Source organism: Agelaius phoeniceus, chromosome 5 (assembly GCF_051311805.1).
Source record: "Agelaius phoeniceus isolate bAgePho1 chromosome 5, bAgePho1.hap1, whole genome shotgun sequence".
In the NCBI taxonomy this organism is placed as follows: domain Eukaryota; kingdom Metazoa; phylum Chordata; class Aves; order Passeriformes; family Icteridae; genus Agelaius; species Agelaius phoeniceus.
In genome coordinates this window covers 47,444,469-47,516,557 of record NC_135269.1, presented here as the reverse complement: position 1 = coordinate 47,516,557, position 72,089 = coordinate 47,444,469, and the positions used below count along the sequence as shown (strand labels likewise).

General features: G+C 39.7%; 2 protein-coding genes across 6 annotated transcripts; both read left to right on the top strand.

Moving 5' to 3' along the window:
* Positions 1-42,726: 42,726 nt before the first annotated feature.
* On the top strand, positions 42,727-46,383 carry SMIM30 (small integral membrane protein 30). The gene is made up of 2 exons (XM_054631494.2): positions 42,727-43,126; positions 43,915-46,383. Exon 2 carries the CDS (start codon positions 43,986-43,988, stop codon positions 44,169-44,171), a length of 186 nt encoding a protein of 61 aa, XP_054487469.2. The 5' UTR covers positions 42,727-43,126; positions 43,915-43,985; the 3' UTR covers positions 44,172-46,383.
* A 17,346-nt stretch (positions 46,384-63,729) lies between these two features.
* On the top strand, positions 63,730-69,276 carry GPR85 (G protein-coupled receptor 85). 5 transcript variants are annotated; one of them, XM_054631419.2, is made up of 2 exons: positions 63,730-64,976; positions 66,644-69,276. In XM_054631419.2, exon 2 carries the CDS (start codon positions 66,819-66,821, stop codon positions 67,929-67,931), a length of 1,113 nt encoding a protein of 370 aa, XP_054487394.1. In that variant the 5' UTR covers positions 63,730-64,976; positions 66,644-66,818; the 3' UTR covers positions 67,932-69,276. The 5 variants fall into 5 exon arrangements, with proteins under 5 accessions (XP_054487394.1, XP_077035065.1, XP_077035062.1 ...); XM_077178950.1 differs by lacking the exon at positions 63,730-64,976 and adding an exon at positions 65,020-65,292; XM_077178947.1 differs by lacking the exon at positions 63,730-64,976 and adding an exon at positions 65,020-65,296.
* The last annotated feature ends 2,813 nt before the right edge of the window (positions 69,277-72,089 follow it).

Sequence of the window (72,089 nt, the reverse complement as noted above, 5' to 3'; positions counted from 1 at the left end):
GCCAGTCACTTCAAAATATATTTGTGGTAGGGGAAATGACTTGCAGAGAGAGACAGAACAATCACAAAAAAAAAAAAAAAAAGGAAAGCAGGCTAACAGTCTATTGAGCTATAAGTCTTTTCAATTTTAATGCAGAGGAAAAATCTGCAAAGGCTTCAGAGACAACAGGTGCCATCTACAGCATTTCATCTTGATCTAAACAGCGTGAAATTGTATATTTGTACCTGTGACTCCTGCCATCTGCCCCTGAGATCAGGCTGAAGCATTATATGCTGGGACTGCATATTACATTATGAAACATTACATGCAGCAACCTTCAGTCTCCAGGGGCCATACTTCGGTTATTAAAGATGAAAGTGGCAACAATTTTCACCATTTGATTTCTGGCATAGAAACTTCTCCCTGTGCAAGGGATTAACAGGATTTCTAAAAATTATTTTCTATAGCTGTTATGTATGTATTATGTCAACTTGGTGGAATCATTTTCTTAAGGAAGAATGGAACTATGCATCAAAACCATGCTGAAAGGAGAAATTCAAAAGTAATTTTAGAATTAATGCAAGTGCCTTTTATGCTGGGTGGGTAAATAATAACCTTTCCAAGAATACTGCCTTGGGAATATATTAAAATATGCAGCTGGCATCTCAGTGCTTCCTCCTCCACATTTGAGCCAAGAAACTATCTGTGCCCTTTAGCCAACTCATCATGCATATCTGAGAAAGTGTCTTTCTTCCTTCTGAAATTTGAAAGCAAGATTACAAATATGAACATGCTGTCTTTTTATTGACATTCCATTTCTATTAAATACTGTCTGCAAATATTAGTGGGAGAGAAGTTCTTCCACTGGTAAGGAATAGAACAACTAAGATCCTCCCTTTGTCCAAACTCCCTCAGACTAGTCACAAGTCACAGACCCATTCAGGCTGTGCAGGAGCTCAATGCTCTTTGCTTAATGCTCATTAGCAGCAGGATGTATCAGCTCTGGAGAAGCTGGTAGGGCAGCAGAGCTGCGTGGTTCTGCTCTCCAGGCTGGCACAGAGGGGTCCACAAACCGTGCTTTGTGCTGCACAGTTGTATCCTGAGAACCCCAGTCAACAGGAGAGGGAAAAATAGTCCTCCTTGGAAATTGGTTACAAGTCAGAAATCCAGCCTTTCTTAATGCAGAAATGTGTACCATTCATACTGCTTTATGCATGCAAAATGCAGGACAGTCTTTTCTATGGGGCTTGACAGATGTCACAAAGCAAAATGGAGATTTGCCTTAATAGTCCTGCAAACTGCCACAGAATTTATAAAGTGAGATCTAGACCCAAAGGAACACAATTTACCGTTCCATGGGACTTCAATGTTTCAAAGACACCAACACAGCTATATGTATACTCTAATTTTCACTTTCTCTAATTGTTTCAATTTTTTCTTCCCCATCTGTCACCATCATATTTTCTGAAAAAAGTCTTTGCCCAGTATTCTTCTCCTGGGAAGCTGAGAAGCCTCAGAGAAAAATGAAAACAATAATTATCTGATTTGCTTCTCCTGTGTTTTGCTGCTTTGGAATGTGGTTTGGACATTGTTGACCAACAGGCGGTTGTTTGATTGGTTTCATGTGAATTGTTTTGACTTAATGACCAATCATGATCAGGCTATGTCAGGACTATAGAAGGAGTTACAAGTTTTTCATTAGTATCTTTTAGCCTTCTGTCTGTATCCTTTCTGTATTCTTTAATATAGTTTAGTTTAGTGTTCTTTAATATAGTATCATAAATAATAAATTACCCTTCTAAGAACATGGAGTCTGATTCTCAATTCCTCCTCCGTCTGGGGAACGCAGAAAATACCACACCTATCAGAATTAAAGTTTCCCCCTTTGGGAGCTGGTAGGACCTTAAAGAAATTAGAAAATATCACAGACATTTTTTAGAGTTTGCTTAATGCCCATTAGGTGATTTATATGTTTCCTACCTTGAGTTAGAACTGGGAGCTGAGCAATTTTATCACACATTAAACATTCACTGTGTTAGGAGGTAGTCTGTTCCTTTCATTTCACTGGCAAAAAGGAGAGCAAGTCCCCTGAGATTCCTAAAGCAGGCCTGGGCTAGTAAACAACCTCAGAGAGGTGAAATGAAATTAAATGAAAGTAAAAGTGAGTTCTATCCAAGAGTACTTCATCTTCACCCACATACTTTGCAGTCAGAAAACCTAGCCAGTGTGAGCAAAGCAGTGAACCATTATTTTTTAAGACATACTGGAAATTTTCTTGCTGTTTTCTCTTCCCCCCAACATATGAGCAGAGGAGGATGCACAATGATGCACAATGCCTTCAAGGGCTGCTTTTGTGGTGCTTCAACCTCTGCCACTTGTCTTACACAGAGCTGTGTCTAAAGACATAGACATGCCAGAATGGTTAGCAACAGACATCAGCATTGTAGTCAGGCACAAGAACATTAAACTAACTGAAAAAACCACGATGGCTTCACTGACTGAGATGAAAAAAATATTAATTATGCATAAAAATTAATTTCGTTTGCAAAACATATTTTAATGTAACAAGACCTTTGTAGGCACTGCATTGTGTTGGCCATCACACAGGGAAGGTATTTAAAATATTATTTTCATCTTCATCCTTTTAAACCTTCACATATGGACTCCACTTGCACTGTTTATAATAATTTTGATCCTCAGGAAAAGCTCTACTTAGATACGACTGCAAATAAGGCACAGGAACAAGCAATTCCCTAGCAGTTTAAAACATTTTTTCTCTCTCTCCTCCCGACTCCAAAATCTCTTCAGATTATGTGTAATAGAATGGAATGCAGAGTGTCTTGTGGTATGGATGCTCATTTAATCTAAAAAGCTAACACTGGCATATTTTGGCTAATAAAGCACTCTACTTTTGCCAAACTATCAGATCTCTTAGTATCCTTCTTGAGACAGATGTAGAGCCTCCAGTAGCATTTGAGTGTTTCAGATGTATGAGACCATGAATTCTTTAAAGTGTACAGATTCCTTTAATTTGAATGAGTTAATTAGATACACCTAAGGAATTGGAGTACAACAGGACTACAGGTGAAATAAAAAGGTAAAGAGGCTACAATAGGAATGGTGTATGACAGGCTGGGTTCTTTGAAGGTTCAAATGCAAGAATGGAGAATGTGCACTTCTGCTCTCTATAAATTTGAGAAAACTAATTTAACATTTGCCTACCTATTTTAGCTTCTGCTGCACATAAATGAATATATATTATTCATAATATTTCCTTCATTTTGATTTGATCTTCCCACTCGACTCTTAGTAAGTCTTGGTTTTAATTAGGCCAGCTACATCTTGTAAAGTAATGGAGGCACAACTTTAAAACTATGAATTCCAAACAGTAAATGCAGCCTCACATGAAGAAACTTATCATGAAAAATAATTTGACATTAATGTTCAAAGCTTTGCATTTCTGTAATGTGATAAGTGAGAATAATTTCCTCTTGCTGTAATTCTTATAGGACACAATTTTCATTTAATACAAAATTTAATAGAGCAGAATGTGCTCATGAAATGTGAAAAGATTAGAAAAAGTTATGCAGCATGAATTTCAACGCAACTTGTCCCACACATCTATTTTAGTTATTGCAGACCACCTGTTAACTAAATGCCTCACGTGACTAGACAAAGTATAATGTATCTGCTGTGGCTGTGCCACTTTGAATATTAAGGAAGAATAACACTTGTCATTTACATCACTGACTTGACAGAAGATAGTAGTCCAATTTCCTGATAGCTGGTATGTATCACTCGGACAGGATTCACTGCTGAATTGTCATTTGTCATTGAAAGACACAATAGTTATTACATTTCTTGTTTAAGCATTTGAGGGGTACCCTAATGATGTGTAAGTTACACCTAATCAACACATTGAGATTCATAATGATTCGCCACAAACAAATATGCTTCAAATAAGTAATTTATTTGCAAAGACACTCCATGCAAACTAAGAGTAGTGAGCTCAGTCCACATTCCAAGGTAATCTTGTTTCAGTTGAATAATCCAGACATGAATAACAAGAATTCATGAATAATAACAATTAACAAATAGTATTCATTATCTATTCATCTACAAGTTGATGAAATGCAGCTAGATCTCTAAACTGCAATTTGTGAAAATTACAGAATGACAGAGTAGTTAGTGTTGGAAGGGATTTCTGGAGATCCTCTAGTCTAATCCCTGTGACAAGGCAGGGTCCCTTAGAGCAGCTTACACAGGTGGTTTTTGAATGTCTGCAGGGTGGGAGACTCCATAACCTCCCTGGGCAGCTCATTCCAGTGCTCTGCCAACCTCAGCATAAAGTTGTTCCTCATGCTGAGGTGGAAGTTCGTGTGTTTTACTTTATGGCCGCTACTCCTCATCCTGTCAGTGAGCACAAACAAAAAGAGTCTAGAACCATCCTCTTGACATCTGCCTTTGAGATATTTGTATGCCTCAGTGTTCTCTAGACTACACAGGCCCAGCTCCCACAGTGTCTCCTTATAAGAGAGATGCTCCAGACCTCAAATGATCTTTGTGATCTCTCGGGCACCCTTTCCAGTTGCTCCTTGTCTTTCTTATACTGAGGAGCCCAGAACTGAGCACAGCACTCCAGATGCGCCCCACTAGGGGTGAATAGAGGGGCAGGATCACCTCCCTCGACCTGCTGGCAATGCTCTTCCTAATGCACCCCAGGATACCATCAGACCTCCCTACATAATTTGGCAAAAACATTTGTCAAAATGACAAGTGCCAACATTTGTCAAATCCAGTAGAGTTGAAATTTTGAATTGTCTTTCTCTATATTACAAAGTCTTTATAATTCCATGGTTTACTCACAAAATACTTATCTTTAAAAATTAATAAGAGCATGCTATGTACTGAATGCATTTATTATTGATTTATTTAATAACTTCCTTTCAAAGTAAGAATTACATTTGTAAGTGTGCAAACATGAAACAAGACGTGATTATGTGAAAACACCAGGGTTTGGGAGTTCATCCTGACTGGATTAAAGAAACAGAAATGTCTGATGTGAGATAAATCTTTTTCAGTATCAATTTCCATTGCTGACAGATCTTAGTTTCCAAAACTGTTTTCTACTTCCATATCACTGCATGAAACTGTCAATTAATTTTGAAATTTTCCTTCTTCCACTTTTAATTACATGAAATAAAACTATCAATATGCTACCTATCACTCAATAATTGGAACTGTTAACACTTTAAAGTTTGCTTGTGAAATTACTGTATAATTACTTCTTACTCTAGCAGAAGAATTTAAATATGTTCCACTGTGAGTCTGCTGCAAGTCAGAAAATTTGACACAATAGTGTGTAGCTACTGCAAAGTTTGAATACATACGAAATAATCTTCTTTACCTCTCTGTGCTCCAAAGTTGTTTCTATAGTTAAGATTTTGGCTGAGCATTGCATGATTCCCTCCCACTCATACCTTTTCCCAGTCCAGAACCACAGCATTTCCTGACTGTCCCTAATTTATAACTGTTATGAGTTTGATAAAAGTCTGTGAGACTGTAGTGGTTTGACCCTGGCTGGGTGCCAGGCACCTACCAGAGCTGCTCTACCACTCCCCTCCACAACTGGATGGTGGAGACAAAACATAACAAAAGATTCATGGGTTGAGATAACATCTGGGAGAGAGATCACCCACCAAATACTGTCGTGGGTAAAACAGACTCAAGGATATTAATTAAATTCATTACTAAAAAAATCAGAGCAGAATAATGAGAATTAAAATACATTTTAAAAAACTTCCCCTCCCCCCATCCTTCCCAATTCTACCTCCTCCTCACAGCTGCACAGTCAGACAAGGAATGGGGATTATGGTCAGTTCATCACATGTAGTTTCTGCCACTGCCCAGGAGGAGTCCTGCCCCTGCTCCAGTGTGGGGGCTGTCCCACAGAAGACAGTTCTCCATGAAGTGCTCCAACATGAGTCCATCCCACAGGCAAGAGTCCTCTCCAAACTGCTCCACTATGTGTTTCACTCTTCCCCAGGGTGCAATCCTTCAGGCACAGCCTGCTCCAGTCTGGGTCCCCCACCAGGTCACAAGTCCTGCCAGGAAACCTGCTGCAGCACGGGCTACTCTCTCCAGGGTCTGTCAGGATTCTGTTCCAGCACAGGCATCCACCTGCTCTGCTCTGGGTCCTCCACAGTCTGCAGGTGGATCTCTGCATCCCCATGGTTCTTATATGGGCTGCAGGGGAATCAGCTCTGGTGCTTGGGGCAGCTCCTCCCCCTGACCTTGGTGTCTGCAGGGCTATTCCTCTCACATATTCACTTCACTGTTCTCTGGTCTCAATTAAATCTGTGCAATAATTTTGGGGTTGTTCTCTTCTTAATTTTGTTATCACAGAGATGTGGGACTAATTCAGATTGCCTTGCCCTTGGCCAGCACAGGGTCTGTCTTGGAGCTGGCTGGCATTGGGTGAAGCTTCTGGAAGCTTCCTACATAAGCCATCACTGTAGCTGTCCCGCTACTAAAACTTGGCCATATGAACCCAGAACAGAGATATTGATTTAAGCCCTTCAAATATGCTTCAAGATATGCCAAAGTTTGCCTAGATTTGGCATATGTGAGCATCCTTACTCCTTCATGAATTGAAAAGCCTGATTCAAAAGTCCCCCAGAGACTTATTATCCCTGGTAATCACTGACACAATAAACCAGAAGCTTTCAAGGCACCATTTGGGTCAGTCATATTGCTTTGTGCACAGTACCAGGGGAATCTTTAACATATCACTTATTGACATAATTCAAAACCATGTCAGACTACTCAGGCTGTGCTTAGGGAGCATTAAGGCAATAAACCTGTACAAAATCCTAAGCTCAGCCTTTTAAAAATCCTTATTGAAGTTTTTCAGCTAAAATTACTCACAATTTTTTGAGTGACCAGTTCTTTGTGTGAAGTGACTTGTTTTAAAGCATGTGCCTGCCACAACATAATCCTGAATGCCACTCTGGCACCATCTGGAGACCAAGAACTGTGTCACTTCAGGAGTAACTAAAAGATATCCAAGGATTTTGTGTCCCTTATTTGTCATCTAGAAGAGCCCTAAGGATACCATAAATAACCTGCCAAGGCTTAGGAGCACCAAGCGGCTTTCAGTGACTTGACAAAGCTCTGTCTTTCTCCAGAGTCTTACATTCAACTCCTGCTCAGATTTTGGCCAGCATACAGCTCATGCAAGGCCAGTTGCACGTGCCCTCCAATGGCACTGGGACCAATGATATTAGGTCAAAACAATGGCAATGCATAGGCACAACATGGCTGGCAGAAGGACTACAGTCATTACACAGCCACTGTCACCTGCAGCTTGCTGTCCCCTGCAGCCACAATCCTTGCACATTGATTTACTGGCACTTTTCTTCAGAACCTGCTAACTCGATGTCTCGGTTTGAAAAAAGACAGGTGTCGGCTATGGAAGGCAGGAGCCTCTCTTGAAATGGAAAATGTAAACCCCTTCCCTCCAAATTATTATAATTTTGAAATTAAGAGGCTCTCAGGCAAAGATATGAGAGTAGGAATAACAGTTTTTTATTAGGAGAAATAAAAATAAAAATGCAGTAATACAAAACAACACTGACAGAGTCAGAACACGACCTGACACTCTGTTGGTCAGGGAGTTGATAGCAGTCCAATTAAATGGTGGCTCCAGTCCTCCTGGGGTGACAGATGTGGTTCTGTTGAAACAAAGATCCTGTAGAAGGAGTGTAAGTTTCCTCTGAAGGTCCACAGCTAGTGTAGATGGGCCTGGTCTTCCTCTGGGAACCCAGTGGAAAAAAGGCTGTTCCGCTGGGAAGCCAGCAGGAAAGGCTGCGTGTGGTATTCCAAATCTCAGAATGTATCCAGGTAGGAATTCTTGGCTCCTGGGTGGAGCATCTCACAATGCAAGGATGTAAATTTATCAGTCATTCAGCGACACTCAATGACCCCTTAACAGAAAATATTTCCTGGAGGGAGGATCAGTTTGTGGTTCTAACAGATGGCAATAGAATACACACCCCCAGCCACATCTTGCAGTTGCAACCTAAGACACTCAAAGAAATTGGACATATCAAACTTTCCAGCTTGAAGGTGTAAATATTTCAGCTTACACAAGGAGTTTTTGAAGCAGCCAGAGAGCTGATAACTGCAGCTGGGGAGCTAGGGCTTTCATGCTTTCTGGTGTGATACAAGGGATGCTTCATCGTGATGGAAGAGGAAGAATGGGGACTCTCACCATTGGCTAGATTATTGTTTTGCTTACAGGTGCACAAGTTACAAGTTGTGAGCTGCAAGTAGTAAGTTAGTAATAGTAAGTTAGACCCTTCAAGAACTAAGTGATGAATTAGTGAACTCAGTTTACACTAGTGTCAATGAAGAGGACTGAGCCCCTGTAGGCTGTGTTGGTTTTCTCTTCTAACAAGCTCATATAATAGTATATTTCACAGAACACCTCACCTGTAAATTTGAGAGATCCAAACAGACCATGACAGTAGTTATCTTCCAGGGTTTAACTGCCCATGCTCAAGTTCTGCCCTGACCTGCTGTAGCCACATAACCTAGGATCCAGTTTTGCAGAAGGGACCCAAGTGAATCTTGCTTCATCTCCTACTGCTTGATACAAAACTGGCTGGACAACTGGAGGCTAGATAGCAATTGACATTAGTTAAGTGTCAAACACAGAAGGTTGTTTAGAAGTTCCACTGTAGTTTCTCCTGGCTTTAGTATTAACCAACATTTTCATCAAGAGTCTGAAGATTAAATAGAATGGCTTCCTGTGCTGTTTCTATTCAATTATTACAATGATTGTATTTCTGAAAGATAAAACTAAAAGGGACTGCACATATCTAGGCTAATATCATTAGAGTCCAAATATCCTTAACAAACAAGAACTGATCTAATGAAAAACAGGAAAGAATTCACCAGAAATAAATGCAGATTCCTATTCTTAGCAATAACTTACTACACAAATATAGGGTGTATAGCATTTGAATTTGATAGCAGATCTTCAAAAACAGATTTTAGGGATTTCAACGGATCACAAAATGAACATCAGTGAATAATGGATAATGTCCTACCCACAAGATAAAAACATCCAGCCATGCAAAGATTTATAATTAGGAATATGTGAAGACAAGAGAAATAGCCTCCTTGCTCTGTCTAACATGGACTAAGTTTCAGCTTGAATAGGGGATCCAGGACACAGAATTTCAAGAAAGTGGTAGCAAACTAAGCATAAAACATAAAGAGTCAATTAAAACAGAGAACTGTGGTTATTTAGTCAAAGTTACAACTAACTTGGAGATGGCTTATGCTGCAGCAATAAATATTCATGGTGGACACTGGGAAAATCTTACTAACAGTGGAGGAGCAAAGCCCTTGAACAGGTTGCATATTCTAAAGGGAATATTCTGAACAGGGGATATTCTGAAGTCTTCTCTACTGGAAGCATATTAAAAACTGTTACAAGAAATTCCTTTGTCACAAAAGATATGATATATATTACAGTGCCCATACTGGATGTGGAAGGCATTCTAGCCTATTCCAAATCTTAGAAATAAAGTACCACAAGGCTGCAAGGAAAAAATGTAATTTTGATTATTCTTGTTCTTGTCATTGCCATTTATTTGTATTTAAAAAGCAGCATTCATCATGATGATGTTTGCTCAATTTTCATCCATTTATGATCCTTTTCCAAAGTCTATTTCTTCTCTTAATGAAGCAGGATTTTTTTTAAATCATGACAAAATCTAAAGATTAACAGATAGTTAAGTAAGCTGTCTTTACATGCAACAGGAAGACTTTCAAAAACAAATCAATAAACATGTATCAGATTCAATATTTAATCTCTCAACAAGAGAACAAGTATATTTTATGTTCTTGTACCCTTAAAAGCTGTATATCAATATTATTAGGTTATATATTGTGCATATTCTCAGTATGGTTTCCTCAGCAACTATATTTTGGGTATCTTTGCTATGGCAACCAAAGATGATTGCTTATTTTACTGTTTCAATTAATAATCCATGGCCTGAACCATTAAAGCAATAGTTAGATAATACATCTACAAAAGGCTAAATAAACATGTGTTACACAAGTGCAAGTTTTCTGAAAGAGTTATTACTCTGGTGTAGGAATAATACATACGTACATCACTAATTAGACTCTGTATTTCAATGCTTAAAATAGAAACACTGGGCTCAGTTCTAGCCTTATACAGAGGAGGGCACAATAATGGGTTTTACAACATAAGTGACAATCATCTATTATGCAAGAATCACATTATGTCACAATCAACTTCTTTTGTATGAAGGCAGGAGAATGAATTTCCCAGTATGCCCTTCTGCTCCAGTCTTGCCCTCAACCGCATGAGAGCAAATCTATTAAGTCAAAGGAGCCTCTCTGTAAACTGAAATTGAATTTCTGACTTGAAACTCAGAAAATTGAAAGAGAATTGGGCCTTTGTCAATTTTGTATGTAGAATTTCTAATCACACTTAGCTTATCGTTATGTAATGGGCAATGTTTCCATCAGACTTCATAAAAATGGTGACAAAATATTCTCAATCAAGAGCATTTTACATTTCAGGATGGCAAGCACAAAAGCTGAATACATCTCTAAGTAAACATGTTTTTCTGTCTTTAAACAAATATAAAGAGTATCTAGATGATCTTAATAATTTTGCAATTTCCACTTATATAAGAATTATTTTATACATATATATAATTTTGCAGCTCTCCACATTTCAGCACACTGTCATCTGACTATGAAGTGGCTCACAGATTTAATTATAAACACAAGTCTAGAAGCCTGGTTTATGTTACCAGTCTGGACTTGAACATTGCTTTCATAAACCACATTTACACAACAAATACACAACTTACATCAGCAATGCTCTTATATTGCATGCAAGTCAAATCATCCTCTCCTAGAAGTAAATGGTCAAGCTATGTAATTTACCTTATGCATGGCCTGACAATTAAAGCAGCATAAATTTGGGAACTTATGCAAGTCTAAATATATGGTCTTACTATAATAATCCCATCGTTCTTTGATATACACATCAAGGACTCCTGAGGTAACAGAAGCTAACAGGAAAACATCAGGGAAATATTTCAAATTACTTAAAGAGTGTCCATCTAGGAAGGCAACACATCCAACAGCCCAGCTGAGGTAACTTTACACCAACGAACAGAGCATTGCTGATAAAAATGGATAATGAGAAGGTTGAGGTACTCAACAACTTTTTTTTGCCTCAGTCTTCAATAACAGCCTCTCTTCCCATGATTCTGGAGTGGATGGACAGTGGGATGGGGACTGGGGAAGCAAAGTCCCTCCTCTGTAAGTAAAGATCACCTGATCACCATGTCCACCTGAAGAACCTGAATGTACATAAGTCTGTAGGATCTTATGAGATGTATCCCAGAGTCCTGAGGGAATTGGCTGATGTAGTTGCCATGCTACTCTCCATCATATTTGAAAAGTCATGGCAGTCAGGTGAAGTCCCAGGTGACTGGAAAAAGGGAAAGCATTATACCCACCTTGAAAAGGGTAGAAAGAAGAACCCTGAGAACAATCCATCTGTCAGCCTCCCCTCTGTGCCTGGGAGAGTCATGGAACAGATCCTCCTAGAAGCTGTGTTAAGGCACATGAAGGACAAAGAGGTGATTCAAGACACCAGCACAGTTTCTCCAAGAGCAAGTCCTTCCTTACCAGCCTAGTGGGCTTCTATGATGGAGTGACTACACCAGTGAACAAGGGAAGGGATGCCAGCTGTCATTTATCTGGGCTTTTGACACAGCCCCCCACAATGTCCTCTCTGAACTGGAGAGAGATGGATTTGATGGGTGGACTGTTGGATGGATAAGAAGTTGTTTGGACAGCACATCCAGAGGAGGTCAATGGCTCAGAGTCCCAATGGCCATCAGTGACAAGTGGTGTCCCTCAGGGGTCAGCACTGGGACCAGTGTTATTTAATAACTTCATTAATGACACAGATAAACAGCACAAGTGCACTCTTGGCAAATTTGCAGATGACACCAAGCTGAGAGGTGCAGTTGACACACCTGAAGGATGGGATGCCATCCAGAGGGACCTGGACAAGATCAAGAAGTGGGCCCATGGGAATGCCATGAGTTTTAACAGGACCCAGGGCAAGGTGCTGCAGCTGGGTCAGGGCAACCCCTGTATCAACACAGGCTGGGGGAGGAACAGATGCAGAGCAGCCTTGCCAAGAAGGACTTGGGGTGCATGAGAGGCTGCACTGAGCAGGCAAAGTGCCCTCCCAGCCCAGAAAGCCAATTGCATCCTGGGCTGCATCAAGAGCAGCGTGGCCAGCACATCAAGGGAGGGGATTCTGCCCCTTCTCCAGTCTGGTGAGACCCACCTGGAGTGCTGCATCCAGCTCTGGGGGCCCATCACAGGAAAAACATCAATCTGTTGGAGCGAGTCTAGGGGAGGCCACCACAGAGGTTGGAGCACATCTCTAGTGGGGAAAGGCTGGGAGAATTGGGATTGTTCAGCCTGGAAAAGAGAAGGCTTTGGGGTGACCTCATATGGGGATTCTTTCCAGTACCTGAAGGGAACATGCAAGAAAGATGGAGAAAGACTTTTTACAAGAACCTGTAGTTACAGAACAAGGGGCAATGTTTTCAAACTGAAGGAGAGTAATTAGATGGTAGGAAGAAATTCTTTACTGTGAGGATAGTGAGGCACTGGGACAGGTTGCCCAGAGAAGCAATAAATGCCTCATCACAATAAGTGTTTAAGGCCAGGCTGGATGGGGCTTTGAGCAACCTAGTCTAGTGGAAGATGCTCCTGCCCACAGTAGGGTGATTGGAACTGGATTATTTGTAAGGTGTCTTCCAATTCAAGCCTTTCTATGAGTCCATGACTAGCTATGTTATGATGTTATCATATGTTATGTTCTGACTGTGCACTTGGTGAAGAGGAAACAAATGCATACAATGCATAATGTCATTTCTTGTAGAGAGCTAAGTTCTGAAGACAATACCCCCATGGAAAACCAATGGAAAAACATAAGTCACTTAGCCACACAGCCTTTTTTTTTTTTTCAGTCTTGGCCACATTGTCTTGTGCCTCAATCTATCCACAGAAATATCTTTCTTACCTCAAAACATGTAAAATCTCAAGCTATACTTGTGGTACAGTAGTATCTGAAGGTGTGATGTGGTTCCATAAATAGCTATATTATTCTCCATGTCATTCAATATTTGTTTCCCAACTCATTTTGATGGAATCCACAATTAACAAAGATAATCCTCTCCACATAAACCAGGGTTTCATAGTTTTAATGATCTTTGATGCTCAGATCCTAATGGAAATACTTCATTTATTCCATTTATTTGAAGAACCGAATAATCCTAAAACAGCCACTCTCACCCAGTGGTTTTTGCAGCAACTTTGCTAGCTGATGCTCCTTTTGACAATTACTCTGTGTCTTTTTAAAAAAGGTCAAATCATAGCCATAATTTTCTTAAGAGAACACAGGGATTTCTGAAGAGAACATTACCTCCTGAGTAATCTAAATTAAGGTGGAAATACAAATCAAAATCCTCACATGTAGGTGCAGAAGCACCCAGTGAATTTTCAAAATACAAGACCTATATATACTTTTCAGGAATGAATATAGATGTTTTCACTGGTTCACAGCACCATCACATTAAATGTCAAGATGACCTTATTGTTTTTGACCAAATTTTCTAAGTGCTCTAAAATCCATATGCTGTCCTAGATTTCCTTGAAAATCTCCAGACCTTAAGATATTCAGACAAGAATGTCTGAGCAGCCCACAATGCAGTGAAATACCACTGTAAAAAAAAAAAAAAAAGTGCATTCATAATTTTTTCCTACATACCCTGAAAAACTGTGTCTTTGTCTCAAACTAGTATGTTGAGCTTTTTTTTTTTTCACAGTTAAATTCTGAATATCTACAAATTCCAGGTAAAGCTTATAAAAAAAGCATTTTCTGTGGGCAATTGGCTGTTTTAAAGGAAGCCTGTCTACTGCAGCATAACTCCTGTTAATGTGCATTAATCACAGACTATCTGTCAGATTCTGAATCTGGATCCCCAAAAGTCTGTTTACTAGGAACATGTAATTCTCCATCTGTAGCAGTACATCTCTTCCAAGACTAGTACTTCTCATTCAAAACATGATGGGTAAGATTCATTTGCTATAATTTTAGGTATTTAAAAATTTGAACATCACAGTACGAGCTACTTTCCCAATGACCAGTGGACAGAAAACAATATTTATAAAAAGATGTTTTCTCTTATCTCAAGAAAAATTTCTAGAAGATGTTGAATAACTTCTTTAGAAGCTCATTTCCTCACTTTTGAGTAACTGATGGCAGAGTCAAACTGATGCATCATTTTGTCACTGGTGAGTTGAAGAGAAACAGAAGGCACAGGTCAGAGGAAGATGGAGGAAAGCAGACGATGGCACGGTCCTTACGTAGGAAGTTATGCCTCACTGGACAAAACAGAAACGTTGTCAAGTGAGATGCAGCTACAATGGATTTGGAGAAAGAATCAATATCAAACAGTGTATTTTCTTCTCCAGATGTCATTCTCAGTAAAATGGCAATCCAAGATTAGAACTTCTCCTGGATACCAGTGTCCTATCCTGTTTTTTGCAGATACCAATACAACAGTAGACACTGTCCTATACTTAAATAGTTTAATATTATTTTCATTGCATTTTCCTTGATATTTTATCAAGAAATTACTCCTTCTATTTCAAGATTAAAATTCTCCCACTTTTACTTGTAAATTCATTTAATCTTTCTTAATTAAAAACGCTCACAAAATTGTAAATGATTTGTTTCACTGAAATGCTTGGACCAAAATTATAATTAAATCACCAAAGTCATTAAAATCCAAAAGGAAGCTCTCCCAAAAAGTACCATACTAGAACCATTAAAGAAAAAGGAAAGTGATAGGAGGCATCTTAGCAACAAATGTAGCAGATGAAGACCTCCTACACATAGTGGTTACATTATTTTGAAATTAATTTCAACACTTTTAGATATTTCAGCATTAAATATTACCAATTCTAATTTTATTTTTCCCATTAAATAGTGTAACTGACTTCTATAATCAGTTCCAAGAGAAACACATACATGTGGTTTGAAACTGAGCTCTTTCCATAATGCATGCATTTGTGTTAGTTTTCACACTCTAGTAATTATCAAGCAACTTGCCAACGTTAACCTTACTTCTTGCCAAAAGCCCTGTTCTAGTAGTAATCAATCAACACTTGCACAAGAGCAGATTAAGTTCCACAGAAACATTCAAAATATGACACAAAGTATAGGAATGTACTTGTGAGGAAATTGCAGACACTATTTTCATATTTAACTGCATGATTCCTTTCCTGTTTTACCTTACTAAACGTGACAATGGTAAAAATAATGCCTTGAATTCTGCATTTAAAGAAAAAAAAATTATATTATAATAGGTGATAAGCAGGCAATTAAGCCTTTGAAATCAATTCCTTCAGAGTGAGGAGGTGGGCAAAAATCAGCAAATGCTTATCAGGCCACAGAAGAAATGTTGCCAGTTGAAGGATGACCTCTTTACAGCTATAGAGATTTGGGCTTACCAAAAGTAAAAGATGTATCTGTCTTAGAGAGAAAATGCTAAGGAAGAAGATACAAAAAAGGAGGTCACCAACTTCCAAATTAACTATTGGACAAAAGAGCACTGAGCTGAACTGTTAAGAGTATAGTTTTTAATGGAGATCCTATACTAAGAAGCCCAGACAAAGACACCTAGAGCCTTGAAACAAAATGCCTGTATCTTTTGAATACTGAGCACTTCTTTCAGATGATACATAAGAGTATACAAACCATATATCAACAGTTATGATCCCATAGGGGACAAAAATAAATGCAAGAAATAGACTAGGAGGGTTGTGATTTTTTTTCTGGTTTTATTGCCAGATAATGACTGGCCACTAGAAAATTCAGAAAACCTGACATAACTTGTATAGTAACTTATTTAAGTGTGCTGATGATATTACTCAGAGAAGCAACAGCTTGCTAGTATTCCAGACTGATAGAGCTTAATAAGCAAAGCTTAACTTAAGCAAGAAGCAAGAACAAGGTTGTTGCTATTTGATTTACCTGACAACATGAAACATGAGAAGTACAATGGGGAAGCTCTCAAACAAATAATAAAACACAGGGTAAATATGAACATTCAAAAGCATATGTATACAAACTTGAGACTGAGGAACAACAAAGGAAATGCAGAAAATTCTAGTAAGTTCAAGAGATATATCTATCTGGTTTGAAATAGAAACAGCTCCTGAAGACTCATGGTATTATAAGGAAACAAATTTTAAAACTTTTTCAGCTTCTAACAGAGCACACCAGTAGTGGTATCTATATTAGAACGGCACAGCTGAGGAACACACCTTCAGCAGCTGTAAATTACTCTGAAAAAATAGCCCTATTATTGCTTCTTTATGTGTTCTGAATTGAACAGCAGCAATGAACGAGACTGAAAGAAGATCACTGTAATATTGTGATTGTTGAAATGAAATCTATTTCTCGTATCAGTCTTAAGCTATTACAAGCACAGTGGGAGGAAATCAAGCTGTTCCATTGAGAAAATTGGTACTGAGGATCTGGGATCCCTTCACTGGGTATAACACTCCTGTTAAAGAATGAGATGGCCCCTGGCTATGGTCAGCCTCAACCTCTGCCACCAAAACATATTTCTGGGAGCAGATTGTCACTCTTACAATCTGCAGATAGAATGTGTGTGTCACCTGAGTAACAAGTGCAGACATGTTGGCTTTTCCTAGAACATCTGCAACTTGTGACTTTTTTGGCTGGACATTCAACATGTGGTTGCCTACAAGTATGTCCATGCCAAACATGCCAAGTATGTCCAGTGAAATGGTCTTTCTGTGTCTTGCTGTTTTAACTGCTTCTTCTAGTGCCATATCTGAGCCAAGCTTCAGCCTCTTTGACATGCAGCAGTTCTTGTATCACATGGTATGTGAATCCAAACTATTTTGTACAGAACACCTTAGCAAAGTGTTGCATACAGATGCAAACAACTGTGCCAGAATTCTCAAATATTCACTGTCCTGTGTGAAGTTAGAGAAAATTTTTTCTCTCTCATGAAAACATTTCAGAAGGAAATAAAATATTTATCCATCTTACTGCATCATTCAAGAAGTTAAAGGGCAGCATGATATCTTAAACCACATCAGACCAGGAGGGAAACAATCCTGTCTTTGCATTTTTTTTTTAAAGCAAGAAACTTTCCTAATACTTCTGCACCTTGTTTCTGTCCCCACCATAAGATGATAGTACACAACCACAACCACAGTAAATGTTCCCAGAGATGGTATCTGGAGAACAAGAGCAGGGAGTTTTGTGGGGGCCTCTTATATACAGTCTTCATTATCATCTTCAGATTGCTCTTACTTAGCCATATCTCCAACATACAGTATTTATTATGACTGAAGAAAAATGTGCTTGCATAGCTTTGCTCTCAGCATGTGCCTACATCAGCAAGACACTGATGTAGTGTCTACTGGACTACTACTGCCTTGAAAGCCCAGGAAAAGTTTTACACATCCCCTTCCTTCCCACAGGGACTTAGGCCCTGACACTTTCTGTCACCAGCCTGTACTGTCCATGCTGCACCCTCCAGCCCTTCCTGCTATGATGTGATGAACACAAGCAGGGATCCAGGGAAATCAGTTTCTTCACCAGGCAGGAAAAGAAGTCCCTCTTTCTTTAGCAAAACTAACATATTTACAAAGGCAAAGCTAACACAAGACAGAGAAGAATCAGGCCTAGATTTGTGCTTATCCACTTGTCTAAAGCCATACATTAGAGAATAGTTTTATTGTTGAGAATAGCAAATGCAGACTTCTACAGAAGTACAAAATATTACATTATTATATAATTTGTACCATATTCTTTGAAAAATAGCATGGAAAATGTCATTTCTAATATCCTCCAAGAAGCCTTTCTTCTTAGGAAAAAAACTGTACTTTAGGTAGCTTAAAAATAAGAGTAGCAGTACTAAAAACATGCTCAGAGCACCCCTCCAGACCTGCTAATAGACATGCAAAAGAAGCACTGCTGCCCTTGCAGATAGCCATAGCAGAAAGACAGGCTGCATAAGGCCTTGAGCAACCTGGTCTAGGGGAAGATGCCCCTGTCCATGACAGTGGAAATCAGGACTAGATAATCCTTCCAAACACTTAACATCTGATGATTCGATAATTAGCGATGGGAGATGTCTCTGCAATGCCTTATGCAATAGAGACCCACCTGCAAATCTTCTAACAAGGAAACATACAGCAAGTGCAAATCCAAATTATTCATTTTGTGCATTTGTTTTACCAGAACTAAATTAGAACAGAGATAAAAGCATCTCACCACCACACAGCTATTTAGTGTGTAGTGATACCTTTGACATGCAATTTGTCTTTCAGAGGGGGAAAGATTATTCAGACTGACGTACCTTTGTGTTTCCTTTCAGATCTGAGGTAGTAGAGTCGACAGCAATGTTCCTTGGTGTCACAATCTGGCTGCAATCATCAAGCTGCCCCCTTCCAGAGAGGCGAAAATTTACCATGTTGACATATTCTTACTGGCAGTGTAGCTGTTTCATCTCATGTAGAAGGAACATACTGCCATGTTAGGTTTTGACAGGTCTCCAGAAAAATAAATGCACTTAGCTGGCAATTTCTCTGCAGAGACACTATGATACTTTAGCCCACTTTCATGAAGACCAACAGAAACACTTCCATTATTACTGACAATATAATCAGCATTATGTGGATTTTCATTATAATACTTTCTTGTTAATAGGCTTTTAGAGAAGTTTTAAAATCAAAAATATTTATTTTAAGAGTATCTAATCTCTAGCAAGAAATTAAGGCCATGAATTTGAAGATCTAATGACTAACATTTTCTCTCAACCATTAGTTCCTTCCTCTCTGTCAGGAGCTGACTGGAAGAAGTTTTGACATCGTTGCTCACTCTGTAGAAGACACTGTAATTTGAAACCCTAAGTCTAGCCTGTTGCAGCACATGACCTGTTTACCTGAGAGAAGCTAAATAAATTCAATCTCCTTTGTCTTCATGCTGGCATCAGAACTGGTGTGCTGTTAAAAAGCAATGATCATTTATTCTTAACACAAACATATTCTCTCTTGCAAAAGAAATTAATTCTAGTTCAGCATGGGTTTCTAGTCACCAAAGTAAACAGGATGTTGCCATAATTGGGGGATAAATATCCTGCCCTGCTGCATGTCCTCGCCTCACTTGGTTGTTGTTTGTGATGTTTTCCTCTGGCTCCCAAGGCAACTGTTTGTCATGAGTTATTCTTGGTGTGATCTCTAACATATTTCAAGTTTGCTGTACCACCTGCACTCCACTTTTGGTTACTGTACCTGACTCTTTGGGGTTGTAGGTGAAAGAACATATTGGCTGTAAAGAACAATAATATGTGGACTACATTCAAAACAGTGACCAAGCATTACCAGTTAATTATCTAAAGCTATTTTAAGGGCTTGTAGGTATATATTTTGCAAACTACCTAGGCATAATTATCACTTTATGGTACAAAAGCAAAAACAGCACAGGGGATACAGGGACTGTCATAGCATACCCAAAACCTTGGTGGTGTTGCCAGAATCAGAATAGCCCAGAGGCAGACTGCATGGCAAGAATGAGGTGTGTTTTTGCAGTGACTGAGTGGTATTCGACCACTCAAACATCTCAACACAGTGAGGTGAAATGGAAAATAAACCTCTTAGGCTGGTAGCACCCACATATCTTCTTTTCTTACATTAAAAATCCCCATTTGTTCAAATAATGGTGGTTGAAATCATTCCCTTCAATCATGTTTCCTACTTGATGCTGCTCATACCATGCAGGCTCATAATTCCCATGGGATAGTACTGAATCTGTGGTCCTTTTGTGAGATTATGTACAAAGAGAATTCTCATTTCTAGAACAATCCATACCAAGGAAAAACATTATATTTATGTAATACTACCAGCTAGAGCAGCAAGGCCTTGGGGTATTTCTCATGAGTTAAAGAACTGTGGTGGGTTTATCATAGCTCAGAATGGGAGCAGAAGAGCCTGTGGTAGGACAGAGATAAAAGGACATTGGTTTGCTACATATCCAGCAGAGAGGAGCAAAGATCTAACCAGGAAAAAAAAAAAATCTGATCAAACAGTTTGGGACTTTCACTAACATAACCCTTCAAGTCATCCTAGCAAAGCAGTGAATAGAATGGAATTTGTGATTCCAAATTCCAGTTACTTATCTTGTAAATGCTGCCTGGCATGTAATAGAATCATAGAATTTTTAAGGTTGGGAAAGACCTCTAAGATCATTGAGGCCAACTCTTAACCCAGCCCTGCCAAGTCCTCCTCTAAACCCCATCCTTAAGTACCACATCTGCATGTCTTTTAAATACCTTCAGGAATGGTGACTTCTTCCCTGCCAGCTCATCTTTCAGCACATGGGGACAGTCTGCTCCTGTGTCTTGAAGATTTTATTCTGGAAGAATGCCCAGCCTTCCTGGGCTCCTTTGCCCTTCAGGAGTGCCTTCCAAGGTACTCTCACAACTAGTCTCCTAAACAAGCCCAATCTGCCCTCCTAACTTCTACAAGAATCAAAAACTATAATTTAATGTTCACTGTGCCAAAACAACATCCAACCATCAAAGCACCCACAAGACCATTATGGGATCCAAAAACCCCCGCAAAATTTTTCAGTTCTTGAGTCCAGAGTCCCGCACTGTTTTTTAATTACTTGAAATCCAAATGCTTGAATCAAACCACTTGGCTTCCTCTGCAGTGATGCCAAGATGATTTTTTGCCTTGTCTTTTATATATCTTTTATATAACTTTTATATATCCTCAATATTCTTAACATGCATACTTGTAATTCCTTAAGTCTAATAAGTTAGTATAACTCTAGTATTTTTTTAGGCTGAGAGACCAAACATCCCAAAAGCCTCATAGCAAGAGGCCAGAAAACCCTACCCTATCTTGGGAAACCAAGGGTCTCTCTAGAACATATCTCATAAACTAAAAATTTAGCCCATCCAGGAAGAAATTCCTCAAATGAAGGAATACCACATCATTCATCCAGGCCTCCAACTGGAACATTTTTATTAGATACCCTAATTTGTAAGGTCTATAAATTATATACGCAATATATCTTACATGTGCATTGTGGCACATCCTACCTTGATGAAGTGGTGCACCAATAAGGATCCTTATTAAAATACCAAAGTAAAAACCCCTTATCCCTTAACTGTGTCTGACTCTGATTTTTTTTAAGACCATAAAAAGGCATCAGCAGTATGCAGGAGACCTGCAAGCTAAGGACAGAACCCTTCCTAGGAAATTAACCAAGGAAGATCTAGCTTAGTGCCAGCCCTTTCACATGACTTGTATTTCATTTGTTTAACACAGGTGTAATATATAAAAATGTTCTAGTCTGGTTGCTGTCTCCAGACCCACTCCAGAGTGAGAACTGCTGGTGGAATCAGCCAAGAGTGCCAAAGGCAGCCTCACCATCCCAGAGCACTCAGCAGAAACTGGAGCATGGTGTGTGGTGGTGGTTGGGTACACACCTTTGAACTTTCCCTTACAAATGCAGGGGAAAGCCAGACATAGGCAAAAGATAGTTTGAAAAATACTACCTTAGTACAATTCAAATATAACCCCCCACTGAACAACAATTCACAACCTAGGACCCTTGTGTGTGCTTTCAAAAAATAGTCTGTAGGAAATTTAAATTGCAAATGAAGCTACTCTAATCTTAGCTTCTTTAAATACCTTACTACATGGCTCCTTCAGGGTGACAGATTACTAGATTTAGATTTCTTTCAAGTTAGTCTCATGACAACCATTTGGGAGATAATATAATCTCCATTTCTCTGCTACTCTGAGGTAGGCTTTGGCTGTTTGATGCACACTAAAGATAGCTTTGTTCCAGCTCCTTGATACCCTGCCCCACAGAAAGCTCAGCTACCCCCTCATTCTTAGTCCAGGGTCTGTGTAAGTGTTTGCCTATTAATAATAACAAAAAACCCCTTCAAATCACCAACATCACAGAAACTATGGCCTAGCATACAGTCATTTTCCATCCACATGAACAATTACAGCATTTCTAGTGACTGAACCTTTCTGGCAGAGTGATTGAGATTTCTCATCCAGGGAAAATATTATCTAAAGCTAAAGTGTATTACAAACTATTTATTGGTTAATCACTACACAGTAAAGTTCTAGGTACAATTTCTCAGTAGAAGTATATTAAATTCAACTGAAGCAATTAAGGGAAAGAGATAATGCTCTGTGCTCTAATAGTATTTTATTTAAGTGTTTACTATTGCTAAATTTTGTTTGGACATATAATCTCAAGCTACATATTTCAAGCCCACAAATCTCATGCCAGAATTACTAGGGAAAAAGATTCTGTATTATTTCACATTTTGGTAGCTACAGTGGGATTAAATTGAAGAGCAGAGTTCTAAATTGAACCTTAACTATTCTCAATGATGTAAATAATACAGTATTCCAGAACTAAACTCACAAGGGAAAAATTCAAAACCTGCTAGATAACATTGTAAAAAATTCCTATATCAATGTCAACATCTAGAAATTGACCTTTTCCTTTGAAAATCTCTTTTAAATAGTCTGATAAAAAAACCCTGATATTCATATTATTAAAGTAAAATTAATGACCTATGCACAAACCCCAGAATTGCTTCCATACCTTAGAAATAAATCTGAACTGATGAATACTTTCAAATAAAATATCCACAGCTCTGTTGCCACAACGGACATTTCTAAAAGGGCATGAGACTGCACCTTAGGATGACTGCAAGAGGAGTATAAATTACCTTTATACCATTTCCTACTCCTTCTACAGATTTTGTCAGAAAAATTAATATATCTTACACTGCATTCTGTACTTGCTGTAGTCTGTCTCAGGAATGAATTATCACCAAATTTTAATGCTTCAATACTGTGCATTTTTATTCTCATTATATTCTCCCTTTTTTCTCAATCTTGTGAGAAAAATTATAATAATAAAGAGAAAATAGCAGAACATTTATCCATTTATCCATTCCCTTGACATCCTTAATATTGTAACCAGAACAGAAAATTATATGAAAATGATTTGTTCTTATACTAAATATAGGCACAAGGAAAGAAATACGTTTAAAATTAATCAGTCCCCTGAAGAATATGAATCCCTGGTCCATCTTCAGTGCCCTAAAATGTACTTCTACACTGAGCATTGTCATCAATTAAAGCTACAGTCAGTATTAAACATTGACATCTGCTACTGTGATGTGGACTGCTGTGAAGTAAGCCTGCAATTGGACATGATACCATTTTGGTACAGTGAGGCATAGAGAAAAGAAAGGCAAGCACTAGATCTCTGAAATGTTTTATAGAAGCACAGATGTTAGGAAATCTGAACTCTGCAAGTCCTTGTCTCTAAACTGAAAAGGATCACATTTCTGCTAAACATGCAGAATATGCCATATTTAATGTTATTTGTTCACTCCTTTTTTTTATATAACAGAATAAGATACAAATATATAAATTGTCATTTTCTTGGTATAAAACATTTCCTTACCAAGGAAGAAAATAAATCCATCAATCAGTGTCTTAGAGTACCATTTCATAAGTACAATCCATCTTTAAGTACACATATATTTCTTTAAATATATGTGTACTTAAAATACACACATATCATTACAATATCTATGCACACATAGATAGACATACAAATACAGATAGTAATGATATTCCAAGTAAAAACAGCCAAACAACTTTTTGCAAGTGAGCTTAGGATAAGCTTGCAGCTAAGTAAGTTGTCAAAACTGTCTGCATGTCTTTACCAAGGAAGAAGTCTAAAGAAAATTATTGTGGATGCCTGCAGAATATGTGTATCCTCAATAGCAGTGACCATGATCAATGGTCACTGAGATTCATATTGCATCTCTTTTGGACATGACTAGTTCACCTGATCTGTCCTTTAGGGTGCTCTACTATCATGTAGTCAAGAGCAATTCCTGTCCCAAAGAGATCATCAACTGCCTCAGTAAGAAATGGGAGAAGAAGCTGAAGCACAAAAACTTGCCATAGGATGGAAAAAAAACAGTGACAAAGAATATGATTTGAGTTTCATGACTGTCATGCCAATATCCTTTCTAGGAGTTATTCACCAATCTGAAAAACAGGACAATTTAATGACTTGAGCTGATGTGAAGATTTTAATTTTGATATTGGTGGAATACATCCAAATGCACCTGATATTTCAACTGCCTTTACTTTATATGTCATAAAGCTCATCTAAAGAAATCTAAACATTTTACAGACTACAAGTACATGTATTTAACTACATAATTGAATCTGAAACCAAGTTCAGATTAGAAGCAGTGTGAATTCCATCATGGGATAGAAAACCCAGAACCCCTGGGTGATGCTGGGAGGGATGCTACAGCTTTTTTCCCTCTGCTGATAAATCTGCACATCTTTCCTGTCCCTGTACTCTCTTGGTAATATCTCACTGTGTTTTAAAGGATTGCTATTTACTAATAATTTGTTCTTTTGCCCACAGTATCTTCCAACAAATTCTAAGGACATGAAAACATGTTCTCATATTTGAGAGAATAACTAGTAAACTAGTGTGTTAATAAACTCATCTTGATGAGTACCCACTAAAACAAAGGCACCCCCTAGTTTTAAGGTAACACAACACAAGCATGCTAGCTTATCATTCTTTTTGATCAGATAAAAAACTAGTCTTGTGTAACAATCAAAATGAACCTTTGGTTTAATTTTAAGTCAGCATAAGGATTTATCACATGCTATACTTGGCCTCCTCCTTATATTAAATGCATAATTTTTGCTTAAAAAGAAATTTCTTTTATTTAATTTATTTTAAAAAGTGAAGTTCCTTCCTGGCACTAAATTATATCATCTAGTCCAACTTTGAATTTAGGAAAGTCATTATAAATTAACTCATTATTACTCTAAAATGCACTTCTGTGGATACACACTGAAAATTCTATTGTTGACAAGAAGCAATTAACTACAAACCTTAGCAGACTCTTGGGGTACCTAGAAGTTCACATTATCTGGAAAACTAACAACTAGGTCTGTTAGCTCTCTATCTGCATTGTAGGTAAGCTTTACTACTTTAAAAGTCAAATGAGATCATCATTATCCCTGAAAAGCAAGTAAATTATTTTCTTATTCATAATATAGTGATATTATTACCGTACTGTAGTCAAGGTCTTTTTCTAATTCTGCACTCAATAGTGAACACAAAAGAAGTAGAAATCTACCAGTATGAAGAAAGAAGATGGAAAAGTATGGTCAAAGTCCATGAAGATGTTAGGTCTTGTGGGCAAGGAAAACAGTTATTTTCAAAGATCATGAATTATGGAAACATGGGTCACATGGCTTAAAATCATAGGGAAAGAAATCACAGTTAAAAGTCTCCTATTTTCTTATTTGAATTTTTGATGAACAAACTGCAAATTACTGCTTTCAAGAGTTCTTTTCTGTGTCAAAGCCTTGGTAGAACCTTCTGCCAGAAGAATTTTTGAAATTTCATGAAATTTTATGTATCTGATGTGTTGGCAACACATAAGAACAGCAAATCTGGGAAATCTGAAAATTAAGGACAATATAAATGAATGAAATTGAATATCTGAATTAAAAAGAGCAAGCCTATGGAATTAAGATTTTTTTTAAATATACAAGCTTGAAGAAGACTCTCAGAGCAATGTAAAGAAATATCTTTGCATTTACCACAAAAAGTAAAAAGGCGTCAACTCCTTATTCAATCATCTGAAATGACAGGAGACTTGAAAAAAGTGGCAAGAATAACAAGATTTCAGATCAAAGAAGATAAAAACAGATTTGTGCTTGTAAATTGACAAAAATAACTTACTGAAGTTTATGTAATAGTCAATAACCAGGATCCTAAATATCTAGCAGCATCAATTATTAGTAGCTATTGAATTCAGAAACATAGTAGGACATGAGAGTTACATTTTTGTACACTCAGGTGCTGCTTAATTCCGCTAAACACCAAGAGGAACCAATTTAAAGACAGCTATGCACATCTCCTGCAGGAGAGCCTCTGGATGTAAGCTATTAAGCTCTACAAGAAGTAAGTAAATGAGCACGGGAATGAATTTTGGGGTTAGGAAACATGCAAGATTAAGAAAAGGTTTAATAAGTATGGAAAGCCTCAGAGAAAATATCTGTAGCAAGTACAGAGAAATTTCGTTAGCCTCGATGGGTGATCGATGTGATGAACAAAGAAGACATGAGGTACAATCTCCATGAATGTGAATTTCCCTTTCTTAGGACTTTGCAAACTGTTTAACTACCTACTTCTTTCTGTATGCTTTAGAGACCTCCTGCAGTTACCATCATTTTGCCTGAAAAGGTCAGGGCCTTTAGTAGCACCTTTCTCTGTTTTTCTGCTGTGAAACCAATAAATAGTATTTTACTGCACGTTATTAAGATTAAAAAGAAATATGCTCTTAGAGGAAAGTGATGCAGTGAAATAATGAGAACAGAGAGAGATCTTTCAGGAGAACAGTTTCAGCATGCCAGGAGCCCACCCTGCTAAACACACTCTCTAACATAAGGGGACTTTTGGTATGACTCCTTGCTACCTCCACTACTGGCCAAGGTGGCAAACTGCTAGCATCTCCTCTTCAGTTCTCCTCCAGACTAAATCACACACTAAGTCTTCCTGCTTCTCCATAGCCTGATGCCTAGAAAATTTACAGCTGTATATCATCATTTTTACACAATCATTTACTTAATCTCCAGTTTCATGCTCCTGGCTAGCACAATCTGTTTTGAGGGGCAGTTTATCTGGACACCTTCAGTTTGGCACTATCTTTGCAAGTAATTATATATCATGAGTAGCTATTAGGCATTAGTATGCTTACCAACACAAAGTCTTTGCAGGTGGGGAGGGCTCATTCTCTGCAGCTGTCTGGAAGGGGTCCCAGGTGTTGCAGAGCTTCTGTGACCCATCAGGTCCATTGGGACTGATAACAAGGATGACATAACTCAATTACTCTGATTCCTAGGCTAACTCTTGACCAAACTTCTTGGTTTTTCCTTTAAGATTTTACACCTTTTTTTGTGTTTTCCTCTTGAATGCTTCAGCTGCTAACAATCCTGTCTCAACAATTTCATTTTTATCTCTAAGTTTACCTTCTTGACCATTCTGCATAATATCTGACAGGTCTTCCTCAGCAGCAAGAGCAAAGGTGAGCATGCTCAAAGCATGAGCAGCATGATGCAGTGGGGCTATATGAGAACTAGGACTTAGAACTTGTGACACAGGTCCAGGACTGCTGGGTTCATCTGGGTGCACAGCCCTTGCTATTCTTTGCCAAGCATTTGATCCTCACTCCCACATTCTTAGGAAAAGATTCTCTTTGCCTCTCCTGGAGCTGACCTAAAGCCACATGCAGACTGAACAGAGTGTAGATCCCCACCCATTACCAGGTCCAGCTCAAGGTCAATCATCTGAGATGTCAAAGTCCTAACAAAAAAAAATTTAAAATAAAATGAGACCTATTGCTAGTTCTGGGGCAGAGATTGGGTCTTTTAAGGTCCAGACTCTTTGTGAGGAAGCTTTGATGTGCTACTCAAAGCTTTTTTTTTTTTGTTCACAGCCCACTGTACTAAGGGACCAAAGTGCAGCCAGAGAGTGAATATGGTATAGGAAACATGGCAAGCTTTTAGCACTATGATACTTAGCAGCTGGTGTTTAATACAGCTGTTTGCTTGGCCAGCTGTGACAGAACACATCACTGGCCAGATGCTGCCTTCTTCTGCAGGACAGCTGGGACATGGTTGGTAAGCTTTTTCTCTGTTCTAACAGAAATTTATACAGTCCAGGGATCTTAACATGCATGACTGACTATTCATTCTCTTCAGTGGTCATGGGAGCTTCATTTATTCATCCCTGAGCAGGAAAGGAGAGTCTGCACATTAATCACTGCCTCAGGTGTTATTTCAGGTAGACATGATGGAAGGTTATAACACATAATGTAGCAAAGCTGCATTTGCCAGGCTTGGGTACAGTACTGGAAAAGTGCTCTGAAACACAGGAAGCACCCAAGCACTCCTCTCCTATTATAACCATTCTGAGAGAGAAGGAGTGAGCAACCACTGATCACTCTGGTTATTTTTTGCTCAAGTGCATAGACAGTGCATAACCTTTTGACTACCAGCAGTGATAAAATCAGGCCACACAATTTTGCATCACCTCTACCTACAGTTTATAATATCAAAGAAATAGGACTCATATTTGATAAATTTTATCAAATTTATCCAATGTATCTATCAAATATTTAATCTGAGGCGTTTACAACTCTGAAAGTCTAGCTAATGGCCTTAGAAGTGTCAAGTCTTGTTGCACAAGTGTTAAGCATCTTGGGAAGATGTTGGGTTGGAAATGGGCACCTAAGACTTTTCAGTAGAAAATATAATTGTTTTTTTATGATGGACCTTGCATAAAGGGTGTTTTCATCTGAGGAAAGATGCAAAAACAGTTTAAACTGCTAAACAAAAACAACATCATTTTCATTCTGTGTTTTGGAATGAATGAAGTAAATATTACAGAATGCTAGGGTATTTCATAGTAATCTAAAACTACCACTGTGCCTGCTCCAACAGAAAACATTCACAAGAGTTTCTTGCAAGAACCACTAATGTTCCTTTTCTAGATATCTGTAGTGGTAAGCTGAAAGTGCAATTACAAAGACCACATAATGTATATGACATAGTGGTATCAATAAAAAGTTTGAGAATTTGCACAAGTTACCTAAAAGACGCATCAGACTGGGTGTACAATGACAATAAATACACCAAAACTTATCCAGAGGGAGCCCTTGACAAAGACCTGTTACCACAAAATGATCAAAATGAAGGGCTGAAGTTACTGCCATGATATCTAACTAGTTCAGATTTTTCAAGCTTTTATACCAATTTGCAAAAATTAAGTATTCCTACTATATTTCCCCACAATACCTACAAGTGCAGTTCAGTGAGAATTTTTTGCTGTCAAATCTGCTTTTGCCAGACATTCTATATCTGACAGCAGTGTCTGACAACGGGCTTATAGCTCAAAGGACATTTTAGGCATTTTAAAACTATATATGTGACTATAGGATATTGAGTCCATCTTAATTCTCAATACAAAATAAAACATGTTAAAACAATAAACCAATATCAAGGTGGTTGGTCTTTCTGTCTTGGGTGATACAGAATAATAGGGATGCCAGATACTGAGTCCTGATCCTGTCTCCTAGGGTCTTCTTAGGTTAGTGATGACTTGCTGGTTTTGGATGTGCTTTCCTGTACTCCTTAGGAAGGGAATGCGATTCAAATTCCTTTTCCATCAGGTCTAGGGACTTACTCAGCATCTCTTGGTTTCTGATCTGGGTATCCTAAGAAGCTGTACATAGATCCTGAAGATCTGCTGGTACTAGTGTCATCAATACATGCCAGTTTTCTGTTGCTCTTTCTGGTGCTTCTGCATTTCCATTCACTTTGCACTCATATCAGTCTTCATGGTTCTTTATAGTTCCTTTCACAGATAATATAATCACAAAATTATATCAATGAATCATGTGCTGACAGCCCCTGACACTTTGCTAAACAAAAACAACCTGCACAGTAAGAAAACAATGTCAGAGGAGGAGAACTGCAGGAGGAGAAAAAGACTAATTTGGGTTTAAAAAAGACCTATCAGTATTGTAGGAGCTGCCACCACCTCCTGAAAAGAACACTGTTCATCTCTGGGATAAGAAACTAATCACCAGCATATGTTTTTCAGGAGATTGACCCAAGGCTTATGAAAGATTTTTCTCAAAAAAATATGAGAGAGGGAAAAAAGTGTTTAAGAGAATGGGGAAAAGGAAGTACTGTGAAATGTGCCAGAAAAGGCCACAGATAGGGACTAATAACATCAAACTGGTCATGGCATAAATGGGTATCTGGACCTGCCAACCTCAAAAGTAGTTATGCTAAGACACCACAGACTTGTTCATCCAAGAGCAACTCAAAGATTAAATAAAATATGGTCAGCATAGTATTTGTTTGCTGGTATCTTAATTTATTTCTAATAGCATGACATATTACTGCTATTTTTAATACTAATCATCAGCAGGAAGAGTAAAAAATGGCACTGGACAATACTGCTTTCAGAGACTGAGCTTCCCAGGCAGAATGTCTGTGAGCATCACAGCAGAGCCCTTGAAGCTCCACACTGCCTACTGAATCAAACATGGACTAAGCCTGACCCCTGGCAGGATCCCCAGCACTGCACAGCCACAAGCAGAGGATACTACATGTTCCTTCAACAGTGCCCAGCTCTGAGACATTCTTGGTCATGCCTGCAACCTGAAAACCAGACATCCAAGCCCCCTGCTACTAGTGCCAGGTCACCCTGGTGCATAATGCCATGCTGACATAGCCTTGTCCCTGTGCTTCAGGGGGTGAGGAGAGGCCAGAGACCTGCTCTATGAGATCCTCAGAAGCTATGCAAAACTTGATTCCACAGGAAAAAGTTTGGGTGCAAGCAAAGCTGCTAACCTCTCTGAATTAACCCACTCACTTTTGACTGAAACACTCAATTGTACATCTTTCTGTATTTAAGGACGCTTTGCCTTCCTAAGAGGCAGAGCAGCTTGGCAGCCAGGACACTCCTGCCTTATGTCAAAAATGCAGGTTTGAGTTCCTATTTTGAATGGGGCCCAAGTAAAGATTTGAAGCTGAATCTTTTGGGCTGCTCCCACAGTGCACTATTGTGTATGCATGCTGGCATTTATGCACCTGGTTCCCAGGCTGTGGTGAATGCTTCATCCAGCTGATTTGCACCTTCAGCTCAGCCACAGGCTGGGGCTGCACTTCCACAGTGGAGATCCCTACAGCCACACCGAGGATCCCTTTCTTGGAGCTGCCAGTTAGGTCTCTTGAGCAATCAACAGGAAGCTTGTTAACCATGTAGCAGTGTCAACTAACAGATGGTTCTGCACACGCGTGGTGGCAAGATTATAGACACTCACTGGTTAAGAGATTGATGACAGTGGTATCACATGGAGATACACTCAGGAAATAAGTCCTCTTGATGAATTTGACCTATAATTGCCAGGGTTATGACTACAGGGCTTTCAGGGTATGATAATGTGAATTGTCTACTGCTTTTTCATCAATAAATTTCGACTGCTAAATTGATACAGCCACCAATACTTTAATTCAGATTCACTTATCATCTGATGTCACAATTGAAACACTGAAAGCAACACTGACTTCAGTTCAGTAACTCATAGAAAGAGTAAGCATATAGCAAAAAAAAGGTGCTATGCCAAATTTCCTTATATGATCACAGGGAGGATTATACAACACTTATCCTCTCATTACTCATCTCATCATAAGGCCTATTGCATCCAAAGGCTAGATAATATGCTTTTCTGTAATACTGCTTCTTCAGAGAAGTATGACTTGCTGCATCTTATCAGCTTGGAAATGTCAATTGGAGGAAGTGAACCAAAGAAATCAAGACCGTTTATTCTACTTCAGAATTAGCCTAAACTCAGAGCAGGTACCTAAAAAACCTGTTAGAAAAAAAAATAGTAATAAATACATTCAATTTACAGGAATAAGTTGCTTTTCTAGTATCAGTTAAATGGGGGAAAAGAATTTGTGTTTAATTTCTTCAACACATTAACTACAGCTGCACACAAAGCACTGGAGACTAATCTCTCTATTAGTCACTCACTGGGGTTTACAATGCTAACAACTAGTAATACTTTTCCTACCACAAAGTGACATTAAAGGCTTATCATTCATCCTTCATGCAGACAGCATGAAAATTGACACTCCACAGAGACATTATAAATAAAGCCAAACACTACAGGATTATTAAATAGTCCAGGTAACTTTCCTCATCTTCCAAAGAGATATTTTTGCACACTATAATATTCTACAAATATATTATTGTCACAATGACTTGTTCTTGAGGTTTTTAGACCAAGCACAGAGAAAAAAGTGTTCCTGTGCAATCTGAAGGACTACAACGTGGAAAACTTTCAGTAACAGTCGTTGACCTTTCACTGTAGAAAACTGTCAGAGCAGTGAAACTAAGAATGAGGATTTTTTTCAGTGGCTGCTGGGGTGTTATACAGCCTTCCATGTGTATACTAATTCAAATCCTGCCTGGACCACTATCCTTTCAGCCACACTCAGCTGACAATTACTCTGCTACAGTTCAATGATTGCCATCAGCTTTCTCCTGAAGAAAGCAAACAAAGAAATAAACAAAAAGTTAACTCCTAGCCTCTCTCTTCAGTTCACCAGTATAATCCTAGTTTTGTGAGACTTGCCCAGAGAGCCTCAGCATCAAAGCACAAGATGCCTGTTCTAGTTGCAATTAAAGTTACAGAACTGACCAGAAATTATTTCTTTACAGCAATAAATTTAAATGACGCCCATATGGCTTCACATCTGAACACTCACCAAAACAAATCTTCTGTTTTCTTTCCCATAGTATGAAGAATACAACCACTATCTGCAGCTCCAGCACAATCTTCTATCCATCAATACATTCCACCAGCACTTACATATCAATTGGCCTTGACATAGCTTTCTTTCTAAATCAAAATCAAACATTTTCACTCTATACCTCCTGTTAAAATATCAGTCCATGCTCCTATCATCTCTCTCTTTGACCCACACAATCTTCTTCCTTATGGCCTCCCCCCCATCTGCATAAATCTTTTCTGATGCATTGAAAATAATAAAATAAGCATGAAACAAAAGGACAATATTCTTAATGAAAGCAATGTCTAAACCAATCTGCATACAGCTATTGTGTTCCAAAACACACAGCCTAATGGATATAGGCTTTCCAATTTCCTGCAATCATGGATAAATAAGAAGCTACATTACTACAAGCTAGGAAGAGAAAGTGTGACTTATTATCTCAAATTGGACTGGAAATCATAAAAGAGTCAGAATAAATTTTGAATCCCTCAGTGCTTGACACTTCCAGAAGATGACAGATACAGAAAAAAGAAGACCCCAGAGACTATGAATATAAGCAATTAACATCACGTATTAAATATTTTCAAGATATTCTGCAATAACAACAAATAGGCAATCATTTAGTTTATCGTAAGTTTATCATTTAGTCAAAAGCATTAGAATGTAGATGCTCAGACAAAATTGGTATCAAATTCAGTAATCTTCTGTCATCCTTTTTTTTAGGAGTTAACTCTCTACATCCTCAGGAAGCATTGCATAATAGAACCTATTTTCAAATGGTCTTTATTGTAGCTGCCTTTTCTGCATGTTTGCATGTAATCACAAAGTTTGTCTGAAAGGCCTCTGTTTGCAGGTGTGCAATGGTACATAACACTGAGGCATAAAGCTCAGCCCCTATACACTGAAAATCCAACCTTAACACCTGGAAAAGTACTATAAAAAAGCAGGATACTAGTTGAAGGGATTTAGTGCCTTCTCTGTTTGCTGGGATACACATTTGGGGCTTGATCTGGCAAGGTCCTAAATGTGCTGCTCCTGACACTGTGAGCAATCAAGCACGTGAGTAAATTTAAACAGCTGACTCATTTCTTTGACTCTCTGTGTTCTATGTACATGCATTGGGTGGCATGTGACTGATGACTTCATGGGATATCAGCCAAAATGTGCAGACTCTCATACTGCTCAGACTAAGGGAGAAGTTAAACATCCCGAACACTTCAAGAGAATACATGTATTTATGCACAAACATACTTATACACATACACATACATATGTTTATATACATATAAACACAATTTTCTCTATGTATTCCATACATTTATATCTTCATGGTATTGCATATTTTGTCTAAGTGACAAAGTTTGAGTCTTGTCCTGCTGATACTGATGAGTTTACAGCCACAGATGAAATCTTTGCAGACCATATTTCTGGACACTTCTGAAGAGAAGTAACACATCCTTAATGCATAAAATGTGTAATTTTCCCTAGTACTGCTCTAGAGTTACACAAAACAGCAAATATTCCTTTAAGTGAAGTAGCCTTGATCCCATTTGAATTTGAGAATTAGTAAAATCAAATGTTTTGCAATTAAGGATGCTACAAATAAATTCTGAAATAGTGATGGAAGTATATATCTATATTACATATATTTTTACAGCTTCAATCACATCTTTATGATCTTTGAATCTCCACTGGAACATAAGGCCAGTCAGCACAGAAAAGATTGAACTCTGTAATTGCAAAAGACATTTCCTCAGACATTCACGGGCACTGTGGTTTTGGCAGGAAATTTCATACATCCTGACAGAGATGGTGCATTTTCACAAAAGTATTTTCCTTTTCTGTTTCCACATAAATCTGTGGAAGTTGCCACCATCTACAATGGGAACAGAAGTGGGAAAAAAAAGAAGGCACAGGATCCTTCCCTGACTTTGCTGTTGAACTTCTGCAAGAATTCCAGAAATTCATTTCATCTTTCCATGTCTTGATTATCTCAGATGCAAACTGGGGATAATTGTCCCCACTGTTCTTCATAACACACTACAAAATCCATACAGGAAAGCTAATATTTAAACAACACGCAAACTGGAAATCTATAAAAAAAGATTCCATTACTTTGGCTAGTGAGTTTGGATTGAGTGCTCTAATACTAATCTGGCTATCATTATTATTGTATTATTTTTATGTATATTATTACAAACATGCACATCTATATAGCTTCCATATTTCACATGTTTTAGGTTTTTATCACCATGGTCACTGAAGTAATTAAGGTGAGATTTATCAGTTTTAATTACATGTATTTAGAACTGTATTCCTCAGTTTACACACCCCCAGTGGTATTTCTTATGGCATGAATTTTCAGACTGGTAATAGAAGCTAAATAAATTTTCCCTTAAAAGTTTGTGTAACACGTGAAACACAAAGGCATTATGCAGTTATATTTTTCTGAATCACAGTGGTTTTTGTAAGAATAGCTGTGTATTTAGTTCAACAATGAAACTCAAACTGTTTTACTAATGAAAAAGGAGCAGGCTATTGAAAGCAGATAGTTGGCTCATTCAATGTGCCTCTCATGAATGATGCCACTTCCCTTTTGACTGGAAGTTAAATAACCCAGACTTTGCATTCTACAAAGTATTTATAGGACCTTCTGTGATAAAGATATAGGGAATACATTCCACAAAGAAAATAGAACTTCTTAGCTTGCAACAGCAAAACTTCAGCATTTACCAAACAATTTTATGTAGCTTCTAGCTTCATCAAAATTACTTTTGATGAAATTATTTATAGGTTTTCCCATGGGCTTACTACTACCATTGGACTGCTGCACAAGCATCAGAAAATTTATGAAATTTTGGTAATATTGGGAAGAACAATTACTTGTTTTTAGATACAGGTGGATTCATTGGCATACTGAAGGCAATGGGAAAACTCCAATATCACACAATAAGACAATACTTTAGATAGGGAATTCAAGAAACCTTAAATAAAAACATCCAAGGTGAACATCCATATTTTAATTAGTTCCCAATAGAGTAATCGGCACCTATGACTTCTTTCTTTAAAGAGTAGTTATAGTTTCATACTATATGTCTCAGATATTTTTATTCTTTCCCATTTTTATTCTTTGGGCTTTGTTAATTTTTAATTCTGTGAATAAATTTAATTACTTCTTGCCTTGGATATAATTCCATAAAAATCTGTGTATCAGGACTGTTCACTCTTCATGCAAAACAGCTGAGCAGCCTGGTCCCTGACCAGGTTCTTCACAGTGGACCATGACAAAAGGGTTCTGAAAGATGTAAGTCAGTCTTAAAAGATTGCTTAGAAAAAGTGCTGAGCTGATGACCAGAAATAGCGAGCTGCATTTTTAAAGACCCATTGCAAGAACTACATAAAAGCATGTTACAACTAGTGACCCAGAAGCACAGAGTATTTAATGAGTGGTTACTTTAAGAGTCGCCAAGGGGTGTATAAATTCCTCCCAAACCTCTCCACTCCTCAGATGAGTGTAGAATTTATAGGGCATAGCAACATAGTAGGGACATTGTTTTTGCCAACAGCATGCTCAGGTGTGTTAGGAAAAGCATTGCCAGCAGTTAAAGGGAGGTGATCCTGCCACTCAGCCACTTTGAGACACTGCTGGACTGCTGGGTCCAGTCCTTTGCTCTCCAGTACAGAGGGACATGGATATGACTGGAATGAGTCTAGAAAAGGGCCAAGAAGGTGACTAAGGGTCTGAAGCATCTGGCATGTGAGGATAAACTGAAATTAGAGGGATGCACTAGCTTGGTAGAAGGCAGGCAGGTTGTTGGCAATGCATATACATATATGCAGGAGTGAGTATACATACCTGATGGGGGCTTAAAGAAGAGAGATCCAGGGTCTTTTCAGTGATGCCCAGTGACAGGGTAAGAGACAATGGGTTCAAACTGAAATAAAGAAAACTCCATTTAAATATGAAAAAACTTATTCACCATGACAGATGATGAAACACCAGCAGGTTGCCCAGAGAGGGTGTAGAGTATCCATCCCTGGAGCTATTCAAAACCAGGTGGTTGGACTAAGTGACCTCCAGAGATGCCTTTCACAGTCAGCCATTCTGTTATTCTCCTTCCCTAGGTAAGGAATTTTGGCATGTAGCACAACTCCTCCTGAATTTTGTCCCTTCATCTGACAAAGATACACTACCTTCAGCCTAACTGCAATTTCTTGTTTTCCCAAACCACCTTCTAATTTCAGCAAACATTTCTTGGACACTAATCTTGAATAAAACATATTTTAGCATGAAAATATGAGGGACAATTTGTATAATATCAGTTTTTTCATTTATAACTAACATGCTTAGATTTAGATGGCTCAAACTCCATAAGAAGGTAAACTTTATTTCTAATAAAACCTAAAGACTGGGGGGGAAAAACCACCACTGTGGGTATTTTCCTGTAAAAAGGTATCTAAATGTTGATTATATCTAGATTTGAAATGTACGATTACATAAATTTATGATGTTAACATCAATTTATTTTTCAAGAAACTTCTACTTGTAACAACCATATGCACAGAAGTCAAGAAAATGTCTGACAGCATAGCTTGGGAAAAAAAAGATGCACTATAGAAAATAATGTGATGTAGATGACAGCTGCTACTCCCCCTTTAACTCTTATTCAACTTCTCTTATGTTAAATAGTATCTTCTTTTATTTACCATTCAATACTAACCAAGTTGTCATCACCAGGCCCTCTGAAGCTGAACTGTTTCTGCTGTATACATTTTACTGGATAATATTGGAAAATACATTTTTCTCAAAAAGAACTAGGCAAACGATATAAAATATTCAAACTACTTGTGGAAGCACTCTTGAAGAATGTGAGAACATCTCAATAGCTTACAAGAGTACAAACACTGAAATCAGGAAGACTAGATTCAGACTTTACTTTCTCAAGGCTGGAGGCAGTTTGGATGCATCATTCTAGCCATCATCTACCTCTACTTTTGTTATGCTTCTACAGAAGCCCAAGAAACCAGCTTCTTACAATCCACAAAAAGCATGACAGTGTTCATAATAATCACAGGGAATTCCCAGATTTGCCACGATTGACGAGTGGCTCTCACATTGCCCTGTGGAGTTCAGTGGGGAAGTCAATCAATGGGTGTTTAACTCTGGCTGGCATCCTCTGCACTCACTCCTGCAGTCTGGCTGCTCCTGCCTCCTGCCAGCACCAACTCCAGAGCTTTTTTTATTGCAGGGCTGGCAGCTGCCTGCATGTCTCTCTGCTCCAGCCAGCGCTGCACAGAGACATCTCTCAAGTGCTGGCAAGAGAGCTCAAAGAGATTCCAGCAGGCAGAGGAGATCCCCTGCCAGGCTAAAGGACTGAGGAAAAAGGAATCACTGGGCTTTTTAATCCTTTTTTTTCATGTCCCTATAAAGGACAGCAGGAAGTACGTGACCCCAAAGGAAAGAATTTTCTATCAAAAACAGCACCATTCTTTCTGTAAGCCTTTCTGTGCTCTCAGAAAGAAGCAACTTTTGCTTCTTGAAGGGATCAGAAGGAGTCTGCCAGGGTGACAAAAGAAAAGGAGAAGTTAACCTCCTGACAATGATAATAGGTTAAGCCAGTATGAAGGAAGCTTATACTGCAAAGATCTTCTAGGACTGAGAAGAAAATTGTCTTTGGTTCAGCAAAAGAAGAAATGCAACACCAGAGGATTAAAAAGAGAAGGAACACAGTAAAAACGAGAAAACAAAGAGACGCCCCTTTGCAGCAGCACTTTGAATAAACAAAGCTGCAGGGGGCACAATGAGAGACAGGACATGACTAAGCCATACAGGCAGAGAGAACTGTTAGTAGGCCTGTGCTACAAGCAGTAAGACTTCAACACAATCGAGTGGGAATTAAAAGAGAGGGAAGATGAAAACATGAGTCATGGATGATACTCAAAACTATTTGTAAATAGGAGCATCCAGGGCACAATCTCTAGACAGTCAAAAAACTGAAAAAAACGCAGATGGAAGCCTAGCACATCCCCAGCAGCAGAAGAAAGAGGAGCCAGTACTAAAGACTCAAAAAGCAAAAGAAGAAATGGGAAAGGACATTTTTTTGGAAGTGCACTGGGGTTTTTTTAAGTGTTTGCTGGATTTGGGAAGAGGAATGAGTGTTTCTAAAGCAGTCCATCACTCAGAGCCAATGATGAAACACAGGCCTTTATGTCTAAGTTGTGGAGATATCCACATGATATCCAGCTGATGGAGGAAGGATTGAGCCATACTGAAGGAGATGTAGGATTAGAGAAGTTTTGAACAGCATGTTTGGAGAGGTTAGAGATGACAGGAATAAAATAGATGAAGTGATAGGTACAGGAAGGGATTCCAATGGGTGTTTTTATGACAGGGATGATTTTTGACTACCTACCTTTATTTGAGAGGAAACTTAAGGACTTTGAGAAATAGAAAGGAAAAAAGGCAGGAAGAAGTAGACACATAGGATAGGAGGGGAAGAGATAATAAGAGATGAAGTAAGAGAAACAATGAAATCAACATCTGTGTGACAGACCAAGAAGTAAATATAGAAAAGGTTAATGATAGAAGTAATTAATTCTGTATTTAAACTTTGGATTTTTTTCTGCAGAAGAAAATGAGATGGTTGCAGTAGAGCCTATTTGTTCAAAGAAGGAGAAAGACACCGTGAAGTCCAAATGAAGAAAGTAATGTTTTTTTTAGGAGAAAAACTGGATGTAGATCTATGACTGAAGTGAAAAGATGAGAACATAGTGATAGTCAGCTAAAATGTCAGATTAAGTATCATCAGAGAAAAGTAGCTCAAGGGTGAACATGTGCATGCAGAAGTGATAATCACTGCCCCATAGTCAGCATCTTATCTACAACCAGAGTTAGCCTCTTTCATTACAGCAGTGCAAGTGATGTCCAAAAATTATTCAGAAAGCTCCTCAGACATGCTCATTTCAGCCAGGGTAGAGTTAATTTTCTTCACAGTGGCTGGTATGGGGCTGTGTTTTGGATTTGTGGTTTACACAGTGCTGATCATGTAGGGATGTTTTTGTTGTTTCTGAGCAGGGCTTACACAGAGCCAAGGCCTCCTCTGCTTTTCGTACTGCCACACTGGCAAGGGGGCTCAGGGTCCATGGGAGGCTGGGAGGTGACACAGCCAGAGCAGGTGACCCCAACTGACCGAGGGGACATTCCAGACCATATGACATCATGTCAGTATGTAAAGTGGGGCAAGAAGGAAGAAGGAGATGACATGTTGGAGTGATGGCATTTGTCTTGCAAAGTGTAGTGGGTTGAGCTTGGCTGGGTGTCAGATGCTCCCCCAAACCACTCTATCACTCCCTCTAGCTGCTTCCCACAGAAGTCATCCCTGTAGCCCCTCTGCTACCAAAGCTTGGCCATGCAAACCCAGTGCACCAAGTAACTGCTATGTGTGAAGGGGCCGTCCTCTCCTGGGGATGGCTGAACACCTACCTGCCTGTGGGAAGCAGGGAATTAACTCCTTGCTTTGCTTTGTCTGGGAGTGCAGATTTTGCTTTCCCTATTAAATTGTCTTTATCTCAACCCATGAGTTTTCTGACTTTTACCCTTCTGATTCTCTCTCCCAAACCTGCTGGTGGGGCAAGGAGCCACTGGCCATGTGGGGCCAGGTTGCTGGCTGGGGTCATATCAGCGTGGTCATGCAATAAACAAATGGCTCTCAAAAAACTAGATAAACCAAAAAGGAGGAAGAAAAAAACCAACCCAAAAACCCCACAAATACCCCCTTCAGGGTGTAGCTGATTATAACTTTTTCCGCTCCAGATAGTACACTTTATTTTCAATTTTCAGTCTCACAATATACCTACCTCCTTAGCCTTGTGTTCAAAATTTACAAAGCTTTAGCTTGTCAGCTCTGGGAATTCTCTGACTTTCCTCTGAATATTAGTTACATAATAGCTTGAGCAAAGCAATCAAAGCAGTGATAGGTCAAAAGGAAGATTTGCCTGAGGTGATGCAGGAAGTTGATGGCAGAGCTTGAAGCTGAATACACATTTCTCTGCTATTCCGACAGCACAAAAACCAACAGAGCCTCCTTGACTGTTTGGATTTTGTTGGCTTCTTTCCAAAGAAGCACTGTTTCTGAAGCCAAAGCTACAAAATGCAATGGCATTGAAAGAGCTAATAAGCCAAAGAGGTATCCCCAAATGGCACTGTTTTCTAGCTTTCAATGGCACTTCCATGTTACTAATAAATTATATATCTTACAATCAATATTTTCTACATGCATGCTGTACTTTGTGTCATTTCAACTGCCTGTGAATGCATACAGTTCTTGAGATACTAAGCAAAGTCTTTCTCTGGGATGCTACATTCCTCACCTTCAAAATAGTTAGCTCCAAAAATGCCACAGGTTTTTGCTACTGACATTTCTAGTTACAAAAGGTAGAGTTGAAAGTCATTGTTCAATCCCTCTGTGTCTGTTCTGTGGGACTAAATGACAACTTAGTAAAATTTTAGTTGGTAAGTGGTGGCAACAACAAATACAGCACTGGAATTTAGAGGGATGAATTCAACATTTTTTGACATTGCAGAACAGTGTAACATTTACTTGTCAACAGTGCAGGATGCAGTTAATAGACTAAGCAAGGAACTAAGAGGGCCAGGACTCCAAGGCCCACTCTTCTGAGGTGACAGCAGTGATTGAGATGACACATCCTGCACTTCAAATTGCACTCTTCAGGTTCTTCAGGGGTTATGATTTATCTGTGACTGATTAGGAAATGGGCTAGGCACCATGGTCTTACTTCTCCATGCTATAATGTTCTCAGAAATTTCCAGATTTTTCTCCCATGAGTTTATCGGGCATCAGCTTATTGAGAAAATGTCTTCAGAACTGAACATGAAGAATCAAGTATTTAAGAACTGAAAAACTGTGAAATAGGCATTTAATTAATAAAAAGGATGGTTACAAGTTCTACTGATATTCATTATTATTTGCATTATCAGAGTCTAGGCACTGCTGCTCAGAAGGATGATGCTTTCATCGTACTTGGAATAAAGAAGCAAAAAGATGTTTTTATCCCTGGAAATTTATTCTTTATGACAATTGATAGCTGATGGATCCTGACTAACGGGGAAAAGAAGGGCATAAATAAAAGAATTATCATTGGCACAATAGTAATATCCCACCTCAGATGTGTAAAGTTCCTATAGCCATGAGGAATGGCTGCTCAAAAGCAATTACAGTGAAATTTTATAAGGCAGAGGCAAAGCTCTAAGTATGTTGAATGCCCTATCTGGATCTCCATTTCTCTTTAAAGAAGCTCATCAGAAACTGTTTTGCTAAAGAGAAGTGTTTGTAAAAGTTGCTTTTTTTACAGAAGTCATAGGGAACATTGTGAGGACATGGGTTCTCAGTCATGAGTTAAGGCTTGTCATAATGAATTACAAATTCTATACTGATTTTGACATTAAATTAGCACAGTTTCTTTGGGTTATTTCTCTGAGCACTCCAAAGAGACATACTAGGAACTTATAATAATTGCTCACTGGTCTTTTATCTAAACTTAGGCACAAACCTTTGCCACTGAAAAATAAGACTGGGCTCTGCTTAGGAACTACCTAGAGCAACAAAACAGCCTAATATGCAATTTCTACAAGCAGCCTTATCCAAAGCATAAATAAGATAAAAACTGGGACAAGCTAAGATCTTGGGGAGTGCTCTCACTTAATTACCTGGTAATACTTCTCTTAGTATTTTTTGTTTTACAAGTCCACAGGCTGCTCTCCACCATATAAAACTGCTTCAGCTGCTCTCCTCAGAGTAGGAATTGGTTATGATGGCACATACCAGTACTGTTATCACAAGGGCCTAAATCTGAAATGATGCAAACTCATGGTAACTTCTTCTACTCGTTTATTTGTAGAAAAAAGATCAGACGACCAGCCCAAATCGGTGTGTTTCTATCCTTTCACTTCAATGGTGCCGCAGTGAGGGCAGCTGGCCGCTGCTCTCTGCTGACATTCTCACGGTCCCGTTTATCGCACCTCGGGCACTCCGGGGCTCCGGCTGGGAGCCGCCCTGGGGAGCAGCCGGCACCCCCGGCCGGGGCTGCCGGGCGGCGCCCGGCCCCGCCGCATCCCTCCAGGCCCAGACCGGCCTGGCGAGCACCGCTCCCGGGCCACCGGCGGGGCCTGGGGCCGCCCGGGCCGCTGGCGGCGGCTGTGCCCCCGAGCCGCCCCCGGGAATCTCGGCGGGCTCGGCGGGGCGCAGCGGGCGGGCGCCGCAGCGGGAGCGGAGCGGAGCCGAGCGGAGATGGCCCGGCCGGGTCACACCCGCCCCCGGCCGCGCCACCGCCCCTTCCTGTCATGGCCGCGGCCGGGCAGTGGCAGCGCGGCGGGGCGGCGCGGGCCGGCGCCTTCGGCTGCTGAGCGCCCCGCGGGCGGCGCGGAGCGGGGACCGCCCCAGGCCGGAGCCGGCGGCAGGAGGTGACTGAGGGGCACCGTGCGGGCAGGGCCTGCCGGGGGCTGCCCCAAAGAGCGGCCGCTCCGCAGCCCCGCGGAGGCGGGACGGGAGGCGCGGGCGCCCCGGGGCCGGCAGGGTCCGGCGCTGGCCCCGCCGGAGTGCGAGCGGGGCAGCCGCTTATTCGGGTGTCCCAGCGGGGTTTTTGTCGTGTGCACCCCGCGAACGAGCCATCCCCGCTTTAGAACTACTGCGGAGAGGGCGGTCCGGGGTGGTCCCGGCGCGCTCCTTCCTTGGGAGCGCCTTTCCAAGTTGTAGGAACCACGACGGACGTTTGTCCCGCAGTGAGGGTGACCACGGTGGCACTGCCCCGGAGGTAAAATTCACACCCTCCCCCCCCAGTGTACCGCAGTCTGTCCATGCTCCCGGATCCCGAGGATGGCCGGTGTTAGGAAGTGTGGGAGAGTGATGTGCAGCAGCCATCAGGCCCTAAACACCTGGTGAAACAGGCCCGCGTAGCAAGGCACCGGGTAAGCAGGCTCTGGTAGCTGCAGGCAGGAGAGCCTGTTCTGACTTTACCTCTCGGTAAGTCCTCAAAAGATTAGTTTCCACAGAGTTACATAACAAGATAGCAAATCCACTGTGGCTGTCTCATGATAATAAGTCATTTACTTTGGTAATTGGGAAGATAAAACCTAGATTTCATGAGCCCCACTCAAATACCTGTAATGCATCAGTCTGTTGGCTTTTGGCAAGAGAAATCCAGGGGATGAGGAAGGAAAATCATGTAACATTCCTTTTGTTTTCCTTGTAGATACCAGTGAAGTACCTGCTGTCCACCACTTTCTTCATTTAACTTCCCCTTGGGGTCAGCTGCTTGTCAGCATGCCTTCAACTGAGAACAGCTCCAAACTTTTCCTGGTCCTCGTGTCGCTGCTGCTGGTGCTGCCCGTAGTTGAAGCCCTGGATGCAGGAGATACCATTGCCTTCCTCCTAGGCCTCGCTGTCAGTGTCGTCGGATTCTGCGCCTGCCTTGGCTTGTACGCAAGGAGAAGGAATGGGCAGCAGTGACTTCAAGAAAATGCTCAGATGAAGTGAATTTCTGAACACAGCTTGGGGTTGGGTGTGACTGAGCTTTGGTTCTGGAAAACTTTCCAAAAAAATGTAGTAGATGTTTCTGCAAATCCCTCTTACTGTTCAGTATAACAGAGTAAAGATGGTACAAGACTGTACTAGTAAAAGGGATTTGTATGATCTGTCCTCATTACAAAAAGATAATTTTATATTGTTTGTGATTAAATATTGCCTTAAAGAAGGGTAGAAACGTTTTGAATGGGGAAGTAAAACTATAGAGAGGCTCACAGTAAGAGTTTATAAATTTAGCATGTGAGGGAGGCCATCAACAAGTTCCATAATTTTAGTTTCAATATTAAATCAGGAGGAAGCAGCTCTTAATCTTCCAGTCAAGATGACAAGAATTTTGAAATTAGTCCTAACCAGGTAGCGAGCGAGCAGACTGCTCTAACTTGTGTGCTCATGCTCATGTTCTCTGTAATGACAGTTAACACCTAACAGCTCACTTCTGCTGTCACATGGATGAGACTTAAGAGAGCTAAGGAAACATGAAAGGTTTTCTTTTTTTCCTTTTAGAATATTTTTAGAGTATTTTTTATTTTAGAATATGCCACTCCTGTAGCCTGTATTCTAATTATCAAGTAGATACACCTAAGAATGAGATCACCATTTTTACTTAACATGTATTTCACAGAAAAGTCCATGTAAGGCTATGTAAATCAGATTAGGAATATGGGCCTTGTCTCTTGTTTGTTTTTTTGTACTCAGCTTTTTTCTAGGCACACCAGTTTTAAGGCTTAGTTCATTTGATTTCTACACTTTTTTCTCCAAACCTGAAGACTTAACTATTTTGATGAGGAATTTGTGTATTTCTGCATTAGAAGGTTATTAGAACTATAACAAGACCATTGTGCATATGTTTCTTTTACAATGTAGAAAGAACTTGCTAAAATTCTGGGTTTAGTCCATTGTTCGTGTGGATTCCTTGTGACAAACCTATGTTGCTAGTTAAACATTTAGGCTTCTCTAACTGATGCATATGACTTCCACAGAAGATTGGGACCAAAACCAAAGTAAAAACTCCTGGTGCAAAATGGGAGATGTAAACAGTCTTATTCTATTCATGTTCAGTCAGATTGTGTTGTATATGGTTGAAAGACAGTAGTGTGTCTGTTTCTGTAAGTACCAAAGGTGAAATGGCTCAGCCAAGAATGTCTGCCACAAGTCTCTCTGACTTGTTAGGGTGTTCCAGCTTGAGCCAAGGAGCACAATCTGTAACAGAAGCAGAATAAGGAGCATAGGAAGATGAGCTCTCCACAGCTCAAAGAATTTCCTTCTGATCTTGTGCTGTGGATGCTGCCACTCTTTACTAGAAATCTTGGCTTTTATCTTTCAGAGTTATGTGTTTTGATTTTTGTATTCTTCTACTTCCTCTGTGCCTCTGTTCAGTAGAGCACAAAGCAATGGCTATGGGCAGGTCTTATGTAGGTAATTGGGTGGGCAGATATGTTCTCCAGATCCTGATTTCTGCATGCCATTTTTGGAAGAAAGGGACAGAATGCACAATTACCATGTAGAAATGAAATGTACAGCCCTAAGAGGACCTTCAGACAGAGGTATCACCTTTGAAAGCTGCTTAGCAGCAGTAGATGATCCTGTTTGTGATAATTCAACTGGGTGGGTGCAAGCACAGATTGAAGTGTGATCTTGGATGTTCCAGCTAGCTAAACAAAAAAAAAAAAAAAAAAAAAAAAAAAAAAAAAAAAAAAAAAAAAAAACCTACTCAATTCACTTTATAGTTCCCAAAGTTAAAAAATATTGCCTAATTTTTTCAGTAAAATATTAGGTATTGCTCTTTCAATAGAATACATTTTAACACAAGCAGATTTTCACTGACTCCTTTATCTATACCTTAGAAAAGATCCCTGGCAATAGTTTCACAGGATTGGGCTACAGTTTTTCACTGCAGGAGAACAAAATTGTAACAGAGTTAATTATCCTCAGGCAATAGGGATATGAGACATTGTATTATTTGCCCAAGGCTGTATGTACTTCACTGAAAGGCGTTTGCCCAGCATAATGACTTTGTTTCCTGGATTCTGATAGAAGCTTTATTGTTAAAGACTTGCATTTGTCAATTACTTGAGTGTAAAATCAGATACCCCTGTTTTTCCTCTGTCTTAATAAACTTTGATGTATGATTTGTCAACAGCTTGATGGAGTAATTCTTATAAAAAGGAAAATTGAGATGACACAAGTGACTGTAACTGTTGGATTTTCTTCTGTTGACTATTATTTTGATACCTACTTTTGCTTTATGTTAGATAACTTTATGAATGAATGTATCATAAGGTATGATTTCAGTTAACATTTGTACTTCTCATGGTCCTATTACTTGTTTATCCCATTTCAGTAACTGTTACTTTAAAGCACCTCAGGGAGCTGGTCCCCTTAATTTGACACAGTCATCTTGTAGTTGCAAAGAATCCTGTTTGTCTGGTACAAGGAAAACTTGAAGTGTTTATTTTTCCTTTTGACTATGAGTTTTCAACATATCTTACGTAGTTGCCTTTATACCAGAAAAGCTATTTATGTCAGTTTTCTTGCTGGAGACACAAGGGTATAAAAGACCATTTTCTTTTGGCTTGTTTTGGGGTTTTTTTGGTTTTTTTTTAATGAAATACTATTTGAAGTTTTTTAAGAGCTAGTTTTATCCTAGCATTTTGTGAAAACGGTTCTAGATCTTTCAGGATTTCAGCTACTGCACAAATCAGTTCACTTTGTGCACTAAGCTAGTACTATTAGTAGCTGTTTTCAGAGCAGGAAGTAGAAACAGCCTGACAGTGTCCACCTCTTAACAAACACAACCTACCCTCTGATAAAAAACCTGCAGGACAAGAAAGAGTAGCTTTTGACTGCTATGATTTCCATATGCTTTAACAATAGTGTAGCTAAAACACCGCTATCCTAAAACATTGAACAGTCCACGTACAGTCTCTGTGAATGGACAGAAGGCCTTCACTTCTCCTGACATACCTTCAAGTGCTGCACACCAGGTAGGCCTTACCATTCTGCTGTGAGCAGCAGTACCTGGGGCTGCAATACAAAGGTTTCACGCAGTTCCTAATGCACTTGCTTCTCTAGGTGTGTCAATGCTGGTAAACCTCTTTCTCCTACTCAGATAAATCCTGCTGCTGCTGCTGCTGCTGCTGTTTTAATACTGTTGTGAGGCCTGGCAGTTCTATGATATCTTGCATTTGAGGACCTTTCTTATTTACAGGTATTAATGCTTGCATCCCAATTGTATCCTCGGAGCAAAGTAGAAGGAGAATCCCTGTCTTACGATGGAGTCACAGGAAGCAGTTGGCATCTCCAGGATACTCACTGATTTTTCGGGCTTGTGGTTCTCAGCCACTATGCCTTTCCATGGAAGCTGTCCCTGGACTAGCCCAGGCTCTTGTGTACTGACTAGACACAGTTAGACACAGCCTGAAACCCTGGTTCCTCTTTGCACAGTGCTCTTTACATAAGCTGTGTGAGAAGGGGAGTTCACTGTTTATAACAAGAAAAACATTGCTAAATGGATGAACCGATTTACACTAAATGGTAAATGCACTAATTATTATGCTACAGAAGTAACCTTTCCATTCATTTCTACATCTGATGAAAGGTTTGGCAGATCTAAACTGGTGTAATGATGAGATTGTTAGGAGTAGTGGAAAGGAGAGCTTGAGTCTGGTGTCCTCCCAGTTTACACTTGAACAAACAGTAAATGATCTGAAGTAACAGAAAGTATGTGTTGTTCACAAGATAAAAAAGTGAGACTACTAATTCAGAACCAAATGCAGCACAACACATGTTGGGCAAGATCTGATGTGACTACTGATGCACAGGACCCAAACTATTTAATTCCTGCCAAAATCAATGTTCAGACCTTTCAAGTGACAAGTTTTTAATACATTCGACAGTGACTACATTGCTAAATGTTCAGTTCTTAAAGAAAGTAATCAGTTTTTAAATTACAAAGATTTTCAGTTCACATGAATACACAGTAACACCAACTATTACATTTGGAAAACAAGTTTTCCAGCAAGCAACCTGAATTTACATACCAGGCATGATATGGTAAATAACATAAAAGTACATCTTTCTTTGAACTAAAATTAAAAGAACAATAAAATTATTATATAAAATTATATAGGCATTCAAAATATTTCCCAACCTTGTACTGTTTCCTCAGCTCAGTTTCTCTGTAATGGAACTTGAAAATGTGTGGGAAGCTCTGTCACATTGAGGTACAGGCATACTAGACATTCAGCAGAGCCTTTTGTTTCTGGATTATTCATCTGATCAGATCAAAACAGAGGTTTTCACAAAAAAGATAAAACCAAATGTCCCTTTAGTATGCTAAGCAAAGAGACACATATAATCATAGAATCACAGAGTGTTAAGGGGTTGGAATGGCCCTTAAAGACCATCTAGTCCCAACAGTCCCTGCCATATGGGCAGGGACACCTCCCACCAAACCAGGTTGCTCAAGGCCTTATCCAGCCTGGCCTTGAACACTGCCAGGGTTGGAGCATCCACACCCCCCCTGGGCAAACTGTTCCAGTATCTCACCACCATCACAGTTAAAACTTCTTCCTAATATCTAACCTAAATTTCCCCTCTTTCAGTTTGTACCCATTACTCACTGTCCTGTCACTACAGTTCCTGATGAAGTGTCTGTCTCTTGCTTCCCTTTAGGCCCCCCTCAGATACTGGAAACTTGCTATGAGGTATCTCTGCAACCTTCTCTTCTCCAGGCTGAAGATCCCCACCTTTCTCAGTCTGTCTTTTAGGGGAAGTGCTCCAGTCATGAGCTTCATGGCCCTCCTTTGGACTTGGTCCAAGAGTTCCATGCCCTTCTTCTGTTGGGAGCACCAGGACTGTACCCGGTAGTCCAGGTGGGGTCTCACAAGAGCAGAGTAGAACAGGAGAATCACCTCCTTCACCTGCTGGCCACACTTCTCTTGATACAGCCCAGGACACAGGTGGTTTTGTGGGCTGCGAGTGCACACTGCTGGCTCATGTAGAGTTTTTCATCAGCCATCACCCCCAAGTCTTTCTCTGCAGGGCTGCTCTCAATCACCTCTCCACTCAGCCTGTAGGTGTATCTGGGATTGCCCTGAACCAGGCACAGGACCTTGCACTTGGCCTTGTTAAACTTCATGAGATGAGGTTCACATGGACCATCGCTCAAGTCTGTCGAGGTCGCTCTGGAAGGCACCCTTTTCCTCTGGTGGGTCGTCTGCACGACGCAGCTTGGTGTCATCAGCAAATTTGCTGAAGGTGCATTACACAGCATATGTGCAGGCCTGAAAGCAGAGTGCCCTCCATTAGACCTAGGAGCTGCAAACATTAGAGGCAGGGAAGAGAGAATTGTGTCCACAAGCACATTGATGCAGAAAACTAGATGTTGCTGCAGGGTTGGGTTAAAGTTTGTGTTCTGCTTCAGTCTTCCTGTATTGGCTATGTTCCTCCTCACTAGTCATTGTCTTAGAATTTCAACTGGAACCAACAGTACTGGCAGCTTTCTCAGTAAAAATTGTAGTGCTTCATTCAAAGCACTAAAATTTTACATACATCTTCATACTCCTATGCTCCACTTGGCAAGTATAAAAGCATGAAAATTATCTTCTTTTCCTGAACAGAGCTAAAACACTGCAGAGGAACTCAGTTCTGCAAAACTTAGAAGAGAAGGGTCTGTCTTTTTCTTCTGTTTTTCCATTCTTCTGTTTGTGCAGCTGATTGTACACACTGTGATAGTGCTAATAATAAATAACTCCATGTCATTCCCTACCCTCTCACAGAAAAGCAACCATCCTAAAACATGACTGATTTTAATCTCAGCAGAATCAAGGTGAAGAAAATGGTCGCTTTATCAAAATCTGTTCACTTTCCATTTCATGAGTTACCTGTGAAATGAGAATGTCTTTAATTCTAGAACTTTTCAAGGACATTTTCTTCCAACATATTTCTGAACTTATATGGTTATGGAAATTACATGCTCAATACCTGCACTTATTTTCAGTCTTTAACCTAACATGATTGTTGATAAAGGCCCATGGTATCACTTTTACATTTTATTTTTTATCTTCTCAAATGACCTGGAAGATCAGCAGAAGCCATATTGACTCATTTTTCCTCAACAGCATGTATTTATTTCAGCATCTGTGTGAAAAGCAAGGAACATTTAAGCTTTTCAGAACTGTGATCTTTTCGGAAACACCATTTGTGATCAAATTCCAAAAGTCTATCCAGTATTTGCAGACAGTGTATAATCTATAAAGTGGTATATATCTACTGAAAAAAAGAGAAGACATTTTTCATAAAAATTAATAATAAAAAAAATAAAATTAAGGATGTTGATTGAATATATGGAGCGGTAGCCAATAACAACCGACTATTCAGCACTAAATGTCACACAGACATCTTTCATCCTATCATATTTGCAGAATACAATATAGTATTGCAGGAAAAAAATCATAAATCACAAAAATATATTTTATATTAAAAATTTTAAAAAAGTGCTTTTCAGAGAATAAGTGCATATTATTTGTAATAATTATGGCTCTAGTGCAAATCTCAATTAAGTCAGCCCAAAAAAATTTATTGTCTTAAATTGAATACAAGCTCTTCTAAAGGGGTGACCATACTGCCTTCTGAATCCCACACAACTTTGCCACAGCCATCCCCCATGCCAGGGCTCTGGCAGCAGGCTGTCCTGATGCACAGGATGCTGGCTAACCTCAAATCCTGCCTAGGAAGCGACAGGCAGCTGTGTCTCCCTGGGTGCCAAATGCATGCCCAGGCCACTGCTACCCTCTTGCTCCATAGATTCATCTCCTACTGTGAAGAAAGCCAAATAGGTGATGAGCTATTTGTTTAAACTTTCAGGAATAGCTGTGTGGCTGTTACATCTTTAACCTTCCATGCAAGATATCACATTTCAAAATTTAATATTGTTGGTACAAAAACCCAGTATATAACCCTTTAAAATACAGCATCCATGTGGGCTGGGGTGAATACATCTAGGAGAAGTAGAAAAGCAGAGGACACTGTCAGATGAAAGGATATTCTAAATTGTCCATCCAAAAAAAAAGGGAAAACAGAAACGATCTTTGGGAGCCAAGAAATGTACAAGGTGACCTCCAGAGGTCCTTTCCAACCTAATTTACTGTATGATTCTATGAAATCCTAGTTGTAAATGGGATGCATAAACAGAAGCTCAATTCATTCGTATCTTCATTGCAAACAAGGATATATTTGTGGTGAACAAATCTAATCACAGTGTGAGCCCATAGGGAACCTGACTGCAAAAGCTGTGAGGCTGTTCAGTCATCATGTAAGACCACAGAGAAACCAGATGTACCAAGATTCTCCCACTGTGCCTAGCGAAACTCAATCCCTGAGGCATTAAAAGGTTATGGAAAAAAGGGAGAAAATGCAACACATGTACACTAATCCTCTTTATGAAGTGGGATTTTTAGGGATGGGTTTATGGGGCTAGTACTGTACTCCAAATGGAATTCAACTGCTTCAGTGTAAAGCCTCAAATGTGAATTATGTCAACTCCTGCCCAAGTCAACATTTTGAAAATATTAAGATTTGACAGCCAGAATAAAAGACCTTGTTGCATATGGAGTTCCCATTGGCATCAGTGGGAGTTCAGGACAAGGTCAAATACAAAATCCAGATTTGGATGCAGTAGATACCTTGATAGGGTGGAGGGGTCCCTGCATTTGACCAGTAGTGCACCTTGCACCAGATGGTGCTCGTCGGGAACTGCAGCCACGTTAGTCTCCATCTACATCTCTTTCCTTAGAAAAATATTAGCTGAATTATTTATTGTGATAACTGAATACCAAATTTTCATCTGGTTTAAAAACAGCCTGAAGTTGCTGAAATCAGTGCAGTCATTCTGATTTAAATTCATTTTGAACAGAAAACACAAGAGGCTTCATTCTGACCTTGCACCAGCCCTTATACTACTGTGTAATGCAGTAGAATTATTCTTGATTTCCATTTATGTGAAAATCTAATTGGTTCTTAAAATAGATTCTGTCTTTTTTTTTTCTCTCAGTCTGCTACCAGTAAATTATTTGACCTACATCTTAATAAATATTAGGAAAAAAATTCTTCTCCCCACACTTATTCCACAAATACACTTTAGAACTTGTGTATTCACCTTAGACTCTACTTTTTTCCCCCCCAACATTTATCAAGAAAGGCAAAGGAAAATCAAGTCAATGCACTCTCAGGGACACCATACTAATATAAAGTGCCTGTTTGCTCACTTTTAATGTATGTGTGCCATACATGACTGATGTACATCTGCTTACCTTGCTGCCTTGTTGTTCTTACGATTTCAGAAATAAAAGCAATCTGTGTTTGTGGGAAACTGTTCCTTAGGAACTCCTTTCACCTAGTCTACATGAGGTTCTGTGTATTAAATAAGTTCTTCATAGATTTTCTTTTCCTGTCCAAAAGTAACACTGAAATCCCAGTAAAAAGGATTACATGCTCTCAATTTCAGAAGGGCCAGCAAGGAAATTATTATAGCTATAGATAGAAATGTAAAGGACTAGAAATCTGAAATTTCCTGAGTTTTGCCAGAGATTTCTCTGCTTAAGTCCCAATTGATTTAATGGGAATTAATAATTAAAATCCCTTCTACTTCCAAAGGGATGCTGACCTTCCAGTAGTGAATTTAAAGCATGTGATCACTTTATGTACACTACCAAAATAATCTGAAATTGACTGTACATAATAATTGCCAGTCTGCTGCCTTAATATATCATAATGTCAACTGTTGTAACTCAGGACAATGAAAGTTGCCCAATTCACTGCAAAATACAGGCTTTGGGAAATAAATGTCCTAGAAACAGGGCAGAAGCACTGACAGACATACCTTAAATGTACTCTTTCACACAATAGTAGCTAAGCAATTTGGTCAGTAAGAACTCTATGTCCTCTTACAGCACTGGGTTTTTGTTTTTTCATTATCTGTGTTGCATCCCCACTTTCCTTTTGTCCTGTGCTTCAAAATCTACAACCTGGTCTCACAAGAAATATATTCTAAGTAAATGAACCATAAGAGTGAAAAAATGTGTTTTTCATTTTTTAAACAGTTAATCCCTGTCACCTGCTTACAGGAACTATTTCTGGTCTTATTTCAAAGGCAGAGAAAGATGTAGCTTTTATGAAACTGGGACATTTGTAAAAAGTATTATAAGTATATATGTTTCTTTAAACTTGCTACCAAAGTAATAGAAACCCATAAACTACACTGTTTCCAAAAGGATGCTTCCTTCTAGGATGCTAACACAGAACAGATCAGAACAAATCTTTCACCATCCCCTGGTAGAGAGGCTTAAGAAATCCTTTCGCAAAACTGCTATATAATGCACTATTTTCACATCACAGCATACCTAAGCCTTAAACCATAATGCTGAGTCAAAGTCTATTAGACTTGGATCTCTTTCTTCATTTTAGCACTTGGAAGTTCAATGTTAAAGTCTCAACATATTCTTAGTACAAGCAATTATTCATCCTCTTACTCTTCTTGTATTTTTCAATTTCAGAAGCCCCCAGGCATGAATTAACATGTAGGCTTTTTACATTAAAAAGAAGCATTTTGCTTTCTGTTTTGAAAATGTATCTGTTCACTAGGCGCCATACTTGAATAACCATACCCCCAATTTGCAGATTTTTAAGTAAAGGTTAAAGAGTTTAAGGATTGCAAACCTACCTCACCTTAAAATAGTTTTGGTTTAAGTCTGTTCATAATTGTATTTTGAGATTGCCAAGTATACCGGAAGTCTGAAAGTTTCATAATTAAGGCCTTTACTTTCGCTCTCTCCAACTTCTCACTGCATCCACCAAAGGTTATCCCATGTCCATTTATTGTCTAACTAGGTTTGCCTAAATTGGTCAAAAATTAATTTGAATCTAGCCTTGCAATCTCACTAATTTCATGTTTTCAACTATCTCTGTCTGGCTGTGACAGCAAAAAATAACTTACATTCCTGCTACAAGTTTTTCCTCTGATTTCTCATGTCTTACTCAAGAACGGCCATTAAGTTACCGCCCCTTTTTTAACTTTTGCTTCTCTTCCCAAGACTGACCCACGTTTTGGTAACTAACCTATATGGGAATATAAATCATTCTGAGCAATTTCCAGCTCTTTATGTCTGAAGGTCTTCCATCTGATTTCAGCTTGCCGACATTTCATTATGTTCCATGGCTGACCTTGTGGCAGTGTCCTTTGAAAATTCAGTGCCCTAAAAAGGCCAGGAAAAAAGAAAGAACTTTCTTTTCATCAATATAGAGCATGCAAGTTGAAACAGATATATCTTGAGGACCCGTAAATTCCAAGAGAATTCATAAGTTTTACATAAACTCTTCAAATGGCCACAGTTTTGTTATGCATGCATATCTCTGAAGAGATATTATAACAATAGAGATATTATAATAGAGAGATACAGTATATCAACTAAATGTTCTGTTAGCTTTTGAAGCATTACATTATTACTAAATTTACAATGCAGCACAGAACTACACAACAGGTATGTTTTACTTGGTTACTGCTGGTACTGTACTGAGAGGAGCTGTTGTGTTGGCTCATTAAAAGAGCACTTTTTTGTCCACATACATATCTCCAATTAGGAAAAACAGATTAATATTATTTGGATCTCTTATTTCCACATTTTGTTTTAATAATGGAGAACAAATAAGTACAGGGAGACAATAAAATTATGCAGTGAGGAACTCTAAGAGCTTAAGAGGTAGTTTAATTATCTAAAACATGACTTCAGCAAAATCCTTCAAAAAAGGACCCAGCAATCCCTCACTGCAGCAACAGAAAGACTAACAGTGCTAACTTTTCAATTGACATTTGCCCTTTGAGCTTTAGGATGCAAGCTTTCCTTTCACATGCAGAACTGACCAAGAGTGTGCAGTGCAGAATCCCAGTGGTCCAGATGTGACACAGAGCATAACCTAAATGTCTGGCTCCCAGCAACGTCCCCAGCAGCAATGTCCCCAGCAGAGTGTGACCTGAGTGCTGTGTTCAGGTAAGGTACAGCAGCAGTAGTGAATGCCCCAGTGCTGCAGGAAATCCAGCTTTTTTTCCACCTAGTACTTACTGTCATTGCACAAAACAGAAGATCTGGAATTCAAGCCCAGTCTCCCAGCTTCATAAAAAGATCTCTGAAGTACTAGACAGTACAGTCCTGGAAAGCATGGTCTCCTGTTTATCCTGGATTCTCCAGCTATTAAAATGCAAGAGCAATGAGAGAGGGAGAGTGGGATGTGGGCAAAAGAGATTGACTTCCATGTTTGCTGCTTAGGATACCTGCCCCTTAGGGCAAGATTTAGGTCCTGGTCTCAGCTCCAGAGCCTGACATTATGTAATCAATGAGAAAACAAAGCAAAACCAGCACTAAACTATCTATGTAGCTGGGACGAGATTCTATGCATTTCTCCTGCCAGCAGACTGTCATATCTAGTACAGTGCAACATCCTGATTCTGCTCAATGTTTCACACTTTTCTTTACATACCACACTCATACATTGCCTGACCACATGCAAATACTGGTCCAATTTAGCAAAAGATACTGCCATTTGCTACAGTTAGGCTTGACTAGTTTTGCAGGTGACATTTCAGATAAAACACTCATTCTTTCATACCTCCATGAAACAGGCAATGCAGTAGTAAATGAATATTTACAGTTTTAGAGTTACATCAGAGATACATTCATGCAGTTCCTTCTATCATGCACTCACAGTGCTGTTCTGATAGTATCTGCAGAATTCAAACTGTTGTGTTTCTTAAAAAGATGACCTACCTTTACTGAGAGACTGTTCCCTGCATCCTCATAAGTATAAAAACTTTAAATTATTTCTCCTTATTCTACATATAATTGAGACTATTTCATGCTTAATATCCAACAAACTGACAAAACAGGACCATGGCATAAGGTTCTAGATATCAAATTATTTGCAGTGAACAGTTAGCAGCTGATTTGACCTGAATATGCAAAACTATTTGCACTTTCTAGATCATAAGACCTAAAGCTTGGTAGTACAACATATATTCGTGGTAGCTGCTTGCAAAACCAATGTTTATCCTCCACCTCAGACATTACAGATTTGACTCTCCATTGTCTCAATCTTGTGCATTCAAAGCAATTATCACTCAGCAGTATACCTTTTAAAACAATTTATATTTTCTTTACAGAGCTTTACATCAATCCAGAGTCATTACACAATACTATATAATATACACACATATATATATATATATATATATATATCATATCTATGCATAAATATAGAAAGTGTACGCTCTAGGTGTTATCTTAAAACTTGAACAATAGATTCGTAGGAAGGCTAATGCCTAGATGTGAAGTGGTCATATCAGCAAAAAATAAATATTTCTTACATTGACACTGTTAATTTTTGTCCCTAAGCACAGCCTAAAAGACAGCTTTGAAAGATGTCAGTGACAGTTATCCTATTTTATCCTATTATTTTTAAATCCCCCCTCAGTATATTGCTAGAAATAGAAAATTCTATTGTCAAATAGTCTCTGTAATCCTACAACCTACTGTCCATGGTTCACCTCTAACCTACCTTAAAGATAGCAGAAAATGGAAGTATTTATGTATCCCAGCTCTACAAAAATGATTGATTTGACACATATCCCTCTGCACTGATAATAGTAATGCAAATAATTCCATGAGCACAGGAAGAAATGGTGCAGTAACTGCAGCAGAGGCAAGAGGAGCTCAGCAGTGTGGCTGTGGATCAGTTTGATGCTGAACAGGTCAGTAGGATGTGCAGCCTGTCCCAGAACCAGCATGGCCTTTGCTACCTGCCATTCTGCCCCGGGTGCAGAAACCACAGTGACATATCCAGGGTCCTGTTCAGCTGCACAGCTGAGCGTAGCCAAGCTTGGTCACCAAGACACCAAACAAGAAAGGGACTAGAACTCCAGGCCATGGCCACTTTTGGCCAGGAGATGAATCACTGTATGCTGAAGCCTCAGTTACAGACCAGGGTCCCTAGGGAGGTGTGGCCAGTCTGAATCTGGAGGCCAGCCAAGGGAAAAAGGTAAACTCTAGGACAAGCAGCCAACATCTACATTCACAAAATTTATAGGAACCTCACCAGCCTCTGAGACCTCTCTGCTCATGTATCTGACTTCACTAAAATCAGCCTTCAGATTTAAAAGAGAAGGAAGAAATATGTGTAAATTCACTTAGGCATTATATAGCTTTTGACAGAAGGTGTATGAAAAATAATGAACCATAATCACTCCTTTCATTGGGCCCAACTACATGCTAATAATCTCTAGTGAACCAACAGCACTAAATGGGATGAGAGAAAAACCTGCTAACCCAGCCATCACCCCAGCCAAAGAATATTCCACACATTTCCATATATGCTGGAAAATTATGAAAGAGCTTGGGATAGAGTAGGTTTTCATAACAGGTAAAGTTATGTGCATCTCACATGAGTCTCTCTGTGCTTTATATTGGATGCATAAAAATGTTGGACACAGCTCAGCTGGAAGAAGTCATCTTTCCCCTGTCTCTCAAGCATTTTCAAGTTTGTCTCTCAAGGCAAGCATTCTGTTCTGTAATGTCACTAACCCCATTCATTTTGCTCCACAGTGTTCCACTGGTGCCTATAATGGTGATAGGAAAAATGTGTTCCTGAATGCTGTGATTGGCACTGTTAATGACCATGACACTGCAGAGCTGCTCTGTGCTTCAGCAGGGTTAGCTGATTTCAAGACCTAAATTTCCATTTAGCAAGGTAAACCAGAAGTATTGTATAGCTGTGGGAAAGCATTTTACTGAAAATCAAATATTAAAATCGCAGAGACAAAAGGACTATAAAATATAATACCTGAGAAGGGGTAAGGTGCACAGAAAACACAAACCAAACACTTTGTTTAAAAAAGAAAATCTACAAGCTTTCTAGAGCTAACATACAACACTTCTAAAATCACTGTAACACTGTAGTAAATTAACAGAGCTTTCCATGTTAGTGGTTCTGGGGTGCTGGCTTGCATTGACAGGAAACCTTTTTTTGTATGGTATGCTCCTCTCCTACCCAAAAGTCATTGATACAGTGCCATATGGTAAGGTAGGGGAACAGTCACTGAAGAGGTCAAGGTTGCATAGCTGTGCATCAGAAACAAAACATCATCAGCATGGCCCTGGGTCAGTGCTCCCAATTCAACTTCTAAAGTCTGGAATACTTTCTACCTGTTTTTCACCAGATTGTTTTCATATTATTTGTTAGATAAGCCTCACGCAAAAATCATGTTTTTCACCCATGGTGATTTAGTAATGAATTCCAAATGTGTTCAGCTGCTTTCAAATATTTTGGTTGTTGGATTGTACCACTGTGATGTATTCGCATTACCGTATGTCATGCAGAGAAAAACAAATAGTGAATGGAATGTATTTACAGTGGTTGAAAGACATATTTTATTGTAGATTATACTAAAATATCTACAATTAATTGGATTAATTAAACAGCAGATGAAAATATATTAAATAAATGAATCACTATTTCTGTAAGACCATTCTGTATGTCTACGCATATGCTTCAACAAATCCCATCTACAAGATTTGGAAGGAATGGTATTTTATTTTTTGTATAGAGAAAGAAGAAAGTATTCTCCCTCCTGTTCCACATTCAATTATCAAAACACCAACAGGTTTTCTGGCATAGAAAGAGAGTGGAGAGACTGGATATAGCAGGAACTTTACTAAGTTTGGTTCGCATTCTCTTGATGTTCTGGCAAGAGGTTCTTTCTCCTACCTAGGTGTACAGGTAAAGGCAGTCTTCCTAAGGTCTGCAGCTGAGAGTCCTGCTGTATGCACTCTTACTGAGGCATCTTTACAGTGCTGCCCATCTTAACTAAAAACTATTGATGGAATAAGATTGTCAATGCTTCCCATTAACAAAACTGCAAGTTCAGAATAATTCACATTAAAAGACTTGTTATACAGAGACATAAGATAGTGCCTACCTTCCACTATGAAAAAAATCTAACCAAACAATCCAAAACTTGAACTAAACAAATTGCATAAAGATTACATTTTGAATATTACATTATTTCTATATTTGCATGGAGAGATCCAAGATGAAAGTATTAGAAAAATACTCTTGAGTATTCTCAACCGTTCAAAAATACTATTGCAACAAATGTATCATCTTGAAACTACTTCAAATACTGTGAAGTTCCTTTTTTTCCTTCTATGGAGCTCCATCATCGATCTGCATCACTGTGGATGTGACTGGCTTTATCTTTTTTAAGTCGCTTGTTATCACTCATCCTTGGCCATGAAAACAAGCATTTCAGTAATTCTTCAGCACAGCACAATACATATATGGTGCACAAACAACAGAGACAACATATGAACCTTTCTTTGACTCACTAACATTCTCTTTTCTCTTTTTCCCTCTAATCATATGTGTAAAACTACCATTTCTGAAGTCCAGCATTTTAAAAATGTATCTTATCTTTTTGCAGACACAACTAATTAGCAGTGCAATTTAACATTGCTAATTACCCATGGCCATAGTTAAGTTCATTTGCACTTTTAACTACCTGATATGCAAGTGAAGTCATGTAATTCCATGTCCACACTACCTAAATTGCACAATAACTGAACTTAACACTGCAACACTGATGTAGCAGTTTATCTACAAAACCTAAATGCAAAAGATGTGTCCAGTCTTTCAAATGCAGCCCTAGTGAACAAACTGATGAAAGGTATTTAGAAGCCTAAGGAAACAGGTAAGTTTCTAAAGGGATTTTTAGAAGTATATAGGTGCCTCACTCCTATTAGAGTAATGCAGAGCAGTTTTTTCTTTGCAGGACAAAGCATTTTTCAGATGTTTGGCAGATAAGTGTTTTTGTATTTAAACCTTCATTTATTCCTGTGTAAAAGTGCAGCACAGATCTACTTTTAAGAACCAAATTACTTTTCAAGGGCAACTATGAAATATTTTTTAAAATACTGAATTAAATGTTTTTGAGAAATATTTATAAAACATCAGAGAGTCTGGGTAAATGCTAACATTAAAAATATAATTATTATCCATAAGAATTGTTATAGTCACATGAATGCAATTTTGTTGTAGATGAAAACGTGCATCACTGAGACAGAGACCACTAAAGAGATTTTCAGTGTGGGGTGAAATTTATGTTTGTGTTGAGAGCCAACCCAGGAGGCAGACACTGCCAACAAATGTCTTTACTCTGAAAACACTTTACTGAGAATAAGAACCAAATATATTGCAGGTGACATTCTCTATTGTGCAGGGGTCCTACACAGGTCTCTGTATTATATAAGTCCTACTTAAATACTGCTCCAAAGTTGCACAAATCTACTGCACAGGCAAGAAAGTTCCCTTGAAAAAATTCCTTGAGCCCTTTGAAAAGGATGCACTTTAGTAGCATCTATCACAGTTTCTCAAGCAATACATAAATCTTGTGCTGGCCTCTGCACAGGGGTAGGCACACCTTGTAGATTATTTCTCCTGTGTTGTAGAAATATTGGAAAATCCTACAGTGCTTAAATTCACGTTATGCAGAACAGGTTGATATTACATATATACAGATTTCAAGACAGTCAGTAAGCACATTAATTACTGAAATGTTTTTGCTACTGACAACTTCTGGCCCCATGCTGAACTCCTCATTCCACTGAAATAATTGAGAGACATTAATGACCTTAGTGAGGACAATATCTCAACCCATCTAATCAACTGTAATTCTTCTAACCCAATCTCTACCTCAGACTCCATTAGTGAGATTTCTCAGTGTCAGACTTCTCAAAACCCTCTCACATTCTGAGGAAAGGGTTCAAAACCACAGGAGTCACGCAGCATCCTCACCTGGTTCACAACTGTGAATTTCAAGGCACATATTCTCAAAAGAAATTGATGGCAACTACCCCAAATGCTGCTTACACACCAACAAATTCCTCTGTGATAGTATTGAACTGTGACCCATGTCTGCACTCTTTCCTGGCTCCTTGTCCACGTGAGCCCAGCCATCCCCTCAGGGGAGAGAACTGCCCAGACCTGCAGATGATATCAAAGACTGAGAATATCAAAGTAGGATTCTACAAAAAGATGATCTTGATCTGGAAATGGACTTAGTGGGTCCAATTCATTAAACAGTGTTCCTTGGTCATTCTTGAATAGTAGCTAATTTGGAAAAAAAACCCTAGACTTGGAATACAGAATCCTCAGTCACCACCAACAAAGCTGAGTATTTCACCAGTTATTTTCTTCACTGTGATACTTAAATAACTCAAATAGGAGAAAATGAAAGAGCTCTGTGCCATAACTCTCAAGAACTTTATAGTAGAGTTCTCCGAACCTGGAGATGGTTCTCATCTTTGATCTAAATCAGAAAATCAGCAAAATTGTCTTGCCTCTCTCATTTTCTAGTGAAAGTTCTAGTCAGTCTGCTGCTAACTCTAATAAGGTACACGAACCCTCTTGTGCTTGTACTTCACTTACACTCTCCTTCTACCCTTCCTTCACAGGGCACAGCAGTACATAAGTATGAAAAGAAAAAATGTCAAGGAAAGCTATTTATTTCCCTAGGAGTAATCACTTCTTCTGATATGCTTGTTTGGGACCATGGGTCCTCTGTGTTTTGAAGTTTCCTTTGTGTTGCCCTTAGTGTTACCCCACCCTCCCCCTTATATTGAGTGGTGGACAATTTATTCAAGATTCAAGATCCTTCCTTGTGCCAAAACCCCAAGAAATTCTTCTTGGATATCCCTAATCCACTCACTATGCAACTTGGGCTGCCTCACACTTTTTTTTTCTGAACCTTTCATATTTCTAGTTTTGAAGAACTAGTTAGCACAGACCTCATCACCTGTCCTTACATATCTCTTCTCCCTGCCTTCCAACTGTTCTTGCTCTCTGGAGCCATCTTGTTCTGACATCTGCCTTCACCTTCCAGATTCTCAGCCCCATGACTCTTGGATTTTTTCCCCCTCCATGGAGGACCTGCTACCTATGCAACAGTTTAACACAGTATTATGTCACTCCACTCTCTTACGTGGCAACAAAGGTTTCTCTTGAGTGACTCTACCCTTCTAACAAACAGAATGGAGTTCAAGCCATGTGATGGACTTTAGATTTGTGACTCAGAATAAGATAATCTGTGCCCTAATGCATATCTTTCTCAGTGACTTCTATGATAGGAAACTAACTTTGTTATGTGGCACTTCAATCTAGATGTCTACATTTTGTTGAACAAAATTAGAACACTTGTTCTCAGGTTAGCCTGTGATGACAAATGGATTTATGCTGAACTGGTGGTCGAGTGCTGAATGAATTCTGAAGTTCACAAACTTCTAAGCAGTTTGTTACAGGTCTAAAAGGAGAGCAAGTTTTAAAATATTATATAGCAACATAATCTTGTAACATCTCCTAAAAGAAAGTCCAGACAGAAAAAAAGTTAAAACCTGCATCACAGGATCTATTTTATGATGATGATTGTGTTGCCTTGTTTACTCCTAACAGAAAATCATCATTCTTACACATACCAGTGTAAGAATAGGCCCTGACCATGACCATACTATAGTCATTCAGTACTAAGTATTATAAATCTTCCTAATCTTGCATTGCAAATGTTTCATTTCCATGCATGGCATTTGGAGAACTCTATATTAGAGAGACCATTAAAGCTACTTCCTTGCCCTTCACATTTTAGGAATGACCTCAAAGGTTATTGTTCATGTCACTGTGGGTATGTATATTTAACAACAAAGAAAGGAGAGGGGTCTGCACAGCTTAGGTGATTGCAACATGAGAAGTGCAACTTGAAGTAGTAACTTTAACAACCACCCAATTTTTAAAAGTGAAGCTAACCCGTGCCACCCCAAAGATGAGCACCATCATGTCCTCATAATTACGTTTGTTGAAAAAATTAAAAATTGTGTGACACCTGAGCTTTGTGTCAGTTTTCTGCCTAAGAATAAATTTTATCTGAAACAAGCCACATGGTTGAAGTAGTGTGATGTTGGTTTCAAATACATGTATTTTCCAGTGGCTAGAGACCTCTAGGCTTGGTCAGGCTGCTACTGAAGCTAATTTTGTGGTTTGGCAACCAATTCCAATGCCTTTTAGTGAGTGTCAAAAAAAGAACCCAAACCTGACAACAGCCTTAAAAAATGCCTGTAGTCTACTAACAGTCTCACGGATGTGACACACATTATGAATCAACCCTATAAATCTGTCCCACAGAAGGATTTATTCTGGCTTGAACGGAAGCTCCCAGCGAAGAAGTTCCTCAGGATCCAAATCTCTCGACCCAAAACAAGCTGTTCCTCAACTGCCTTGCAGCCAAAGCGAATTACTCTTGGGGCACGGCTTTCATGTTCCCACTTCTCCCGGATAAACTTCCACACAAACCGAAGAGGCGGGAGGGCGGAGGGATCCCAGTCCTTCCCTCTCCCTCCTGCTTTTGCCACGGTGGCACCAGCGAGGGTCAGCGCCGGCGGGTGCGGGGGCCGGCGGGAGGCCCCTGCGGCGGCCCCGGCTGCAGCCCGCCGCCTCCCGGCGCCGCCGCCCCGGCCCACCGGCCCGCATGACATCATCGGGACGGCTCGGGATCGATCCCCGCCGGCCGCCGGCTCGGGCGGCGCTCCTCCGCGGCGGCCGCCGCTGCCGCCCTGCGCGCCGAGGGGGACCGCGGGCCCTGCCGCGGGCGGAACGGGCTGACACCGGGCTCATCGCCGCCGCCATGCAGCGAGCGCGCTGACGGCTCTGCGCCGGCCTGGGGCTGCGCGTCGGGAACCGCTCCGCGGGCTGCCGGGGGAAAGGTGCGGCGTCCTCACGGCCCCGCGGCGGATGCGCCCTCCGCCAACAACGGCGCTCGTTAAGGAGCCCTCCCTGGCTCGGGGGTCAGGAAGAAGGAATTCACCGGGTGGGAATCGGGAGGAAGGAAAAGGAGCCACGAGCGGGAGGATCAAGCAGCGGCAGCTGAAGAAACCGCCCGGTGCCTCTCCTGACAGGCTGCGACGCGCAGCGCGGCGGGCGCTTCCAGACCCCCGTCGTAAGCGAGTGGGGCGGGAGGGGGAGCCCAGAGGCATAAACAAGGAGCGCAGGACCTAATTCCTTCCCCTCCCTTTCCTCACTGGCTTGCCCGGGCTCGCCAATAAATCCAGCTGGGCTATACATCGCGATGGGAACGTGCTGCCAAGGAGGCTGCCTTCCCGTCGCTGAGGATGCTGCCTTCCCCTCACTGAGGAGGCTGCTGCCGCCGGGGCTGCCTGCACACCACTGAGGACGCTGCTGCTGCTGCTGCCGCCGCCGAGGTTGCCGTGCCCTCTCTGAGACAGCAGCAGCTGCTGCCGCCGAGCCTGCCGTGCCCTCATTGAGGCGGCCGCCGCCGCCGCTGCGTTACAGGGAGAGATTGTGGCGCTGCGACAGGGGAGGACGGGGCTCGGCGCGCAGGGGGGAGGCGCGGCGAGCATGCGCCGCCCGAGCCACTGACTGGATCCTCAGCCAAGGTACCGAGGCAAAAAAAAAAAAAAAAAAAAAAAAAAGGGAAATTAAAAAAAAAAAAGGAGAAAGGAAAAGGATTGAGAGAAAGAAGAATGAATGACGGTAGAAGAGAATAGAAAAGACCGCCAGGGTAAAGCAGCCCCCGGTCGGCGGGAAGGAGCAGCTCTGGCATGTGGGGATCTCCGGCACCAACAGGTAGGAGGAGAGGGGCTGGGGGCGCCGAGGGCTGCCGCGGCTGCAGGTGCGTGCTAGGAGGGCTCTCCCGCTCAGGGCTGCGGGGCTGATTTCCAAAGAAGGGGCATGATGGAAGCCCTCCCAGACAATGCCTCTTCCGCTCTCCCCAGCTCCCCGCCGCGGGGGGCTCTCGCACGGCTCCGGCAGATGCGGCTGATGCCAGGCAGCGGCGGCCGGGCTGCCTCGCAGCGCGGCGCAGTCGGTCCAGCGCAGCATGGCCGGGCGCGGGGGAGCGGCCGCGGCCGTGGGTGCGTGTGTCGGCGGCGGCGGCGGCGGTGTGAGTGAGTGTGCGGCGGGGCCGGTGCGTGCGGGCTCCGTGTGCGCGGAGGCAGGGCCGGCCGCCGCGGGGACAGCTCCACGGAGGAGGGGGAGCGGCGGGGCTGGCGGGAGGGGGGAGGGGGAGCCTGATTTCATGGTTTTAAAACGATGCCATGATCTGATCAGCCTCTGTTTACACAGCAGCAATCAGGCTCTTTTGTGGACGGTAAGAATGGAAGGATTTTGCTGGGATTCAGTGGGAATATCCTTTGTACACCCGAGGTGGCATAGGAAACACTTGGTGTGAATAACGAAGGAGCCCGATCGTGCCTGCTGTGGCTCCTGTCCCTGGCTCTGGAGGGAGAAAAAAGAAAAACAAAACAAAACCGGAAAAAAAAAATAAAAGCAGCAACAGACAGCTCTTTATTGTATTTTATTGCATGAAATGTGTTCCGGTACGATTCACTGGGAGGATTAATGGGAATCATGGAGCCCTAATTAGCAAAAAAAAGGAAAAGAAAAACAACCAAAAAAAAAAAAAAAAAAACAACAATTTATATGTTTATTTAAGCATAACCAAAACTAGCTCTCCCGAAAGGGTGGGCATTATATCTGGGCTGTGCTGCCTATTTTTGCTCAGTATTTACACTGACCGTTGCTTATTATGAATTATGTCGAGGCTTTAACGATTTGCATCAAAGCACGGGGGAAGGGGGGGAGGCCGGGGGGGACGACACCCTAAAGCATACTGCTATCGACTGTCTAGATACCTGTTTATCGAAAAGGCTAAACGATAAAATTATTGTTTATAGAGGAAGGGAGGGGGATAGTGAATACTGTTTCTCTTACAAAATGCATAAACTAACACTGTGTGATTAATGTGCTTTGGTGACTTGGGTTAAAAAACATAAATTCTGCAGGGTTTCTTTGGGTGTGATCCATATCAACACAGCAGTTGCCTGTTAAAACATTGACAAATACTGTAGCCATAAAATAAATGTAGGTAATGTCAAAATATCAGCAGTCTTTGGGGATTCTTTAAAAAAGATGTCAGTGATTAACTCTTGGGCTTGCAAACTGGGAATCTTTTGATTCATAAAATCTCTGAGGCTTTAACTGTGAAATTATATGTGCTACCAAATATAAGGGGCACTGGTCAGTCGTGAAACTGTAACAAATCTGCCAATAGTCAATTATACTAAATAGTCAGTAAAAAAAAAAAAAAAAAAAAGCCTTATGTTTTTTTAGAAACAAACAATAGTACTCAAATTTACAACTTCATTTGGTTCTCCATAAATTAACATCTTTGCTAGCACTTTCTGACATCATTTTGTGTTAACTTAAGAACTGATAGCTCGATTTTTTTTCAGATATTTTGATGGCATGACAAATCAGAAAGAAGAGGATGTACTGTATGACTAGACACAAGATCAGTTCTGTTTGTGGATTACATTTTCAGTAAGATGTATGGATCTATTTTTTCCTTGTTCTTAAATATAGATCATGAGACTTGACTGAGGCAATATACATATCATCCATCCATCTATGGCGAACTACAGCCATGCAGCTGACAACATTTTGCAAAATCTCTCTCCTTTAACAGCTTTTCTGAAACTGACTTCACTGGGTTTCATAATAGGAGTCAGTGTGGTGGGTAACCTTCTGATCTCCATTTTGCTAGTCAAAGATAAGACCTTGCATAGAGCTCCTTACTACTTCCTGTTGGATCTTTGCTGCTCAGATATCCTCAGATCTGCAATTTGTTTCCCTTTTGTTTTCACCTCGGTAAAAAATGGCTCTACGTGGACGTATGGGACTCTTACTTGCAAAGTGATTGCCTTTTTGGGGGTTTTGTCCTGCTTTCACACTGCTTTCATGTTATTCTGCATAAGCGTCACGAGATACCTAGCTATTGCCCACCACCGTTTTTATACGAAGAGACTGACCTTCTGGACTTGTTTGGCTGTTATCTGTATGGTGTGGACTCTCTCTGTAGCCATGGCTTTCCCCCCAGTTTTAGATGTGGGCACCTACTCATTCATTAGGGAGGAAGACCAATGCACTTTCCAGCATCGTTCCTTCAGGGCTAATGATTCATTGGGATTTATGCTTCTTCTTGCCCTTATCCTCCTAGCCACACAGCTTGTCTACCTCAAGCTGATATTTTTTGTTCACGATCGCAGGAAAATGAAGCCAGTCCAGTTTGTTGCAGCAGTGAGCCAGAACTGGACTTTCCATGGTCCTGGAGCAAGCGGTCAAGCAGCTGCTAATTGGCTGGCTGGATTCGGAAGGGGTCCCACGCCTCCAACCTTGCTGGGAATCAGGCAGAACGCCAACACCACGGGCAGGAGGAGGCTACTGGTTTTAGACGAATTCAAAATGGAGAAGAGAATCAGCAGAATGTTCTACATCATGACATTCCTCTTTCTGACCTTGTGGGGTCCCTATTTGGTAGCCTGTTACTGGAGAGTTTTTGCGAGAGGGCCTGTAGTACCTGGGGGATTTCTAACGGCCGCTGTCTGGATGAGTTTTGCCCAAGCTGGAATCAATCCTTTTGTCTGCATTTTCTCCAACAGGGAGCTGAGGCGCTGTTTCAGCACAACCCTTCTTTACTGCAGAAAATCCAGGTTACCAAGGGAACCTTACTGTGTTATATGAGGGAGCATCTGTAAATCTTTAGCCTTGTGAAACACTACCATTCTCTGCTAAGCAATTGTGGCCTGTAGCCATGTCTTGAGGAGAAAATCAAGAATGGGACGTCAGCAGCTGTAAGGATTTGGGCAACATTCTGCAGTCTCTGCAATAGCTCACCTCTAATCCTGTTTTAAACCTAAACATGTTCCTGCTGACCACTGCTGAAGGTTTGTAATTAAGAACAAAGGACTGAACTACTGCCCTGAATTCCTTTATGTGGTTGAAATCTAGATTATGAAAGTAGCAGGTGCTAAGTATCAGTGCTAAATGCTGTGTATATCACTACATAAAATAAGAACATCAAAAAGATTAGCATTGGACATCTTAATAAATTAAGTTGATATGAGGTTAATGTGTTGATAAAACTAATTTTAGACATCTGAAGACCTTTAAAACATTTCATACAATTATTATTTTGCAAAGACTGAAAACTGGGGACTCAAGTACTGTAACTGATTAAAGATGTGCCATGCATTATTGGATTATCACACTTACAAATCTGTTTGCCTTGTGAGTAAGTTTTGGGGAGCATTCCAAAGCAGTATTTTTGTTCAGATTTTGACTTTAATTTTTTTTTCTCCAAATATATTACTCTTTCTAATTACCATTTTCCTTAACAGTGAAATTACTAACATTTAACTGTATTCTGTGTTTTTTGCTGATTTGGTATAAAGTTTAATAGACTCTTATTTATATTTTTTAAAAAGCTAGATATCAGTCTGTTAGGCAACGTTAATGATAATATCCAGTCATAATTGAACAGTTATAATTATACAGAATAAACACATGTTGCCTTAAAGGGTTATCTAGTATCTTCCATTTTGTTTAGCATTGAAGCAAATAAGCAAGGAAAATTGAATCAATAACTCTGGTCAGTCATTTGGGAGTGCATGAAAGATCACTTAGTCCTCTTTTTTCCTTTTTGCTCCAATGGTTCCCAAAATCAATATGCACATCACTGGGATTATATGATTTTTTTCTAGGTGTGCCGCCCTTTCTAGTTTGTTCTGAGAAACACAGGCAGTTGATGTATGTTTATATTTTAAGACAGCTGTCATGGGGAGACCGCAGCCTTAGTATGATATCTTGCACAATTTGTGAAGCATTTATTCTACTGAAGGCACAGTCTTGTTTATATTTTCTGCACATTTTGGTGTATTGGTTGTTTTAAATTATTTAAGTTTTAACTTGTGAAAGCATATACTATGATTTCTTAGTATTTTAGAAATACATTAGAGTCTGTGAGTCTTTCCTTCTTTAAGATACAGATGTGTGGATTTCAATATAAAGTTGCATTTGCCAAAATTTACCTGTGTAGCTTGTTAATTTTCTTGGAATAAAATTTTACATTTTTCCAGTTATACAATTAACCTTTTTTATTTTGTCTAGTGAGCTAGCATGAAGTACTGAGAATGTAGCCATTATGAATTATTATCCTTTGCAGTCACTGTATTCCCAAACTGTAAATGCATGAATGATGGGGACCACAGGATTGATAAATGATATTATCTGCAGTAGCACTATTGTGTAGTTTATCATAATTACCCATCTATCTGTTCTAATATGTCAGTTATATTTAAAGTTACAACACAGTATTTGACATTAACTTCATAGTTTAATTTTGGAAAATGTGTATAACTGAAGCACAAAATCATGAGTTGATCAGTCATAAAGAACACAGATTTTTCTTAATTTTGGGAGAGACAAGACTAGAGGTCTGAATTCAGTATTGGTATATCTTGTCCTTTGTTGCAGTTTTATGACCAGCAAGTTAACGTATGCATACACAAGTAGCAGTCAATAATGGAAAAGCTTAAATTTCTGTGATAACATTATATAACATATGCAACAATTCAGACAGTTGTGTCTATATGTGATCAGACAACTTGATCAAAGATTTGGTGAGCGATCTGTTTGACCTCACACTTTTATACTGAGGTGGATTGGTGAGAGGCATGGCTTTATATACTGTGTTGAAACAGAAAAAATGCTGAAACAATGAGTCCTCATCAGTGTAGGAATGTTTCAGAACGTAATTTGAAATGGGACCAATAAACTTCTACCAAAAGGACATTTTTATTACACTGGAAAAGGCTTTGTAATTAAGGTAGTTAAGCAATTGTCAAAGATAGAAGGAGTGGATAAAAACTGAATCATATGTTGAGAAAAATTCTGAAAGTCATCCCACTTAAGTTTATTAAAAGGTTGATTGGCAATAACTTCAGTCTAATTTCTTTAAAATAGTAACCTTTACAAGGAACATTGATATTACATATTGTAATAAAGAAGTACATATAAATAAAGTTGTAAATAGTATATAGTTGTAGAAGTAGTCAGTTCTGATGATTAGCCAGAAAATTTTCAACTATGAAATTTCAAAAGCTGCAAATCTGGGGCCTGACCTAACTCTTAATAAAGTTAGTTGGTGTTTTCCCACTAACTTCATTTGGAGCAGAAGCAGGCCCTAACATTTCTATAGTACTATACTTCTGAAATACTAAGAAGGCTGTATTTACTATGCAGTGGGAAAGAAAAGAAAATTTAAATTATTTCCCTGAAAGTTTTGCAAGGAGCAACTGATGTAAATTAAAATAATAAACAGTAAACAAATCTGAAAGCAAATATTTTGATAAATGTTTTTCTTTTGATATGAATATAATTCCTTTGGCTATATGACAATACTGTATTGCTACCTGAGAAAGGGCAGGTAGTTTTTATTAAGTGGATTTTTAAGAATTGTGCCAGTAAGAAATCTTGTGACAGAAGTATTTAGTTTTGTTTTTCTCCAGTGTTGAAAGGACAAGGGGATGTTCAGTGAAATTAAAATCCAACATATAAAGTAGCATTTTATGCAATGTTATTACTCAGTGGATATAGGGTGATTACAGGATGACATACAGGATGTCAAGTAGTTTAGAAAGATTCCTCAAAGAACTGAATGTATACATGAATTAAAGCAGTGCTTGCACTTTTTGCCATCAGTGTCATTTTGATCCTAGTCAGCATATCAAAACTAATGTATTAAGGTATAAATTCAAAGGAGCAAGAAGGTTCATTCCAATTCAGTTCACTGTTGTGTCACAGTATGAAGAGCCTTTTGCTTTCATTTTAGTACAGGAGTTAAGCTATTGCCAAAGCTAGAATACAGGGCTGATAGAATAGCAGAGAATATCACAATATTTCGTATCTGCATTGATCTATAATGTTCATGGGTAATGTTAAGTCAATAGTTTAAATTTTCTGATGAGAGAGGAAAAAAAACCAAACCAGATTCCCTGAAAGAAAGACTTTCTACCCCTGTTCCTTTCCTGCGCTCTGTTGCCCCATGACCCTTTGGCAGCGTCTTCATGAATCCTTCTACAGGATCAAATGTTTCCTACACTGGGTTTTGTATTTCTCCTGCTCCTTGAGAAGTGTCTCAGCCCCTCCTCCTCCCCAGCAGATAAGCTCCTGCAGCAGCTTCCCAGGGTTTGTCAGCATCTGGGTTCCCCCCCGAGGATGGAGAGGCGCTGCCAGTTCCTCCAGCTGCCTTTGTGGCTCATGGCTCTCAGGGCACTTGGCTGGCATGCTGGCTATCTCTGTCTTCTGGCCTTGCTCATGAAGTAGATGCTGTTTATGTTATGCAAACAAAAATGAGAATGGGGAGGGGGCAGCAGGAAACAATTTTCCCTCTCACAATTTTTTCACAAGGAAACCACTGTTTTTGTTGCATTGCCCAAGAGCACATTGTATTTTAAAAGCATAATCGGTGTTAATTACTCTCTAAATGAATAAAATCTACAGTTAGCCAATTAAGTCAAGGTTTTTGGTGCAGCTAAAAAGTCTTATTATAAAATGGCTTTTTGTCAGTCTCTAGACCTTAGAGGGAGAGGAGTCCATTCTGTCTGTCTGCTTTTAAGTGCATTGTGTTTGTTCACTTGTTTTGCTTTTGCTTTGACTTTCATGCATCTCAAAATTTTATTTATATTAATAGGAATCCAGTAATGCAGCAGGTTTTTATCACTCATGGGTTTAAAAAAATAATATTAAAGGGAACTCTGATGATTTTTATGGTGAGTTAGGGAGGTATTTTGGGAAGTACTTGGTTTTTAGCAAATGTTTAATAAACCTGTAGGCTGCTGG

Coding starts and splice junctions, on each gene's coding strand:
- SMIM30 (XM_054631494.2), top strand. CDS start 43,986: ATGCCTTCAACTGAGAACAGCTCCAAACTTTTCCTGGTCCTCGTGTCG.
- GPR85 (XM_054631419.2), top strand. CDS start 66,819: ATGGCGAACTACAGCCATGCAGCTGACAACATTTTGCAAAATCTCTCT.